At 40.5% G+C, this 72,089-nt stretch overlaps 1 long non-coding RNA gene across 1 annotated transcript; it reads right to left on the reverse strand.

The window, feature by feature from the left end:
• Positions 1–15,639: 15,639 nt before the first annotated feature.
• On the reverse strand, positions 15,640–57,112 carry LOC112626970. Its single transcript, XR_003120001.1, has 3 exons — positions 56,956–57,112; positions 22,087–22,203; positions 15,640–15,942 (listed from the first exon to the last, which is right to left on the reverse strand). It is a non-coding gene; the product is annotated as an uncharacterized LOC112626970 (long non-coding RNA).
• Positions 57,113–72,089: the final 14,977 nt, after the last annotated feature.

Below are 72,089 nucleotides of genomic sequence, written 5' to 3' on the forward strand. Positions count from 1 at the left end.
AGTCACATCTTAAAATATTCACTAATTAAAATTCACTAATTTCGCTAATTAAAACTGCACCTATAGGACTTGAAAAATAGTAATAAATAGAAATGAAAAACACATTCAATTTATAGCAATGCTTAGCACACATATAGATTCATGGATTACCCTCCTCCCCCCCAAAATGTGATGGTTGAACCCATCTAAATAAATCATATTACCTTTTTTAAAAAAAGCAACTTTTGGTTAATTTATATAAATTATTTTCCATGAATGTAGTTCTAGTAATAATGAATGAATGCACTGTTTATTGAATTTGCAAATTGTTTTTGTTATCTCAGATTGAGATTTTGGAGGGATCAATTCCTTGAGATGGGAGGAGAAGGGAAGGAAAACAAACAACTACCTTTTTCTCTTTTCTCTCCTGTTGTGGCTGATGTGCACTTTCCCTGTCTTCCACATCATGACTCAGGAATCGGGGGGGCATCTCAGAGGGCACCCTGCCTGTGTTCTCTGTTATTGCCTGTGAGCCACCAACAGATACCATCATTTTAATCACTCAAGAAGCCTTCCTTTCAGGAATATATATTGCTTCTTAGCCTCTGCCTACTCCCTGGAAATCCTGGGCAAAGAGCCAGGGAAAAACTGTGAGTGCTCAGCCTGAAATCAATGGGCTGGAATTGTTTCTTCACTTTGGGTGACTCCACTGTTACTCAAGGAATGAACTGATTGGCACCAAGCAAGAAGAACAGCACATCCCCTTGGACTCATTCCCTTATTTATACGCCATAACCTTAAGGACAATAAGCTAGAGACCCTGCCAGTATCCTTGAGCCAGGATCTCATCTGATGTCACAGTAGCCATGTTTCCCTGGCATCCGAGAGCACAAGGACGCAAATAAGCCCTGGGCCAAACTAAGCTCTGACAATTAATGTTATTGCAAAGAGGAGGCAGTGAGGGTAGGAAGTTCTGGTCCCCCTCATCTTACTTCAAGTTTCACAGCCAAGGGTGATGATGGCTTTAGTCAATAAGCACAATAAAGGAGCCTATGAGACAGAACTTGTCACAAAGACAGCTGATGTTTCACATGGACCTTAACAGAGTAACTGGTTTCTCTTCAGGAATGGGGCACAATCCAGAGGTTACTAACCACAGGTGAGTAACAGAGGATCCACAACAATCTCATCTGACTCGTAGTAGAGATTGCTGGCATCTACCCAACATTCATTCTCCCTTCTTCCTTACTAAGAGAAACTCAATTCATTGTAGTCAGCAACATATTCCCCACAGGAAAATCACATTTCAAGCCTTCCTTTAGGTAGGTGACTACACTTTTGACCAGTGAGATACGAGTGAAAGTTGTCAGGTGGGCTCCTCCTGACAGCTCCTTTAGAAGAGGCTGTGAAAGGAGCTGGGCACATTCCTCAGCCCCGGGCTCAAAACTCCCTGAGCCTAGTACAAACACATCTCATCCTCCCATCCCATCACATACTGCCATATATCTCTCCAACTCCCTGAGCCCAGTGCAAACACCACCTGGAAAGTCTCCGATAAGGAGACAGCCATTCAAGGTTACTGAAAGCGCGAGAGCCAAAAGAATTTCTTTGTTCCCCTGCAACTTTCGGGCTATAAAAAGCAAACGCTCGCATTGTTCGGGGCCCTCTTGTATGCTGTGTAAAGGAGGGACGGAGTTCGAACTTGCAGTAAAGATCCTTGCCGCTTGGCTTTGACTCTGGACTCTGGTGGTCTTCTTTGGGGAACAAACAGTCTGGGCATAACAGCTGACCCAGCTGTGCAGCCATTTGTCCTGGTGCTTCCTCCTCTCTGCTGACTTCAATATAGGTGTGATGGCTAGAGCAGCAGCTGCTATCTTGGGACAAGAGGAGACCTTGGGGAAACAGATCCTAGGATAGTAAAGCAGAAAGATAGAAGAGTCTGGGCTTCTGATGATGTGGCAGAACGGCCATACCAGGCCTGGACTGCTAATCTCTGACTTAACTTTCAGGAAACAAAATTAAACTCTATCTGGCTCAAGCCACTGTTACTTTATGGACCAACAGCATTGGCAGCACTTGGGAGCTTGTTAGAAAGGCAGTTTCTCAGGCCCCTTTCCAGGGCAAATGAATGAAGATCTGCTTTGTAGCAAGATCCACAGGTGATTTGCATGCACAGTAAAGTTTGGGAAGCCCTGGTCCAGATGTAGTGAGTTTTTCTGTTTATGAAATTATTAACTGATATATCCCGAGAAATAATGAATTCTATTTGCCAGTACTAAAATATGGTAAGAATGATATAACCATAGGATAGAACAACTAAAATGGCCTGAGTTATTTAGATACAAAGATAGAAAGCATTCATGTCAATTAGTTAATTGATATTCCAGCCACTATACTCGGCACCAGAGAAGTAAAGATATCCCTGCTCTAGAGTTCATAGTCTAACAAGGGAGACATATAGATACTGTGTATTGTGTTGCATTGCATTATAAGAACCATTTGGATGCAATAAGAGATATGCCCAGGTGTTCTGGGAAAACAGATGAGGGGTCTAAGCCTTCCCTCCTGGGCTAGGGAGTAGGTTAGAGGAAACTTCTTGGAAGAGATGTCACCTGAGTAGTTAGGAATTATCTTGCTTCTTCCACCAGCTTCAGGGATCAGAGGCCATCCTTTGTGGGCTTAAGTCAGCCTACTGGCCTCCCCAGCTCCTTAAATTCTCAGAGTTGGCATAAAAGACACAGGTTACAACATGAATGTCTTCACCCTACGCTGTCTTTAGTTTCTGAGTTCACAGTGTGGGTTCCTTGGCTCCATTTTACATATAAAGGAAATTTGGACATTGAATAGAGAGTGAATTTCAAAGGATTCAGAGAAGGCAAACCCATATGAGGGTTTAGAGTTCATTGATCGCTAATATCTTCTTAATTTTGTGAACACCGGCTTCTGAATTCCTTCACTGAGTAGCCATTTCTCTTCATCCGTCATCTACAAACAATCTGAAGTTGGAAATCCTTTTTATTGGTGTTTAGAATAAGTCAATGTTTTCCTTCTCTTTATATTTCTACTTGATATTCTTCAGTTTTCTATATTATTAAAAATGAAATCACATTTTTGGATACTTGTGGTTTGGCTGGCTGGTTGGGAAACTGTTTTCTGGCATTCATTATTGCTTTTTTTCTTTCCATTTAAAGAACATTTACTGGATTTGGTACTTGGAGAAAGAAACTGACAAATTAAGAAATGAGAGAGAGAATAAATGCACTGTGCATACTGAAACCCCAAAAAGACTTTTTTTCTCCGACTTCTTATGGAATTGAGGTGTTGGAAATGGAAACATTGTTTCAAACAAAATCCAGATTTTTATCTCTCTCTCCAAGAGATATGGCTTTAATTGTTTTTCTTTTTTTCTGCTGTTTTTCTGAAACAGTCTGCTAGGGGCTGATTTCCTCTTCTTTGAAACAGACCAAAATATCCCTGTGGGTGAAAAACATGCCGGAAGTGAAACAGAAAGACTCAGCTTGCCCCGTGTTCGTGGTCTGTCAACTTCTCTAGCCAGTGCCTGGGTCCACAGCTCACTGCTGCTGGTTGCCCTGAGTTAGCCACAATGCGGGGAAGACAGGAGAGGCTTGAAGGCTTTTTATATTCTATTCTCTTCTGAAGAATTCACAAGTTAGCAAGCACTCAACCACTACTAACTAGAAGGTGTTGCCAAGCATAACAAACTACACACATCAACAGGGCCTCCCTCATATTGCAATCTCAGCAGAAAACGATGCAGGAAAAGCACTCCCCAAATCTTGGTTGCCTGCCACCCAAGTTCTTATGCCAAGATATGTGTTTAGCCAGTTCTAAGATGCTGCCACCTTTTCATGTGTCCAACATTAGGCTTTCTACCATAGTTCCCAGTTCCCTCCACCCAGAATGTATTACTTGGCTCCTACAAATGCAAGAGGAAGTGCCCTTCCCTGAACAGAAATACAAACACAGGGTGAAACCACGACTTGTTTTCAACAGGCCTCCCATTGTGAGCCCTCCCAACTGTGCTGGCTTTCTCCAAGAGAGCTGGGACTGGCGGCTTGAAGCGGTATAACTGGCCTGTGCCTCTTCCTGAGGCTGCCTATAACAAGGGTCTCAAGAGCAATTCGTCATCAGCTGGAGATTTACCAACTTGGCTCACTGAGCCAGATCGTGCTTTGTCAGATGTGAAATTCTGGTGTTCTAATACACGACTTGTTTGCAAACTATGCCTTAAATAAATATATTCAGGATATTTAACAATATAGTGCTCTGAACTAGAGCATTATTTACATCTTTGTTTATTCAATAATCATTTACTAAGTGCCAAATATATGCCAGGTACTATGCCTGGTGCAACAGTTAAAACGCAGGAAAGAGATAGTATTGCCCTTACTGGGCTATAAATTCAAATCTCTGTCTCATCTCATCAAGCAATCCTTCCGCCTTGGCCTCCCAAAGTGCTGGGATTATAGGCATGAGCCATCACACCTGGCCCAGGAGAGCTTTCTTTAAGGAGTGATGCTTGATCTCAGTTTTGAAAAGTATAGAGGTGTTCACCTAGAGGGGAGGAAAGAACAGAGCATTCTGGAAAGACAGGACTGTGGAGCTAAGGTAAAGACATATTACATAGCCTGGCATGGTCTGGGAACTATAAGTAGCTGAAGTTGGTGGTGAATGGGGCATGAGAGGAAGCGGAGCTAGGCAGAGGCCTGATTGTAGAGAACGCTGTATTCCAAGCTAAGAACCAAAGTCATCATCCTGAAGGCTGTGGGGGCAATATTGAGGAGGTTCCCCGAAAGTGAGTGATATTTTCTTGTCTTCATGACAGCAGCAAATTGAACAGTAGGGGTTGAAAACAGGGGTAGGCTCAGTAGCAGATCATAGCAATAGTCCAGAAGAATGAAGGCTTGAAACTTCAATGGGCAACAGGGATGAAGAGGTGAGAATAGATTTGAGAGAAGTGAAGGAAGCAGGATCTGCAAAACTTGGAGACTGACTGGATTCTCGAAGATTAAGGAGATGGAGAAGTCAAGGGTGAATGGTTCCCGGTTTATTATTTAGGCACCTGAAGGAATGCTGGTGCCTCTCATTTGAAAGGGATGTAGGAAGAAGAGCTTAATAGGGTACTCTCGGAAAGAGAATGCCAGGTTCTCTCTTACTAATGGCTTCCAACTGTTGATGGCACTGCTCTATCAGCCGTGAGGGGTGTGGCAAGCAAAGTGCAGGGGAGCTTATCAGTCCCAGCTTCATGTCGTAGGTGGCTAAAGAGCTTTCACTCAGATCAAACCCAGAACGGAAGCTGCCTGCTTTAACACCACAGAGAAAAATGTCCTTCCAAAGCTATGGCTCCATTGGCTCTGACCCCATCAGGGTCACACTTCATCACACTGAAGAAGCCAGTGTGTGCCATTGATTCTAGGGGAAAGATGGTGCTGGGACTTGGCCTGACATCCCAATCAAAGTAAAGCCACCGAAGCATATTCTTTGACACAGGCTAATACGATTGATGTGCCATACAAAACGAAAAGTCCACACTCTGTAGCACGAATAAAAGATACTACTCTTTAGCTGCAAAGTATGCATATACTCACATAGCAAAAAAGTGGCCTGGACTAAATCTCTTCTTACTGTTTGCTATTTTATATGTATGTATATGCATATATAAATGGTTTATATGATATGTAAATTAGTGTACACATATATGTATATACAGAATATCATACAGTTATCCCAATATCCATGGGGGATTGATTTCAGGACCCCTATGGATACCAGAATTTGAGGATGCTCAAGTCTCTCTTGTATAAAATGGTGTAGTATTTGCATATAATTTACACACATTCTCTTATATACTTTTATTGTCTCTAGATTACTTATAATACCTAATAAAATGTAAATGATTTGTAGATAGTTGTTATACTGTATTGTTTTTATTTGCATTATTTGTATTGTCATATTTTTATTTTTTAATTGTTTTGTATATTTTTCTGAATATTTTCTGAATATTTTTGATCCATAGCTGGTTGAATCCACAGATGTGAAACTTGCAGATATGAAAGGGCTGGCTGTATATGTCTAAGTATACATATATATAAAGTGGTTTTTGTAAGAGATGAATTATATATATTGTAAATGTATGTTATATACTTATCGTTTTAGTTTGCAATTTAATGGGAGCATTATTTTTTAACTTTTTATTATGGGGAATTTCAAGTATGTATGAAAGTAGAGGAGATAATGTAATGTATCCACCCATGTATCCATCACCCAGTTGTAATCATCAGTAAGTCATGGTTAATCTTGTTTCCTCTGACAGTGCCCCCACCAATATCTCCTCTTGCTTCCTGGATTATTTTAAAGCAAATATATTGGAAGCATGTGTATGTATGTGTACCTGTGTATTAGAAATACTTTTTATTTTGGAACAGTTTTAGATTTAAAGAATTATTTTAAAAATAGTACAGAAAATTTGTCTCTACTGCACTCTATTTCCCCTATTAATAACATTTTACAATAGGATGGTACATTTGTAACAAGTAGTGAACCAGTATTGACACATTATTGTTAACAAAAGTCCATGCTTTCTTCAGATGTCATCAGTTTTTCCCTAATGTCTTGTTTGCGTTGCGTGAGTCTGTTGGAGGGATATTTTATTCTGTCTTTACAAGTCCTTGTGGACTTGGGATACATGCTCCACTTCACCTATTATCTGTGAGTTTTTCAGGTCTAGGAAGCCTGTATGACATTTCAAACCCTTTCCTCCCGTCGCCTTTCTCTTTTTATCTCCCATGCTCCAACTTAATTGGGAAAGGATACCAGAGCACGCATGTCCCCATTAGGAGCACTGATACCTCTATCACCCTTTGGAGCACTGTGGGCACTTGCTGGATTCCCTTTAAACTGCCATTTTGGAACTCATGCCAAGGCACCACTGAATGTAATTTGGGACAGCCTATGAAGCAGAGAATTCAGAAAAAGCCCATGTACCTTTGAAAATACATTTGAGAGGACCACCACATTAACCAAATGAAATAGAACCAACGGTTCCCAGGCTGTTTGGGTTAGTTTCCACTTTGGCTGTTCACAGTGTGGGGATTGGGGGGCAGTGATTTAGAGGCTCCACGGAGACCCTGGGAGGCTCCACGGAGACCCCGGGAGGGTCCAGTCAGTTTGCCTTTCAACACCAAGCAGCCCCCTGGGAGGAAGCCCTGTGCTGTCTCTGCTGATGGCACAGGAAGTCAGTTCTCTCTGGAGGTGCTTTGCTTAAACCAGTGCTGTTTATGGTGCCAGGTTTCTGATGCAATGCCTGCCTCCAGCCAGCCTGTCAAACAGATCGAAGTGTGATGGGTGGCTGGCTTGGGGCCAGAGTGGCGTCACTGCCCATTAATAGAAGTTGATGGAGCTCAGAAAAACGCTTTCAGTCTGGCAACAATCCAACTCCTTCTACACTTTGTCTGCCTTGAGGCAACTATATGGAAAAATCAATTTAGGGATGCTTATTTTTACCAGTTTGTGTTAATTTAAGCATCAATTTGCCTAGTTACTGTTGGATTTTTAAAAAATGTTTTGTGACACATCTTGTTTTTTTCCTGATTTATATAGTCTTTCATAGGTTCTGTTTCCTTCCAAAAAAAGATTTGAGGTGACTTATTACAAAGGACACTTATTATTAGCATGGAAATTTTCTCTGCTTTGTCTTGATAATGTTCTACTTATGTAACTATAGTTGATTAATTAGAGCTTATTTATCTGAGTATTGATATTTTACTTTATTCCATAAAACAGGGGTGCCCAACCTCCAGGCCATGGACCATTACAGATCCACAGCCTGTTAGGAACCCGGCTGCACAGCAGGAGGTGAGTGATGGGCGAGTGAGCATTACTGCCTAAGCTCTGCCTCCTGTCAGGTCAGTGGCATTAGATTCTCATGGGAGGGTGAACCCTATTGTGAACTGCACATGTGAGGGATCTAGGTTGCATGTTCCTTATAAGAATCTAATGCCTGATGATCTGTTACTATCTCTCATCACTCCCAGATGGAACCATCTAGTTATAGGAAAATAAGCTCAGGGCTCCCATTGATTCTCCATTGTGGTGAATATGTAATAATGATAGAAATAAAGTGTACAGTAAGTATAACATGGTTGAATCATTAGAAAACCTCCCCCCACATTTGCAGCAAAATTGCCTTCCACAAAACTGGTGTCTGGTGCCAAAAAGGTTGTGGACTGCTGCCATAAATGGTATGTACAAGATATGCAGATACTTACGCCATACAACAAGGTAACACAAATTACAAATGTGTGAGAAAGGAAAAAGGAAACACAAGTTAGTAACATAAAATATAGCTGTAAAATAGGACTTCACAGAAATTCATACCATGAAGTCCTATATACTTACTCCAAATGGGTTGCACATCAGTAAATAAGGCTCAGAAAAGCCAGTAATAAAGGAAAAACATGACCATTTGGGCAAACTATAGTTTCAATAATCGAAAAAGAAGCCACACAACTCTTGCTGATACTCAGATCAGGAAGAACTTAAAGAAGACACTATGTAATAAACATCTTTAACAATATTCTTATTGGAGACTGTTACGGGCTGACTTGTGTTCCCCCCATCCCACCCCTTGTCCTAAATTTATATGTTAAAGTCTTAACCCCCAGTGTCTCAAAATGTAATTATATTTAAAGATAAGGTCTTTAAAGAGGCAACTAAGTTAAAGTGAGATCTTTAGGGTAGACCTTAATTCAACATGACTGGTGTCCATAGGATATAGACAGGCACAGAGACAAAACCATGCGAACACAAGAAGATGCCAAGGAGAGAAGACTCAGAAGAAATCACCTCTGCTGATACCTTCTTCTTGGACTTCTCGCCTCCAGAACTATGAGGAAATAAATTCTATTGTGTAAGCCACCTAGTTTGTGGTACTTTGCGATGGTAGCCCTATCAAACTAATACAGAGATACAGTAATATGTTTCCTAAGGGCTATCTCTAGTGCCATCCCTTTTTTCAGGCTGAAGATAGCACCCTAAGGTACCCAGATTCCTCCTTCCCCACTTCCCAAGCCTGCCCCCACATCCCACTGAAATTCACATGGCCATTTTGGGAACTATGTGACCTTGCCATGCTGGCCACAGCTAATTGGCCTGGAGGCAAAAACCTGACCCCAGGTGGCCCAATCAGTCTTTTCCTGGGATTTTTCCACCTGGAACTGAGAGTGATTGACATTAGTCCTCTCTGGCAGCAAAAGTTATAGGATGCAAGCCTCATAAGCAGTCAGTGGCCATATATTATCTCAAGTAGGGAAGGTGAATCTGTGAGAAGGATGAAGCCAGACAAAGACAGTGTTAGCTTCATTCCAATCTCTAGTTCATTCTTTTTTTCAACATTATTTATTGAAGGCTTAGTAAGTTCCAGGTACTGGCTCAGTCACTCCTGAAGTCTGTTGCATCCCTGTTTTCCTTGCAACATAGTTATTCCTACCCTTTCATTGATTCCACTACCAATAAAGCCCCCTTTTGCCTAAGTCAAATGGGGTTGGATTTCTGTTGCTTATAACCAAAGTATACAACACAATCCCCTACATCCTCCTTTCCCCTCTGGTTACTCTGGATCGCTGGCAGCTTCTTGAACAATTTCTGTTGTCACAGGCCAACAAGAGTCAGGTCAAGGGGTAACTATGCTTCTTTTTTTCAGTGTTTTCCATATAAAAATAAACAATGTTCAAATATTAATTATGCTGGTTTCTTTGTTCTGCTTGTAAAAGCTCATTTTTTACCCCCAGATACCTGAGCTGATCCAGACACTCCTCACTCTCCTAGACTTGAGGGGATGGTCACAGAGGCTTTTACTTACAACCATGTGATTATTTCAAAATGTAGGAAGTAGCTAACCACTTTTATAACCTCTCCTAGTGCAGAAATGACTGGTGGTGATGAAATTCAATCATGAACTCACATTGTATATATTAATGACACTTCTTCCATGTAGCGAACTCCTCTCATTTCTTCAATTTTACCATTAAGCATCAAGCTGGTACATTATTTGTCCATTTCATATGAAATTTATCTTTTAAGAAAGAGGCACACAGATTTTTGTGTAGCTTACTTATATTCTCATTTTGTGGATTTTATATTTTTCCCAGGACAGAGATAAAAAAACTATTAACTAACCTTCAGCCTTAACTAGGAAATGGGCACTCAATCAAATACTTTTTTTGAAACATTTCCTCATAGTAGGTATCCATTACATATATGTAGAATAGATATGTTCCTAGTCTGATAAATAAGACCGAAGTGGAAGACCTAATATTGTTTTTATTCAGAAATATCGGCATTATTTCTATTACTGGGTGGAAACACATGGTTGTTAGCAACTTGAGTTTGCATACCAGAACCGCTATTTAGTAGGTGGTAGGCCTCTGTCAAGTAGGTCACTGGACTGCAGAGCCTCAGTTTTTCTCACCTATGAAATGGGAATTAAAATACCTATTTTGCAGAGTAGTGAGATGATTAAGTCAATAATGTATGTAAATGACTGTCATGACTGCCTGCCATAGTGTGAGTGTGACTGTTAGTTTTAGGTGTCAACTTGACAGGATTAAGGAATACCTAGAGAACCAGTGAAGGATTACTTCTGGGACGGTCCATGAGAATGCTTTCAGAGGTGACTGGCTTGTGTGTTTGTGGACTGAGTGGGGGATATTTGCCCTCAATGTGGTTGGGCACCATCCTATTGGCTGGGGACTTGATACAACAAAAAAGGCAGGGAAAAGGTAATTTTTCTTCTCTCTTTCCTGTAATTGGGCGACTCTTCTTCTCCTGACCTTGGACATCAAAACTCCAGCCTTTCTTGCTTTTAAACTCCAGAGCTTACACCAGAGGCCCCCACCTCTGGGTCTCAGGCCCTCAACCTTGGACTGAGAATTATACCATCAGCTTTCTTAGTTCTGTAAAAGCTTTCAGAATTGGTCTGAGCCATGTTACCAGCATCCGAGGGTCTCCAGCTTACAGACATCATGTCATGAGACTTCTCAGCCTCTATAATCATATAAGCCAATTCTAATAAATCCCCTCTTGTGTCTGTCTATCTATCTGTCTGTCTATCTATCTATCTATCTATCCGTCTATCTCTTATTGGTTCTGTCTCTCTGGAGAATGCTACTATAATGGACGTTCAAGAAATTGTATTATTGTTCAATTCACTGTATAATTGCTTGCCTGTAATTTTCAATTGCCTTATATGTTACTGTCTATCCTTTCTTTTATAATTTTCTTGTTATCATTTGATACATATGATTGTGCTTTGGGTGACAGAAGACAGCTACCCAGACCTTTTTTTTTTTTTTTTTTTTTTCAACTTTCAAGCCAAAGATCGGCAGGAACACATCTGTTGATTTTATTACTATTGCAGGGAAGGAAACCACACACCATGGGGAACCCTCTTAGTAAGAGGGAGTTAGAAAGGACTTACAGGATTTAGGCTTGCATTAGGTGACTTAGGGAGCAGTAAAAGAAATTTTGTATGGGTTGGGTGATCTCAGGAAGAAGGGGTAATTCTATGATTGGGTATCTTAATAAATCTTCTGTAAAAAGAGGGAGACTAAGATTATAATTGGTAAAGAAGCAGCAGTCACTCAGAGTAGCAAGAACAGGGGGATGATTGGTCCTTGTTGTGGTTTGGGCAATGTTCATATTTTTGTCTGTGTTCAGACATGATACACAGTGGTCTTGTTTATGTCTTGATCCATCATGGTCAACAGAGAGACCTTGAAGATGCTGATGTTCTGAGAAATTGTTTTTATTCAACAGAAGAACACTATGACCGATCTCTAAGTGCCAGGCTAGTTCCTAACAACAACAAGACCTAGGTTTAAGTGTCAGGCCAGTTTCCTTAGGTCAGGCTGCTTTTCTCATTCTTATGTATTAGCATGCTCTGTAATAGAATTTAGGTGCAGACAACAGATACCACTCTAGCTATCTCAAGAGAGCATGACTTAATATAGGGAATTAGGTGCTTACAAAATTGTTGGAAGGACTGGAATAACAGCTCTGGCTTGGAATCTGGGAACAACTCCAAGAACTACTCCATCGAACTAGTCCTCTATGGAAGCTGCCAGGTATTCCTTCTCCACCTTTGTGATTGTGGTGACCACCACTGAAGTTCTTGGCTCCAGAACACATTAGCTAATTTGCTCTTCAGGGATCAGGAAACTGCTGTTGCAACTATTACTTTTATTTATTTATTTATTTATTATTATTATTTTTAGATGGAGTCTTTCTCTGTTGCCCAAGGTGGAGTGCAATGGAGTGATCTCAGCTCACTGCAACAACCTCTGCCTCCTGGGTTCAAGTGATTCTCCTGCCTCAGCCTCCTGAGTAGCTGGAATTACAGGCATGCATCACCACGCCTGGCTAATTTTTGTATTTTTAGTAGAGACGGGGTTTCACCATTTTGGCCAGACTGGTCTCGAACTCCTGACCTTGTGATTCACCCACCTCGGCCTCCCAAAGTGCTGGGATTACAGGCAAGAGCCACTGCACCCGGTCTACTTTTTTTTTTTTTAATGTTTTATTTATTATATTTGTATGTGTTATTTTATTTAGAGATGGCGTCTTTCTCTGTCACCAAGGCTGGTGTGCAGTGATGAAATCATACCTCACTGCAGCCTCAAACTACTGGGCTCAAGAGATTCTCCCACCTCAGCCTCCCAAGTAGCTAGCTAGGACTGTAGGCTAATTTTAACGATTACCTTTAAAGCCATACAACACCTGCTATGTCCATAGTAACTCCTCTGAGTCCTGCCTCTTGGCTGTCACCAGTAGTGACCAAAGCAGCACGACCTCTGCTACCTCTGCCACAATATAACCCAACATTGCAATGACCACCTTTGCCAACAGCAGCGGCACAAGTTCCAGTAGCCTATTTGCTATATCACTTCCAGTTTCCAGCTCTCACTTCTACAGTCTGATTGCCTTAACCCAAATCATATCCAAAACCCTAGCTGCAAGGGAGTTTGGGAAACATATGGTTTTAGGTTCTCCAGTCGCTGCAGTAGGAAGGCATACTATAAGGAGAGTGGAATGGATGTTAATTTTCAAGCCAGCCTATTCACCACCGGCCCTAACCAGAGAAGTAAAGAGGCCTGGATCCAAGCCTGATCCAGTCACTAATTTGCTATACAAAGTTAAAAAAATTCTCACCTTTCAGAGACTTAGCCTCCATGACCAAGTTACACTGGTTGATAACCAAGTTTCTTTCTGATTCTAGAATTCTATGGCTCTATTACGAATTTTGTTGAAATTTTCTTAGGTGTGTTCATTTTGAAAAGCATTTTCCATACTTTTTAACATAATAATGTTTTTCTCATTGATACCCAGAGTAAGAATAGGAAACTTCCAAGATACCCCCAATGAGTTTTACCTCCCAGTATTGTCACCTTCTCATGTTGAATATGGCTGACCTGTGTAACCAATAGGATATCGTGCAAATGACAGTATGTGGCACCCAAGGCTAGGTAATTTAAAAATTGCAGCTTCTATCCTTGCTCTCTCTTGGATCACTTACTCTTGGTGAATCCAGCTGTCATATCATGAGGACACTCAAGAAGCACAATGAAGAGGTCCACATGGTGGGATCTGAGGCCTCTTGCCAACAGCCAGCATCGACTTGCCAGTCATATGAATAAGTAAGCAAGCCGCCTTGGAAGTGAAGGGCTCAGCCCATGTCAATCCTTCTGGAGACTCCACCCCTGGCTGATATCTTGACTGCAGCCTCACGTGAAGCTCTGAGCCATAACTACCCATCTGAATCACTCTTGAATTCCTGTCCCACAGAAACCATATGAGATCATAAATATTGAATGCTGCTTTAAGACATTAAGTTCTGGGGTAAACTGTAATTATGCAGCAACAGAAAATTAATGCATTCCCTGATTAGTATACAAAATAGCACGAGAATTACTGAATTTTGTTTGCTAGTCTCCAGCATCAAATTTTATTTGCTTGTCCTTTTCTGACATGAAGCTGGTAGCCTTTGAGATTGCATCTCTAGACATATCAGAAGCCATTAAGAAGTGTGTAAATCTGAATTAAGATTAAGTACTTTGTTTCTGAGATTTTTTTAAAAATGTGGTAATGGGCAGACAGAAAAATTCCTTATTGTTAACATTCTAAATATAATCTATTTTCTCAGGAAAAATGCCAGGCATTTGAAACTTATCATAGGACTAATATGTCCTTTAATAATAAAGCTAGCTGGAAATGGTGGATCACACCTGTAATCCCAGCATTTGGTAGGCCAAGTCAGGAGGATTGCTTGAGGCCAGGACTTCGAGATCACTCTGGTCAATACAGTATGACTCCATCTCTCATAATAATTAATAATAAAATAAATAATGAAAATAAAAGCAACGAAAACATAATCATTGAAATGATTCCTTCACAGATATCCCAATCAACTCTGCAAAATGACTCTTTATCTTAATGAAGGAACTATGCTGTATTTAGAGGTTAAAAAGAGTCCCATCTGTTAAGGAAAATCAAAGTTGCTTGCTAATGAATTATTTTGGGTTTTAATTTAGAAGGTAAAGAAATCAATCTAATTTCTTGTACTTTATGATGGTTTAAAGATTAATTTAAGAAAGAAAGTTCAACAAGTTATTATATATTTCTTGACTTTTATTTTTATTTATTTATTTTTTAAATGAGACGGAGTCTCTCTCTGCCACCCAGGCTGCAGTGCAGTGGTGCAATCTCAACTCACTGCAGCCTCTGCCTCCTAGGTTCAAGCTATTCTCGTGCCTCAGCCTCCTAGAGTAGCTGGGATTACAGGCACCCGCCACAACCTCTGGCTATTTTTTTTGTATTTTTAGTAGAAATCGAGTTTTACCATGTTGACTAGGCTGGTCTTGAACTCCTGACCTCAAGTGATCTGCCCACCTCAGCCTCCCAAAGTACTGGGATTACATGCGTGAGCCACTGCCTCTGGCCATATTTCTTGACTAACATTAATTTTTATTAATGCTCTTTTCTGGATCCTGCACCCATGTCTGGTAAGGATACAGTTAGAGCAGCAAACTTCCACTTATTACGAAAAATGAGACTGAGTGAGTTTTGGAGATGTTAAATAGAAGTCTGAGTTGTAAGTACCACAGACTGTTTATTAATTGGCTTGACAGGAAAAAAAAAAAAGAATTTACTGGACAGCCACTTTAGTGTCCTGGAATTCAAGTCACAGCCAAGTTAGGATAGAGCTGAGACCTCGGGCACCGGTGGAGTTAGAGCGGGAAACCCTCAGCTCTCTCCCCTTGCCTCACCTCTGCTGCTCTGGATTCCAGCTTTGTCTTCTGCAGACTGGCTTTCTTTTTGTTGTAGAAAACATGGTTGTTGGCAGTTCCTGAGTTTCATACTTTTCAGCTTTAGTCACTGAAGACTTGTTCTCTGGTTTCAAATGCCAATTTTCAATGAACTCTACCGGGGCAGGAGGCCATGTTGATCAACATGGCTGCTCCTGCAGTAACTGGGGAGGGAGAGAGATTTCCCAGAAAAATAAGTGGGTTGGGAAGACAAAACCATATGTACCATATATTAGGTTTCTAGGGCTGCTGTAACAAACTACCATAAACTGGCTGGCTTAGACATCAGACATTTATTATTTCACAGTTCTGGGGGCTAGAAGTCCAAGATCATGGTGTTGGCAGGGTTGGTTCCTACTGAGGACTCAGAGAGAATCTGTTTCAGGTCTCTCTCCTAGTTTTTGGTGGTTTGTTGGCAATCTCTGGCTTTCCATAAGCATCAGCCTGATCTCTGCCTTCATCTTCACACAGCATCTGTTGCCCAGCCTGGAGTGCAGTGGCACGATCTTGGCTTACTGCAGCCTCGACCTGCTGGGCTCAAGTCATCTTCCCACCTTAGCCTCCCAACTAGCTGCAAGTTTCCCTCTTTTATACAAAGCATCAGTCATATTAGATTAGGGCCCACCATACGCCAATATGTCCTCATCTTAACTGAGCTAATTATATCTTCAATGACACTGTTCCCAAGTAAGGTCTCATTCTGAGGTCCTGGGGGCTAGGATTTCAACATATAATCAAGTTTATCTAACCCAAGGCCCGCTGCAAGCCGCATGTGGCCCAGGACAGTTTTGAATGCAGCCCAACACAAATTAGTAAACTTTCTTTAAAAAGTATGAGATTTTTTGTGTGATTTATTTTTTAACTCATTAGCTATCGTGTTAGTGTATTTTTTTTTTTTTCCTGAGTTAGAATCTTGCTGTGTCACCAGGCTGGAGTGCAGTGGCGTGATCTTGGCTCACTGCAACCTCTGCCTCCTAGGTTCAGGCGATTCTCCTGCCTCAGCCTCCCGAGTAGCTGGGACTATAGGTGCACACCACCACGCCCAGCTAATTTTTGTATTTTTAGTAGAGACGGGGTTTCACCATGTTGGCCAGGATGCTCTCGTTCTCTTGACTTTGTGGTCTACCCGCCCCGGCCTCCCAAAGTGCTAGGATTACAGGCATGAGCCACTGCGCCCGGCTAGTGTTAGTGTATTTTATGTATGGCCCACTACAATTCTTCTTCTTCCAATGTGGCCCAGGGAACCCAAAAGATTGGACACCCCTGAAAGGGTCTATCCAACCCATAAGATTTCATATAAGACAGTACCTCATACACAGGGTATCAGAGATCAAAGAATGGAGGCAAGAGGTGAGGGCAAAGAATCATAAACTAGAATTATGAATTCCTTCAGATTTCATCTTCCAGGAGAGAAAAATAAGTAACAATACCTGCATCCAGAGAAAGAAATGCAGAATTTTTTTTGTGATAGTAGAAGTAAGATAACCATCAAACATGTAGAATATAAACTAATGTGAAATACCACTGTGGCTGTAGTGGCAAATCAGACACGTCAACCTGCTGGGCCTGCTCCATTTTTCTTCCTCATGCTCACCTCCATTTAGTGGCCTCTGTTTGCCAGGGGTGAGGGTGGGGTGGGTAGGGGGTGTTAATGGAAATCAGCAGAACAAAAAACGCAGCTTCTTGTGCTCCCCAGCAAACCCGAACAAGAGAGGGGAGCAGAGAGACTTTGGAGAGAGGAGGAAGTCAGGTGCGATGGTGAAAAGCCCTGCTTCCACTCGTACCTCCGAGTGCTGAAGGAAGCTTGTAGTTTGGCGTTCAAGAGTCCCAGCATTTTGGGAGGCCAAGGTGGGTGGATCACGAGGTCAGGAGATCGAGACCATCCTGGCTAACATGGTGAAACCCCGTCTTTACTAAAAATACAAAAAATTAGCCAGGCGTGGTGGCAGGTGCCTGTAGTCCCCGCTACTTGGGAGGCTGAGGCAGGAGAATAGCTTGAACCTGGGGGGCAGAGGTTGCAGTGAGCCGAGATTGCGCCACTGCACTCCAGCCTGGGCAACAGAGAGAGACTCTGTCTCAAAAAAATAAATAAATAAAGTGATGGTGGACCTCTACCTCATTTCTCATTTTCTGCTGGGGCCCCTTGAGAGACAAAGCCCTGTAGATGTCCCCTGTTGCCATGAGTATTTGGAGGGCATCGAGACGGCAACAAGTAGCTCCTGGGGCCCAAGATGACAGAGGAAACAAGCAAGATCTCTGGAACCTTCATCTCCTCGCACTGCCCATCCCAAGAGACCAGATGGAAGTCTCCACTGCAGCAGCACCAGCGGACAGATGCAAACCAGCCACACTGCCATAGCGGCTGCCTGTGAACCCAGGTCCATCCCAAGGCAGGGGAGGGGCAGAATCTATCGTTGAGTGAGTGTTTAATCAGTAGAGACTGATAAAGTACTCAATTAAACTAGATTTGGTACCTGAAATTAACATAAATTAACAGAATTAAGGTTTTCACTGTCGAAGTGGAAAATCAGAATCAGAGATCTGATTGCTTATAAAGTTCAATGACCAAGTTGAGTGTGTAAAAGATGAAAAACTATTCTTTCTGTTATGCTTTCATTTATTTAGCCATGGGATACACTGAACACAAGCATCTCATTTGCACAGCAAATCAGAGGGTTGTACTATTTTTATTACCATTTTACAGATAAGAAGACTGAAGCCTAGGGAAGCTGAAAAACTTGGACTCCAAACCAAGTTTGAGTGAATTGTACGGCATGTGAATTTTATCTCAAAAATGCGGCTACAAAACAAAACAAAATGAAGCAGGTCTGTTTGGTCATAAAACCCATATACCATACACCACAGAATATATCTGGTTTAAGTTGGGCTATTGCTGATAGGAAGAAATAGGTTACTTCAGGTCGCATTTTTCCTTTTTAAGAGAGTGTGATATATCCCAAAGCAGAGATTTATTAATTTTCTATTAAAAACAGTTCAAAGGCCAGGGCCTGACAAAACAAACTGATAAAAGTTCTGCGTTTGGGGAAAAAAACAACAAAAAGGAAAAAAACAAAAACATTTTGCACTTGTGCATTCACTGGGATGAGACTTCCATAAAGAGTTACATTGTCTCCTCAAAGCACTAAGGCCATACTGAAGTCCGCTTTGCTTAAGAAAGGGGAAAATTTACTTAGTTTTATTCAATGTGGCTTTAGTGCTTTGGACATTAACTTAGATTCATCACTTTCCTTTCCTTTTTTCTTTTTTCTTTTTTTTTTTTTTTTTGAGACAGAGTCTTTATCTGCCACCCAGGCTGGAGTGCAATGGCGCGATCTTGGCTCACTGCAAGCTCCATCTCCCAGGTTCAAGTGATTCTCCTGCCTCAGCCTCCCGAGTAGCTGGGATTACAGGCATGTACCACCATGCCCAGCTAATTTTTTGTATTTTTAGTAGAGACTGGGTTTCACTATGTTGGCCAGGCTGGTCTCAAACTCCTGACCTCAAGTGATCCACCCTCCTCGGCCTCCCAAAGTGCTGGGATTACAGGAGTGAGCCACCACACCCGGCCAGATTCATCACTTTTCAAAACTATGTTTTGTGTGATATTAATAAAAATCTTCATTTAATCCCTTATTTAAGGCACTGGTACCACTTTGAAGAGGGAATCACCAAATACGCTAGGATGAATTCATACTGTTTTTATGTCCTTCTAAATGCAAAGTGGATCATCACATTATAAGATTTATGAAGAAATATTCATTCTGTTTTTAAAAGTTTCTTCTAAGTTTGCAAGCACGATGACCTCTTGTTTCATAATTTATGGTAATGAATTCACGCTGTAGCTCATTTTGTAATACATTCTCTTAGAAAAATTAATTGACCTGGGGTGTTCAAATGGGTATGTACTGAGATGACAAGTTTGAAAGCCTTTCAAGAGTTCTGTTCGCAAGTCATCAGAGGAATGAAGGCGACATTTCAGAGTCCTTTAATTATCTCAGATGATGTGATAAGGAAAATAATATCCTAACTGACAAATCAAAATCATACGTTGGGATGAAGTCAGTTACATACACAATAGATTCCTTTCTCTTGAAAGCCATGGTCTGGACACATTTCAGTAACTTTCTTCTTTAGCCACAAACAGTGAACCACAGAGAAAGCATGAAGTCTGCATTTCTGCATGGGGCACTTTCAAAATGCTGACTTGCTGCCATGGAAGTTCGCCCAGGGTACTGAGCAAAGAGAAAAAAAATGCAAGTTGCACAACAATGCGTGCAGTGTGACACCATTCACAGGGGAAGACAGTTATGATAAGATGTATTATGACCTGATACAATACTATACTATCTTATGTTATGTAGAAGGACAATTCTGAAAAGACCCAAAGGAAACAGTTAATAATTGTTGCTTTTGGGAAGAATAAATTGGGGATGATGGTGTCTTTTACATATTATATTTCAGAAGGTTTTATGTTAGCGATATTAATAATAATAAAATAAACAAGTAAGGAAAATAGAGAAGAAAAGAGAGTTGCCACATTGTAAAGAATAGCAGGTAAGGAGGCTGGGTTTGTCCAGCAGGAATGGACCCCAGCACCCCCAACTTGCTCATCCACCAGCGATTAGTTGACTCCTTATATGCGAACATCCTCATGTACTGTCTCATCTCCTTTGATGCCATACACTGAGCTGTCAGGAGCTCAGAGCACATTGCTGGGGTGTGACTGAGCCTTCTGGAAGTCTCCACAATATCTCTTCTACCTTCTGACATCATAATTACAGCACATGTGGAACTCCTACTATGGTGGTGGTGGTTGTTAGGATGTATATACCACAGCATTTTAGTAGATACTGAGGTTCACTAAAACTGGGAAAATTCACACATAAAAAATATTTTTCTTTTGAAAGAAAGAATAATTACTGAGCTAATTATGTTTTCATTGATACTGTTTCCAAGTAAGGTCCCATTCTCAGGTGCTGGGAGCTCGGATTTCAACATATAATCAAGCTTGTCTGACCTGCGGCCCACAGGCCACATGTGGCCCCAGACAACTTTGAATGCAGCCAGACACAAATTTTCTTAAAATATTACGAGATTTTTGTTTTGTTTTCTCATCAGCTATTGTTAGTGTGTTAGTGTTGTTGTATTCTATGTGTGGCCTGAGGCAATTCTTATTCTTCCATTGTATCCCAGAGAAGTAAAAAAATTAGACATCCCTGACAGGGTGTCCATTTGATTTCATGCAGGGTAGCAACTTATACACAGGTTGGACAAGCTTGATTAGCTCATTTGGTGTGAGAGAATCAACAACAGAAAAATAAACCCTGGAGAAGTTCAGTTTTGACCCTCTCCTTGTTCCATCGTCCTGCTGATGTGGAATATTGAAAACATCTATTCTATGAGGTTTGTAGAATACAGTTTGATTTATTTTACTTTATGATTCAAACTGTATGCTTTCACTTTTTAAAAGAACCACATATCCATATGGGAAGATAAACATCTATTTTCTAGACATTTTAAACCTTCTCTGGGCCGTCATTTTATTCTTCAGAGTCTATTTTCCTTCAGCTGGAGATCTGACGTGCTGTTAGAGAATCAATGGTGGTATGTTTGAAAAATCAATGCTAATGGGTTCCAACATGAAATCAAAAGGTGGGCATTTCCAGTGAACACTTTCAAGTGTGTTAAAAATAGCACTCGATTTGTTATTTCTTAATAGAATATAAGATTTTGAAGAATTTGGCAAAGTGTCAGAGATAGGCTACAAGCAAGTCTGTGTATAGGCAAATACCCGCCAGCCGTGTTATCTGAGCCAGGGGGCTTTGCTGTGCTTCTCTCTGATTTCTGAGATGTGACATGCCCACAGAAAAAAACCTCCTCTCCAGGATATGACAGAGAAAACTAGATTCCAGAGATGTGGCCTTGTTTTCATATTTCTGTCCCTTAAAAGTGCTATGTTCATTCCCACTCCGGGTTCTTTGCATTACTTTTCCTTCTGCTTGGAATGGTTTTTCCTAAGATCTTCACATAACTGCCTTTGTTCCATCATTTAGATCTGTGATAGGCAGAATAACAACCCTCTTCCGCGCCCATGCCCTCCTACCCCCAAACCCTGATGATGTCCTGATCCTTGGAACTTTACAGATGTGATTAAGTTGAGGATGTAGAGATGGGAGGATTATCTAGGTAGGTCCAATGTATTCACAAGGGTCCTTTTAAGTATAAGAAGATAAGAAAGTGAGTATCAGAAGCAGAGAAGGATCCAAAGATGCCAATTTGCTGGTTTTGCAGTTGGAGGAAAAGGACCACAGGAAGGAATGCTGACATCCTCTCAATGCGGGAAAAGGTAGGGAAATGGGTTCTTCCTAGACCCTCAGAGAGAATGCAGCCCTGCTGACAACCTGCTTTTAGCTTAATGAGACCTGTGTTGGACATCTGACTTTCAGAATGATGAGCTCATAAATTTGTGGGATTAAGTCATTAAATTTCTGGTAATTTACCATGGCAGCAATAGGAAACTAACACAAGGTCATAACTCAATTGTCACCTCTTAGAACTTGTTCATACCCCAATTAAAGAGTCTTCAGTCACTCTTTACTGTGCCATTTTATACTCTTCATAGTATTTATCAAAACCTAAAAAAATCTGAGATAATAAGTACAATTTTAAATAATTTTCTTCCATTCGAATATGAACTCCTAGAGACAGCAGGGACTGTCTTGTTCACCATGGTGACCCCAGCACTTAGAATAATGTCTGGCACATAGTAGGTCCTCATGAAAACAGTACTGCTCCTTCCTTTACAGTCTTTCTTCTTCCCCCTCCTCTTCTTTCCAGAATATATCTGTGGGAAGAAAAAAAATTTTTTATTTAAAATGTTTGTTTTTATTGGAAAATAAACCATTTGGAGCAATTTTTAAATGGATGGGCGAAAGAGTCGTCTTGCACCTCTCCCCTCACCAGCTTGCTTTTTTCCCAAGGTTGAGAATGAGTCTGGCCAAGTAAGTTATTCCAGAATTCCATTAGATCATTCAAGCCAAGAAAGGGGCGAAATTCTAAGATTTGTATCTCTGGTAAATTCACTGAGGGATGCAAATTGGGCCTGAGCCTGATATACTTCTGGATATGACGTTACTGTTCATTGGTGGCTTAGTGGAAATCTTCCACAGGCAAGTACTACAGAAGAGATTGGGGGATGGGTGGGTGGAGGCATTTGGGAAATGCCTGTGCTTGGCACACAAGAGTCCTACCTTCCTTGGCCACTGTGGACTTGTCCAGCCTCATCCTTACCCAGGTTATATTCCAAGATCTCTGGAATTCTTGCTGATCCCTTGAAACACTGTGCTTTCATTCCTTGTGTCTTTCTCTTGCTACTTCTGAGCTTGAAAGTCTGTCTTTGCTTTGTCTCTGTGGTAAAGTCCCAGTCTTCCTTCAGAGAACGGTTCTCTTCTTGTATTCCTGTCTGTGTCTCCCTGGGTAACCTGCATTTACTAAGAGTTCTAACAGATATGTCTTCATGGTCATCTGTCTGAAGACAGGGACAATGTCTTGTGCCCTCTTGAATCCCAAATGCAAAGTATAGATATGGCGCAGTCATTTTCCGAAGGTAAGAATCTCTGTCCTGCATTAGACTGCACCAAGATCATGTACTATTCATTCCTGAATCTGAGAATCATGATGGCTCAGAGTGGCACTGCATATGTGCTTAATGGCTAGACTTGAATTAAATGGCATGGGTGACAGAGACTACTTGCTATCCCCTGGTTAGTGGTATTTTTAACTTATAAGATTTTTACCTTGACACCTAGCTAACTAGAACATTTCTCAGCTTTATAGCTAGGTATGGCCAAGTGATCATGTTACAGTCAATGAAATTTGAGCAGAAGTGTCATGTAGCAGATTCTAGAAACCTTTGTTAAGAGATGGATGCAATGTGCCCTTTGACTATTCTTTGGGTTCTGTCTCTCATCCTCTGGTTTGGAACATAGGTGCCTTTAGTCATGTGTCATCAGAACCCCAGTGCAGTACCCTGGGACTAGTAACAGTGAGATAGTGTTACCACTCCAGGCCTGGGGCAAAAGAAAGGAGGTGTTAATTGGGTACCTGGAAGAAGAGTGTTCTTGGAGAGGGCCTCCCATCAGGAGCCATAACTTTCTATGGAAAGAACTAGCAGCCTGCAGGGATGTAGCTAAGAAAACAAATATCTGACCCCTCACCCTTCTGCATCCTCAAATAGATGCTCCCTATAAGCTGAACCAACCATAAATCAGAAAATAAGGGAGCCCATTGATGTGAACCTTGGAGGCCCATCTCCAGGGGAATAACAGGTGGAGTAGAGATATCGAGCACACCTAGGTAGACCTGCTTTCTCATTTTTAAAATAAGGGAATTAGATTGAATGATCTCTACTATCCTTTCCGGTTGTGATATTTCAGTGGATTTTCTGCATTCGAGCATTTTACAAACCTTCCTGTTACCTGTAGTCAGGCATACCTGAGCATCAGGTCTTATAGACCAATGTTTGCAACTCAAAGTTACATTAATTGATGAAAGGAAGACAACTAGAACAATGGGTCATGTTAAAGAGTCCATAAACAGACCCACACATATATGAACAATTGATTTTATGACAAAAATTGCACTGTAGAGTAGTGGCAAAAGGATGATCTTTGTAATAAATCATGCTAGGTCAATTGTATTTTTATGCAGAAAAAATCTTAACATGTAACTCACACATAATTATATTTGGACTATGAGCCTAAATGCAAAATAAACAAAGCTCCTAAAGAAAATATAGGGAAGTATCTTCATGGCATTGCTATAAGGTAAAAGAATGAACAAACGACTTGAACAAGCATTTCATAAAAGAAGCATATCCAAATGGCCAATAAACATAAGATAAGGCGTCTAACTTCACTGGTTGTCACCAGGATGACTAACATTACAAAGATTGACAGTAACACATGTTGATGAAGATGTGGAGCAACTGGAACTCTCATACTCTGCTAGTGAGCATGAAAATTGGTATAGCCACTTTGGAAAACTTTTCTAGTATCTACTAAAGTTGAACATATACAAAACCTATGGCCCAGAACAAATAGGTATATCCACAAAAGATATGCATGTATATATTCACTAAAAAACATATACAAGAATATTCATTGCCACCTTATATGTAAGGGAGCAAAACTGGAAAAATGAAAGTGGAAACCAAGAGTACAGTGGATACAAGACTTGAGGTGTGTTTATATAATTAAATACTAATGTAGAGCAATAAAAATGAATGAATAATTGCTACATGCAACAATGAGGGTGAAACTAATGAAAAGTACACAGAAAAGCAAATACTGAATGATTACTTTTACATAGATTAAAAACAGGCAAGCAATAATGATGTCAGAAAGCAGGGTTAAGATTACCTTTTGGGAGGATGTAGGGATTGGGGTCAGGGCAAGAGGACAGCTACTGGGGTGCTGGTAACTTTTCGTTTGTTTGATCATGGTCATGGTTCTATCAGTGTGTTTACAGCAAGACCTCTTTGAGCTATACACTGATTTGTGCCAATATTTTTTTGTGGGGGGGATGGAGTTTTGTACTTGTCGCTCAGGCTGGAGTGCAATGGTGTGATCTCGGCTCACTGCAACCTCCGCTTCCCAGATTCAAGCAATTCTCTGGCTTCAGCCTCCTGAGTAGCTGGGATTACAGGCACCTGGCACCATGCCCAGCTAATTTTTGTATTTTTAGTAGAGATAGGGTTTCACCATGTTGGTCAGGTTGCTCTTGAACTGCTGACCTCAGGTGATCCTCCCACCTCAGCCTCACAAAGTGCTGGGATTACAGGTGTTACAGGTGCCCAGCTGGTTTGTGCTTATTCTTATAAATAAAGACTTAGAAATTTGTTGACTTCAGTAAATAATTTTTTTCTTTTTATAAAAGCTGGGGCAAGAACGTGAACACTAGCCCTTCCATATTCAATAGTAATGTAAGGATCAGGACAAGAGCATGTCTGTGTTGCCATAGAGGAAGTAACAACAGTGAACACTTCCAAACAAGATGCTTTGAACAGGTGTTCAAAACCAAAAAGGTTTCCTAAGTCATTTGTGAAACTAAATTTTACTGCAGCCTGGAGCCCCGGGTATTGTGTCAGGAATCATATGCAATGAGATCATTTTCTTTTGCCCACATTTCTGCCTGATAAAGAAAATAAATCTATTTGACAGAACAAAGAATTGCCTCATATGAAAATATGTTGAGAAAAAGGCAGCATTATTCTCAACTCCGAATGCCTAGGAGAAAAATGATATGAGGTTTAAAAGAGTTTTCTGTCCTGAGAAAGATTAAAGTTTTACAGATTCTCTCAGCAAATAGTGCATTTATGAAATAAACTCTGGGCCATCCACAAGCTAATTCCAACAAGTATTGTAGGTAGCTTACCTAAAAGACATCAAAATAATGACAAAAACAGCAATGATAACCACAATACCCCAAACAGGAGCCATGTTGATGACAAGAGGGGTGAGAGGTAACAGTTTTAACATAAAATCTGTCTATGCTAAAGAAAGTTAAACAAACTGAGCACCACACTTAACTATTACCATCCTGGTGGCCAAGGCAAAAAGAAACTTCATATATTGTTTAGCTCATTAAAAAAAAAAAAAAAGGAAGGAAGCATACTAGTGCAACATGAGAGAAAAACATTCCTAGCATATTAAGAGAAAGTAATCAGGAGGGTTTGTTTTACATATGGTTTTAAACATTGTAATAGAATTTGTCATTATAGGAGGTTTTATAGTATATGTGAAACATTCTCAATGATCCCTGGCAAAAGGCAAAGGCATAACAACATTAAGTCGTGGTTTCTTAAAGGCACAATGTAATAGACGAACTCCTGGCTTTGAAGCAGTTGTGTAGTGTCCTAGAGGATGTGATGGATTTGTGTAGCCTGAGTTTCCTTGGTCACACTACTCTGGGGCAAAGTTAGAGTAACCAGCAGGGTCTGTCTGGCCCTGACCCTCATCAACACTGCAGAATCCCTCCAGCTGCTCCTGGGAACCCCCAGGGGATGGCACATGTGTGCTCACCATATGGCCCTTTCAGCTACCATGTGACCCTGCACTCAGCTTCCCCCTGCTACAGTTCACTGCAGTGATGTTTGTGTTGGGGCACGACAGACCCACCCCCAGTGAGGACACTGACACCTCCAAGCCACTGTGGCTATGCTTCAAAGCCACAAAATGTATCCCCTGCTGCTGCAGCTGTTGGCACTGACCCCTCTCTGTCTCTCTCATGCCCACCAAATGTGATGCCTCCCTCTCCTTCTGCCCACACTGGGGCAAGGTAGCCCCAGTGCAAACTGTTTTTTCTGGACTCCATACAACTCCAATCCCAACCCCAACCAGATGGCACCATAACACTTTCTTGTGCTCTCCTCTGGACCATCCAAAAACTGCCTTCTGGGCTGCCTGACAGTCATAATCTTAGTCTTACATGTTCCTACTATGTCTCTTCTTTAGGACCCAGCTGAGGGGGGCTAGACCAGAAATGTTCTGATTTTGAGGAAAGTGTGGAGTTTATGAATTTTCCTTTCTGATATGAGTCTATTACCTTGAACCAAGCCTGTATGCCAGACTTTATATCCCTAAAATGCTCCTTTCCCAAAAGGAGGACCATCTTCCAGGAATGTTCAGGCATGTGTGAATCCATGAGGAACATGGCGTGAACCCAAGCAGAGACTCCACCCATATCAGCATGTCCTTAATACCTCCCCAGTGTTTGTGTTTACTGCCTAGATCTTGTCCAAAGCCAGGCTTTTCCAGAAAGTGCACATTCCTCTTCTGACCTTGCATCATGCCAGAGAGGCAGCTCCATTTAAATAGCCATAGTCATAGTTGCTTAATGCCGGTTTCACACCATATACTGTGAGGCATTATTTCTGCTTTTCACAGTCACTGCCAGGAAAGTGCTGTTATTCAAATTTTAAATACAAAGAGGTCAAGTAGGTAGGTTAAGTGACTTCTCCAAGGCTACAATGAGTGGTCAAGCTAAGACTCAAACCCAGATTGGTTGGAATCAAGCCTAGGCTTGTCTTGTGTAATACAGTTCAGTATTACACAGGCCCTGGAACCGGAATCTGCGCAGGAACAGCTCTCTTAGGACATATTCAAATATTTTCATCCTCTTTGCTGAGAATTTAAGAGATGAATGTGAACTCCCAAACACACAGCCTCTTGAGTCCTGGCATAAAGTCTGTTCTCAGACTTCTTTTCTTTAGACAGATTTCACACTGTCATCATTTTCTAACCTAGGGTAGCTTCCACCTCAAGTACAACAGGAATAAATTCTAGTAGTTGATCAGTTCAAATTTCCTCCATTTCTACGATTCATTCTTGGCTCAGAAAACCCTGAGCCGACTCAGGCTGAGGGGGACCCCTCTTCTTGTGCTTCCAGGTGTCATGTGATTGAAACCACTTTTGCAAAGATTATGACAGCAAGAGAGGTCTAGCATGGCTGACTCCATCTTGCTTCTAGTCTCATAGGCTGGCTGTCCTTGCTCATTCCTGGGCATACGCCAAGCTAACCATGGGAGAAATTTAGTTTATAGATTAACTTTAGAACAAGGATGATAATAGTCCCTCCCTAAAACTAACCTCCTTCTTGCTCAGGGACAGAAGCTGTCTTTGTAAAACTAATGGAAGGCCATGAGATTAAGATTATGGAAGGGGCCCAAATTCTGCTAAAATGTAGGCATACTTTTTATAATCCGTATGCTCAAGAGCATGTGGCCAGAGGCCATAATATTTGTGACTTTCCCAATTATTGCTATAGATAACATCACTATTGTAGAACCTAATATTGGTCTTTTGAGACATTTTTCAGACTTTTGCATTCTAGCAACTGACTGACCCCACCTGGACACGTAACTCATGACTTAATCACACCCGTGGTCCCAACCCAGAGGCAGATTCAGTACACAAGGACCATTTTTCACACCCTTATGATTTCATCCCCAACCAATCAGCAGCATCCATTCCCTACCCATTTGTCCACCAAATTATTCATAAAAACTCTAGCCTCTGAGTTCTTGGAGAGGCTGATTTGATAATAATAAACTCCTGTCCTTCTGCTTGGTCAGTCTTGTATTAACTAAATGCTTTCTTTATTGCAACATTGCTGTCTCAGTAAATTGGGTTTATCTGTGCAGCCAGCAAGAAGAACCCATCAGGCAATCACATTAATACACCTGTGAAAACCCTTTCCCTGAAATCAACATTTCTTGCTATCTTGCTTTTTCCTGTCCCACAGCTCTGTTTCCATTTAGGGATTCCTGTGCAGCTGACTCTCACACCTGCCTCCAGGGTGGAGCCTGTGACCATCTTTTGATCATGTAATTGATTAGCTCAGCTTAGCCACCAGCCCCACCCTGAACCACACTGAGTCTCAGGACATTTTCCAGGAGTGCTGGGACAAAGACACATTCTTTCTCATGGGATTTGAAAAAGGAAGCATATTACTCTGAGAGTTGCTTATGGCCATTTTGGGACTCTGAGTGGGGCCAGCCTTAGAATGCAGCCAATATCCCAGAAGGCAAGTGGAGAAATGGAAAAGAAACCCAATGGCTGAGCTGCTGGGAGTGAGCTTGTCTGAGGCAAACCTTCCTTGAGAGTTTTCAGTCATGTGAACCAATCAGTTTCCTTCCTGGTTTGGGCCTGATTGAGCCAGATTTTCTGTTGCTTGCAATACAAGCATCTTACATATACATTTTGCATAATGGTCAAATTTTTTGTTGTCTCTCTCCCTAGATTGTGAGCTCCTTGATCCCTAAGAGAAACCTGGTTGAAGGAATGAAAGGACAAAAAGACAAAAAGAAAAAGAAATCTGTTGCTCATACGTGTTGAGGACTTGTTTAAGGCCATTGCTATTTAACTAGCTATTCATTGCTCTTCCTGATTCATGGACATTCCAATTAAAGAGCTGGATCCTTTGAGAAATCTTCAATACCAAAATCCATGGTCAGGAACAGTGCTCATTTAGTAGAAAGGAGTTCAGCTCCACCAGAACTTACGACATCTGCAGAGCAAGGAACAACTCACAGAGAATCCTGCAAATGAACTTGCATTTCTTATCATGTGATAAACAAAAGAAATTTTAATTTATCCATCTGTAAATCAGGGTCTTGGAAATAAAGCACTGGGGAAATTGATGTCTATAGGCGCCCTCTGCAGAAATGTTGCCCCTTGACTCCAAGCTCAGAGAGGCTTGTATTTGAAGATGTCAGCAGCTTCCTGCTCCACAAATGAATCATGAGAAGGAGGGAATGAAGGTGGTTGAAGTAGGTGTGGGCCTTTCGTCCTTTACAGTATGCCTATCATGAGTATCTGATGTTGTTATGTGCATTTATTTGTACTTGCACACATGCACCCATCTAAGACAACATTTTCAGTTGGGAATTTCAAAAGAAAAAAGTGAATCTGTTACTGAAGCCCCAGGAGAAAAAATCTGCATAAATGTGGATGGATTTCTTGCAATCTCCCCTGGTGCTGCTTGTCCCAGTCCTTGCCCTACCCACCCACTATGCACACTGGAACAGCTCCGCAATAATGTATTGCAAAATGTATATGCAGGAAATGCTAGACAGGAGGAAGTGCCCTGGCCTTGACCTCTTGCTTTCACAGCATCACAGGTCAGTGGTGGTGAGCGCCCTGGAGGAAGCATTGCATGCATAACTGAGTTAGCAAATAGGAAAGAGGGCTTTCAGAGAGCAGCGGGGAGAGGAGAAGGGGTGGCAGAAAGTATTGCTGCAAGAACTAGGCTCTAGACCTGGCACTGCCATCATATTTGAACAAGTCCTTACGTTTCTCTACACCTTGATTTCTTCAGTGGCAAACTGGGGAGGTTCTGGGTAACAAGATAAGGCACAATGGCTGCTACCACCTGGATATATCTATTTGGAAACAAGAAAGAACACAAAATCCATTTTTCCAGCTCCTCCAGGGTTTGTCCCACCACCACCACCACCAGCTACCAGGGAGACTGTGTCCTGAATTCCTTCATTTTTCCTATAGGTGTTCAACAGCGTCCTCCACACTCAGAGTGTCTCATTTCCAGAAGGCTCATGACTCCTGCCATGCTGTCCCATCTATGAACAGAGAAAAGGAACATTTACTAGGTACTCCAAAACTGTGGGGATCACAACACAAAGACCACCTGAAAGAGTGTCACAAAGAAAAATACATCTTTAAGAGGCCACTAACCAGCTGTCATCCTATCAACAGCCACACACTCATTCATTCATTTACTTGTTCAACAAATAGTTATTGAAGTTAATCTCTTACTCAACAAATATTATACTGCCAGGATCTGGAGGTACAAGAATAAATAAAGTATAGAAATTCCTTTTCTGCTGTTTAGTTTAGTAGAAGATACAAGTAATAAAGCAACCCTAAAAGCACTATAATTAGATTGCCTTGGATAGAAAGTTATAGAGTGCTATTACAGTGCACATGCTGGTGGGGGCAGTGGGTTGTTCCTAGTCTGTCCAAAGGAAGGTAGAAGGGTGAGCAGCAGAAGTGATTAGGGAAAGAAGAGGTGGGATTGGGTCTACAGAGAGTGTCCCAGGCAAGGAACAGCCTGGGTGAGGCCTAAAGGTGAGAGTGAGAGAGGACAGGTGGGTTGCAACAGAGATTGTATGAGGACAAGGGTGTGGAAATGGGGAAGCCTGAATAAAGTGGTGGTAATAGGGTACTTCGGTAGATTCTTGGGCAAGAGCACGACCTTATAAATATACTTTAGGAAAAAAAAAAAAAAACAGACTGTTTCCTATATTCAGCATGCATTGGAAGTGACAGAGACCAGAGGTAGGGAGAAGGGCAAGGGAATTTTAGTAGTAGTGAGGACAAAGACCAGAGTGCTGTCCCTGTAAACAGAGAATAAAGAACAGATAGAGCAAAGACATGGAATCAACCCAAATGCCCATCAATGACAGACTAGATAAAGAAAATGTGGGACATATTCACCATGGAATACTATGCAGCCACAAAAAGGAATGAGATCATGTCCATTGCAGGGACATGGATGGAGCTGGAAGCCATTCTCATCAGCAAACTAACACAGGAACAGAAAACCAAACACCACATATTCTCACTCATAAGTGGAAGCTGAACAATGAGAACACATGGACACAGGGAGGGGAACAACACATACTGGGGCCTGTTGGAGGGTGGGGTGGGGGCAGAGCATCAGGATAAAGAGCTAATGCATGCAGGGCTTCATACCCAGGTGATGGGTTGATTGTACAGCAAACCACCATGGCACACGTTTACCTATGTGACAAACCTGCACGTCCTGCACATGTATCCCAGAACTTAAAATAAAAATTAAAATTAATTAAACAAAAAAGAACAGACAACCAAGAGGCTGTCTTTCAGCTTAGCCATTGCTGTACTAGGAGAGCCTGGGAGAGAACTCTGTTTAGAAATAAACAAGCCCAGGGATTGCCATCTACTTGCCCTACATTCACTTGGACTTATTTATCATAGTGCTTTTTCAAACTGTGTTCAAAAATCCCTGGGGTTTTCCAGAGGTGCTTTAGAGACCCCATTCAACCATGTTGACCTATTTTGGACAAACAAAGGCTTGAAAACCACCAGCATACCTTTTCACAGTGTACATGCTCTGTCCGAGGTCCAGTGCTCTTGGTGGTTATTAAAAGTGGATTTGTGTGTGTGTGTCCAGACTGCCACGCACTCTCAGAATTTCACTCGGTGCCCCCCATTCAAGCCTCTCTTGAAGACAGGAATCTCTCTATTTCTGGTCGTTCTGCCCCTGCCCTCCCTACCTAAATCCAGACCCTACTCAAAAAGGAAAATGCTTTCTCAGCATTCCTCCCCATGTTCATTATCTGGCAGGTCTTCTCTGGAGGTTGGAAAGAATTAATCCATTATTGTTATCAACAGCAATCATAATAAGGCATGAAAATGAAATGATGAGATTTTTTTTTTTCAGTCATATCTCTTGAAGAGAAACAGAAACCAAAAACAGCATTTTATCCTTGACTAAAATGATTATTTCTCAAAGGAAATAACTTCAGTCTCACACTCTGTGGGAGGAAAGGCACAGGACATGGAGGATGTTCAGCACTGTGCCTGGTTCACAGACATTGTTCATAAATGTTTGGTTCATAGTTTCTTTCATTCATTCTATAAGCATAAACTCTGATCTCTAGGAGGAGAATTTTATTTGCCTCCTGAACTATCTCTTGGCAATGCCAGCTCACCACACAAATGATGCAGGCGACTGCCAGCTGGTTTGCAAATTTCCTGAGTTGCCCAAGTATAGCACAGTGAGCATGAAAATCAAAGGCTCTCAAACCTGGAAGGAACCTTTAAAAATGACCCGAGGTCAATTGCCCAGGAAAATCCTGCCAAGTGCTGCAAGTTGAGGTTGGAAGTGTCCAGTCTCTGATGCAGCCAAGTCTGTCTTTGAACAACTCTGTTAGAAAGCTCTTCCTGATATTGAGTTGAAATCTATCACTTCATAGCTTTTCTTTATTGCTCCAATAAACCTGCATGGGAGACAGGGAGGCAGAACAGAATTATTCTAATCCTCCTTCTTGGCAATCTGTTGAATATTGGAAGACAGGGGCCAAGTTACCTGAGTCTTCTCTTCTCCAGGGCCTCTGTCTCCCTAGCCTTTCAAACATTTCCATGGGATAAGGTTTTCAAATTATCCTGGTCCTTTTCCCATTAAGAAGCTTTATTTTCCTACTCTTAAAATAGGCTGTCTAGAATAGAAATAATCCCACGTGACTTAACCAGTGCAGAAGGGAAGAGACTCTGCTAAATCTGATTTCAGAGACTGCCGCTCACTAGCAATGTGGCTTTGGCAAGTTACTTCCCTTCTAGGAAACATGGTTTAATATGTAGCTTCACATAAAGTGCCTACTACAGTGCCTGGTATAAAGGGGTGTCAATACCTGGTATCTGCCTATCAATTGCTATTATTCTTCTGTCAATGCAGTTTCAGGTGGCACTAGACCTTAAGGTGATAACATCACACTATTGACTCCTAGGTTTTACCCGCAAGTAAATTCAGAGTATTAAGTGGTTTTAATCTATGGCTCCCCCATCCTATACTCACACTGTGTGTGTGTGTGTGTGTGCACGCCTAAGCATCAGAATTTCCATTTATCTTATAAAATTGTATTTGTTCATTTCAGATCATTGTTTAATGTGAGCAAATTTCATAAACAAGCCTATTTCTTTTTATCTAAAGCTAAAACCAACAAAAATGCCTCCAAGGTCGTGGTACAGAACCAAGACCTCCTACCACTAGAAAACTTTCTTCAGGCTGATCCCTATCTATGAGCCATTATCTTTGAATAAATTAATTCAACATGTAAATAATTCACTTAATTTCATTTTATCTTGGAATAATTTTTCCTCTAAAATAAAAGAATATCATAGCTTTGTCAAATGATTTGGGCAAGTCCAGAAAGACCAGAACTGCTGGGTTTTCTTTCTCTATCGATCTGGTAAACGATCACAGTAGGAAACATGCTCTTTGTGAACTCCTATAGCTTTCTCATGATCACAGTTTTCCCGCCTGGATGTTTATAACTTACCTTAATGCCACACTTGGGAACCTCAGTGAGAAATAGAACTTTTCTATTTCCTAAAATAATTTTACTCATGAACTAAGGTAATGCTAGCAGTTGAAGTAGATATATCCCCACGTTTTTGGTGACTTAACCCAGTAGAAGTTGTTTGTTTCTCATTCATGTCAAATCTGCAAGGGGTGTTCCTGATCTGCGGGCCATCTTCTCCCTAAGCAGTAATTCAAGACTCTTCTACTTTGCAGTTCTAGAATCTTCCTAATAAACCCAATACAAAGGATAATGCAGGATTAAATGGAAAATATTTCAGTAAAGAGAAGGAAGAGACTTTCAGACTGACAGAGAAATAAAGGAAAGACAAAAGCAGGGACGCAAAGAAGTATAGAGTACATGACATTTAAACCAGGTGTGTGGGGAAGGCTTCTGGATGGGATCTGTGCCTTCAGGTGAGAGATGCAGATGATTTGTGTGTAAGGCAAGGAGGTAGCTGAGGAATATATACCCTGAACTCACTCTCCCTCTCCAGGGCTCCACGTTGTCAAAACTGAACTAGTAGCCAGAGGGGAGGGAGTTCGCTGATGTGATACAGATTGGCCATCAGGACAGAAAATGGGAAGAAGGGTACAGAATGAGTCTCCAAAGGCAAACAAAAGATAGCAGCATTTTAGAGGTGAAAACAGCACACTCTGACCTGTGCTTTACAGAGACTAATATGGTAGCAGTGGAAATGAGGATGGGAGTGGGCAGATATTGGAGGCAGGAAGACCTTCAGGGAGGGAGGGCCAGGACAGAGGGTTAGTCACAGGACTAGAGGTAAGAGTTGAAAACTGGAATCAGTGAATGGTTAGATATGAGAGGCATGAGGAGAGTTGAAGGGGACTCTCAGATCATGGTTTTGAAAGGCAAATGACAAGTTCATTTGGGGACATGTTGAGTATAATTTGCTTTGGGACATCCATATGGAGATATTCTGAGTTAGCTCAGCCCCCGGGGAACTGATTTTGTCATCTGGCTCTGCTCCCTTCTGGAAAGCTCTCAAAAATACATGGATAGTTAGACCTGGTTCAAAGCAAAATCTTAGATGCCTATCGTAATCATCTTCCTCTTAAAAAATATCTGGGCATAAAAAAACATTTTATATGAATTCCATATCTTTAAAATTTTTTTATTTGATGCTATATTGCATTTGTTTACAGAAGATGCATGTTATGGATGAGTATAGGGTAACATGGGATACCTGAAATTTAAATTGAACTTAAAAGTGCATGCTGGATTATCTCCCAAAGGGAAAAAGCTAAATTAGAGTTTGTGTGTAAACTTTAGCCCTTGTCTCAAATGCATATTTTAAATCTCAAATCATCTCTCTTTAATTCCTTGTTTAAAAACATAAAAGTCCATAAAACAGCTCATGAAGCTCAGTTTCTTGCTTGTCAAATATTTGTCCAAAATTAAGACTACTTTGGTATAACAAACTCAATAATCAAACTTATTCTTGACTGAATATTGGAAATATAATTCTAAGTTGAATACAAGTAAACAAGTCTGAAATTTACTATGGGTGGCAGTAATCCCTGTGTAGCCCCACATTTCCATTCACTTAGAAAATATCTTTGTACTCAAATATCTATAATAATTATCTTTATCACTATAACCATCTAATTATCTAATTACCTTTCTAAAGGGATTTGGTTAATTTCAGGCTGAAACATTTTAAATAAAATTATGGCGGCTTTAAAATATTTCCATATTTACACACTGAAGTACAAATAGTTATTCTTGTATTAATAGACAGTATAGTATCAGTGAATAAAGATCAGAAAAGCATTTCGAAAACAAGGCAAGATTTTGCAGACAAGATTTAGGATAGATTAGGCAGCAATAGTTAACCATGCATATAATATCTCACCAGCCTAGCTAGTGTCATAAACATTTACTTTGATAACATTTGCAGTAGGTGAATCACATTTTTAAAGTGATTGACTTTTCAGGGTCCCCAGTAAATGGGAAAATGTTTGATTCTTCCAAAAAGAAGTTTCTCTGAAAATAAAGAAGTATGAAATAGTTTTTGGCTTTAGTTATTGCTGCCTTGCTGATCAGTTACTCTAAATAAAATAGAATGGATTATCCTGCAGTAACAAACTAAATTCTCAGTAGCTTAAACCAACAAAGTTCATTTCTCACTCAGGCCACATGTCCATTGCACTCTAGCAGGAGCCTCTGCTCCACGTAGGCACTCAGGGAGGTAGGCTGATGGGCCTCCACTAAACGGAACATTGCTGATCACATTGACAAGGGGGAAAGGACCATGGCAAACTATCACTGGCAAACCCTTAAAGACTTCCACCTGAAAAAGATACATATGACTACCATTTAAATGTCATTGGTTAAAGCAAATCATATGGCTATGTGTCTAACATCAGGAAGGCTGGGAAGAGTAATCCTACTAATGACTAGAAGGTTATAGTACTGAAAATTTTCTTGTCAGGCAAATTTTCGGACAGCTCAATCTGTGTCAAGATGACCAAATGTACATTGATTCTAGCATTGTTTTCGTCCTCTAAATCCAGGAACTCCCAAATACCAAGTTCAGTTCTCTCTAATTGCTTGATCTGGCAACTCACTTTTGAACCCCAAAACAAACTTTCAACAAAGATGGGTGTGGCAGGCACTGGTACTTTTCACCAGTACAGTTGTTGTTATTCAGCACAGGCTGGAGTGCAGTGGCACAATCTCGGCTCACTGCAACCTCTGCCTCCTGAGCTCAAGCAATTCTCCTGCCTTAGCCTCCTGGGTAGTGGGGATTACAGGTGTCCGCCACCATACTTGGCTAATTTTGTCTATTTTTAGTAGAGAAGGGGTTTCGCCATGTTTGTCCTGGATTTTGAGGACAAAAACAGTGCTATGATCAAAGTACATTTGGTCATCTTGACCCAGATTGAGCTGTCCGAAAATTCACCTGACGAGAACATTTTCAGGAATATAATCCTGATGGACGATGAGTGTGTGAATATTGGACAAGTCTGAATGAGGGAACATTTCTCTTCGGAAGGGTGATCTGCCTTCTGATCTCTCCTCACCAATAAAGCTGCTCATTCTTGAAGAGCTCCAGCATTTTTGCTTTGGGAACGCCTCATATATTTGTAGCTTAGGGAAATAATTCCTGCCAAATGGTTTTAATTAAAAAGAAAAAAAAATCCTCCTTTCTTGGTATCATCTGTATTCAGTTGAGAGGAATAGTTTGGGAGAACATTAATCTAAACCATCCTAATTTTCTTATTTTCCAATTCATTACTTTTTATTTTGGATCAACTGACTTTTACCCTTCCATTTTTACATTTTTTCCCCTTAAGTGTCTTACAATGTTGATTCTTTGGATTTTTGAAGAATGTAATAATTTGGCATTAAACACAGTGTCCCACATTGGATCCAAGCACACACTGATTTCCCTGTCACTCTTATTTTTTATCTGTTAAATGTTTTCTGAAGCCAGGTGGGATGTTTATTTTAAAAAGGCAATCTCCAGTATGGAGTCGTTTCTTCTGAATATTGAACAATCAAGAAATTTCTTTAAGCCATCCTATAATTAGAAAGCATCAGAGGTTGGAATGAATTTAAACTCTAGTTTAAATTTTCATTGAGGACAGACAAGATGAAAACCCAAATTGGCAAAGAGAAAAAGCTGGCTTTAGAGAAAAAGTTGGCCCCAAATCTTTATGGAGTGGCTCCATCCATCAATGGGCTCTGGAATTGCTGTGATTGCTGGATGTATAGAGATTTTTCTGGAGGACCGAAGTGAGAAAAGAAGGAACTAGCTAAGTCCTACTCACAGAGCTCCTCATTCTCCATTCCTCATTTCTCCATAAAGAAAAATTATTTCAAAAGTTAGCATACCTTTTACCCAGTCAGCATGAGTATAAATAAAGACCCATAGGCAAACTACCCAGAGCTTGAATTTTGTAAAGCAAATTAAAGTCTCATTTAATAAAAAATTAATAAACTATTTTTGGAGCAGCTTTAGGTTCACAGCAAAATTGAGTGCAAAGTACAGAGAGTTTGTATATCCCTGTCCCCACAGGTGCACAACTTCCCCAAGTATCAACATCACTCACCACAGTGGTACATTTGTTACACTGAAGAACCTACATTGACACAACATTACCACCCAAAGTCCATAGTTTACATCAGGGTTCACTCTTGATGTTTTGCATTCTGTGGATTTGGACAGGTATAAAATGACATGTATCCACCATTGTAGTATCCTATAGAATAGTTTCACTGCTCTAAAAAGCCTCTGTACTCTGCCTGTTCATCCTTCCTTCCACCTAAAACACCTTGCAACCTCTGATCTTTCATCATCTCCATAGTTGGAATCATGCAGCATGCAGCATTTTTAAATTGATTTCTTTCATTTAGAAATATGCATTTAAATTTCCTCCATGTGTTTTTATGGCTTGATAGCTCATTTCTTTTTAGCGCTAATTATATTATGTTATCTGGATGTATATTAGTTTATTTATCTATTCATCTGCTGAAGGACATCTTGGTTGTTTCCGAGTTTTGGCAATTATTTACAATAGATATCCATGGTAGATTTTTATGTGGACATAAATTTTCAACTCCTTTGGGTAAATATCAAGGAGCACGATTTATCAATCAAATGTAAAAATATGTTTAATTTTATAAGAAACTGCCCAGCTGTCTTCCAAATTGGCTATTCTGTTTTGCATTCCCACCTACAGTGAAGGAGAGTTCCTGTTGCTTCTCATTGTTTTCAGCATTTGGTATTGTCAGTGTTTTAGATTCGGGTCAATCTAATAGGTGTGTAGTAGTATCTCGTTGTTGTAATTTGCAATTCCCTAATGACATATGATGTTAAACATCTTTTCATATGCTAACTTGCCATGTGTATATCTTCTTTGGTGAGGTATCCATTCAGATCTTTAGCCCATTTTTTAATTGGGTTGCTTGTTTTCTTATGCTTCAGTTTTAAGTGTTCCTTGTATATTTGGAATCACAATCCTTTATCAGATATGTCTTTTGAAAATATTTTATCCCACTTTGTGGCTTGACTTCTCATTCTCTTGATGTCTTCTTTCACAGTGCAAAAATTTTTCATTTTAATAAAGTGCAGCTTATCAATTATTTATTTCATGGAATCATGCCTTTGATATTATATCTAAAAAGGTATTGCCATACCCAAAGTCATCTAGGTTATTCCCTACTTTTTGTCTTTTAGGAGTTGTATATATAATTTTGTGTTTTATGTTTAAGTTTATGATTTATTTTGAGTTACTTTTTTGTAAAGGGTATAAGATTATGCCTAAATTCTTTTTTATTTTTGTTTTTCTGAATGTGAATATTCAGTTGTTTTGCCACCATTCTTGAAAAGACTATCTTTTCTTCATTGCTTTGTCTTTGTTCTTTTGTCACAGATCAGTTAACTATATTTATATTTATATTACTGAGCCTCTATTCTGTTCCATTGATTATTTGTCTGTTCTTTTGCCAATACCACACTGTTTTAATTACTGTAGCTTTATTGTAAGTCTTGAAGTCACGTAGGGTCAGCCCTCCAACTTTGTTCTTCCCTTTCAGTTCTGAGTTGGCTATTCTGAGTATTTTGCCTCTCTATATAAACTTTAGAATCAATTTTTTAGTATCCACAGAATAACTTGGTGGGATTTTGATTGGATTTGCTTTGAATCTGTAGATCAAGTAAGGAAGAAATGACATCTTGACAATATCGAATCTTTCTGTCCATGAATATGGAACATCTCTCTACTAGTTCTTTTAAAATTTCTTTCATCAGAGTTTTGTAGTTTTCCACATATAGATCTTATACATATTTTGTTAGATTTATACCTAAGTATTTAATTTCGGGGGTGTTCATATAAAAAGTAATGTGTTTTAAATTTCAAATTCCATTTGTTCATTGCTGGTATATAGAAAAACAATGGGCCCTGTATATTTCTCTTTCATCCAGCATGATAATCACTTGTGATAATCACTTATAGTTTCAGGATTTTTTTTTTTTTTTTGGTCAACTCTTTTGGATTTTCTAAATAGATAATCATGTCATCTGTGAAAAAAGAGTTTTATTTCTTCTATCCTAATCTGCATACTTTTTATTTCCATTTCTTGTTGTACTGTATTAGTTAAGACTTTCAGTACAAATGTTGAAAAGTGATGGCAAAAGGAGACATTCTGATCTTGCTCCTGATTTAGTGAGAATGCTTCTAGTTTCTCCATCAAGTATGATGTTACCTGTAGGCTTTAAAAAAAAAAAAAAACAGGGTCTCACTCTGTCACCCAGGTTGGAATGCAGTGACATGATCACAGCTCGCTACAGCCTTAACCTCCTAGGCTCAATAAATCCTCCCCTCTCAGCCTCCTGAGTAGCTGGGACTACAGGTGCACACTACCATGCTCAGCTAATTTTTTTTTGATTTTTTTTTGTAGAGACAGCGTCTCACTATGTTGCTCAGGTGGTCTCGAACTCCTAAGCTCAACCAACCTCTTGCCTTGGCCTCCCAAAATTTTGAGATTACAGGAGTGAGCTACCATGCCTGGCCACTGTAGGCTTCCTGTAAATATTATTAATCAATGGAGAAAGCTTTCCTCTACCTAGTTTGCTGAGGTTTTTATTATGAATGGGTGTTGGGTTGTGCCAAATGCTTTTTCTGCATTTATTGATATCATCATGCAATTTTTTTGCTGTAGCTCATTGTTACGATGGATTACATTGATTTTCTAATGTTGAGCCAGTCTTTCATATCTTGGATAAATCCCACTTGGTTATGGTGTGTAATTATTTTTGAACATTGTGGGAACTGATATGATAATATTTTGTTGAGAAGTTTGCATCTATATTAATGAGAGTTATTTGTCTGTAGTTTTCTTTTCTTATAATCTCTTTGGTTTTGGGGCAATAGGTAATTAGAGTAATGGGTAATGCTGGCCTCATAGAATGAATTACAAAGTGTTCCCTATATTTTCATCTTCTGAAAGCAATTGTAGAAAATTGGTATAATTGTTTCCTTAAATACTTGGTAGAATTCACCAGTGAACCCATCTTGGCCTAGTGCTTTCTCTTTCAAAAGCTTATTAATTGTTGATTCCTTTTTTTTTTTTTTAATAGATGTAGGCCTATTTAGATTTCTATTTCTTCTTGTATGAGTTTTGGCAGATTGTATCTCTCAAGAAATTGATCCATCTTATCTAGGTTATCAAATTTGTGGACATAACATTGTTCATAATATTATTTTATTAGTCACTTAATATCCACAGGATCTGCAGTAATGCTCCCTCTGTCAATTACATTAGTAATTTGGGTCTTCTCTCTTTTTTTCTTAGCCTAGATAGAGGCTTATTGATTTTTATTGATCTTTTCAAAGAACCACATTTTAGTTTTGTTAATTTTCTTCATTGATTTCCTATTTTCAATTTCATCGATTTCTGCTCTAATTTTTATTAGTTCTTTCCTTCTGCTGAGTTTATATTTAATTTACTCTTTTTTTTCTAGTTTCCTAAAATGGAAGCTTAGATTATTGATTTTAAATCTTGTTTTCTAATATATGCATTCAATGTTGTAAATTTCCCTCTAAGTATTGCTTTTGCTGCATCTGACTAATTTTGAAAAGTTGTATTTTTATTTTCATTTGGTTCCAATTATTTTTAACTTTCTCTTTTCTACTTCGATCCACATGTTATTTAGAAATGTGTTGGCCAGGCACAGTGGCTCATGGCTGTGATCCCATCACTTTGGGAGGCTGATGTGGGTAGCTCACCTGAGGTCAGAAGTTTTCCAGCTATCTTTCTGTTACTAATTTCTAGTTTAATTTCAATGTGGTCTTAGAGTACATTGTGTGATTTCTATTATTTTAAATTTGTTAAAGTGTGTTTTGTGGCCCAGAATGTGGTCTATTTTGGTGAATGTTTCATGTGAGCTTGAGAAGAATGTGTAATCTGCTGTTATTGGATGAAGTAGTTTATAGATGTCAATAATATCCAGTCGATTGGTAGTGCTGTTGAGTTCAACTATGCCCTTACTGATTTTTTGTCTGCTGGATCTGTCCATTTCTAGTAAAGGAGTGTTAAAATCTCCAATTATAGTAGTGGATAATCTATTTCTCCTTGCAGTTCTGTCAGTTTTTGTCTCATATTTTGATGCTCTGTTGTTAGATGCTTACACATTACAGATTGTTATGTCTTCTTGGAGTACTGATCCCTTTATTATTATATAATGTGCCTCTTTAACCGTGATAACTCTGCTTGTATTGGAGTCTGTTCTATCTGATATTAATATAGCTGCTCTCTTTTATTTATGATCATTGTTAGCATGGTATATCTTTTTCCATCCTTTCACTTTAAATCTATACATGTCATGGTTTTTATATTTAAAGTGGATTTCTTATAGACAACATATAGTTGAATCTTAATTTTTTTATTCTTATGTTTTGGCCCGCTGTGACAGCCTCTGTCTTTTAATTGATGTATTTAGACCATTGACATTTAAAATGATTATTGATATAATTAGATTAATATCTATCATATTTATTACTATTTTCTATTTGTTGCCCTTGTTCTTTGTTCCTTTTCTTGTCTTCCACTCTTTTTCTGCCTTTTGTGGCCTTAACTGAGCATTTTATATTATTCCATTTTCTCTCCTTTCTTAGTATATCAGTTATATTTCTTTAACATTTTTTAGTGGTTGCTCTAGAGTTTGAAGTTTACAGCTAATTTGAGTCCACTTTTAAATAACACTATACCAATTCACAGGTAGTACTAGTATCTTACAAGAAAATATTCCTAATTCATTTCTCCCATCCCTGGTATCATTGCTGTAATTCATTTCACTTGTGGATATATGCATACCTATTGAATACATTATTGCTATTATTTTGAGCAAACTGTTATCTGTTAGATCAATTAAGAATAAGAAAAATAAAAGTTTTCGTTTTGCCTTTACTTATTCATTCTTTGATGCTCTTTCTTTCTTTGGAAACCTGAGTTTCTGACCTTTATTATATTCATTTCATTTCAAGAGCTGAGCTTCTCTTAACTTTTCTTGCAAAACATATCTGCTAGCAACAAATTCCCTCTGTTTTTTGTTTTGTTTTGTTTTGTTTTCCTGAGAGAGGTTTTATTTCTCCTTCACTTCTGAAGGATAATTTCACAGGATACAGAAATCTAAGCTGGTCATTTTTCCCAGCACTTTAAATATTTTATTCTACTCTCCTCTTGCTTGCATGGTTTCTGAGGAGAAGTCATATGTAATTCTTATCTTTGCTACTCCATAGGTAAGACGTATTTTCCCCCTGGTTACTTTCAATATTTTTTTCTTTATCTTTGATTTTCTGAAGTTGAATATGATATGCCTAGATGTAGCTGGGTTTTTTGTTTGTTTGTATGTTTTATTTTTCCTGCCTCATGTTTTCTGAGCTTTCTGGATCTGTGGTTTGGTGTTTGACTAATTTGGGTGAATCCCTCAGTCACCATTGCTTCAAATATTTTTTCTATTCCCCTTTCTCATTATTCTCCATATAGTATTTCTTTAATTTGTTTTAGTTATTTATATAAACATAAATAACTCCTTTTGTAGTTGTCCCCACAGTTCTTGGATATTTTGTTAAGTTCCCCCGCCTGCTCCCCGCATTTCTTTTTTAATCTCTGCTTTTTGGTTAGTTTTAGAAATTTCTATTGTCATATCCTCACGCTCAAAGATTTTTTTCCTCAGCTGTGTTCAGTCCACTAATGAATCCATCAAAGGCATTCTTCATTCCTTGTGCAATGTTTTTTTCTCTAGAACTTCTTTTTGTTTTTTCTTAGAATTTCCATCCCTTTGCATACATCGTCCCCTTGTCCTTGCATGTTGTCTAGTTTTTCCCTGAAAGCTCTTAGCATATTAATCATAGGTTTAAGAAATTTTGAATCTGATAATTTCAACATTCTTGCCATATCTGACACTCGTTCCATTGCTTATTTAGTCTTTTCAAGCTGTGTATTTTGGCTTTTAGTATGCCTTATAATTTTTTCTTAAAAAAGGGACACAATGTGCTGGGCAAAGGAAACTATGGTAAGTAGGTCTTTAGTAATGTAGCAGTAAGGTGTGAGGGGAGGGGATGTATTCTACAGCCCTGTGATTAGGTCTCAGTCTTTTGGTGAGTCTGTGACCCTGGGCTGTGAATTTTGCCAGTGTTTCTTAGTTTCTCTCTCTCTCTCTCTCTCTCTTTTTTTTTTCACTCTCCGAGTGGGGAAGAGTGGGTTAGAGTTGAGTAATTATTTTCCCCCATATGAAAGACTAGAAAGAACTGAAGCTGGGTATTTTTCTTCCCCCACCTGGAAGGCTAGAGTGAGCTGGAATTGGGTAATTACCTCACCGCATGTGAAAGGCTAGAAAGAACTGTAGTTGTATATTTCCCTTTCCCCAGGTGGAAGGCTAGAGCTGGCTACAGCTGAGTTATTTTCCTTCTTCCAGTAGGTTTAGGCTGTTATAAAACCACAGCAAGTGAGGCTCTAGTACAATAGCTTCTCCTGGGCACAGGCCTTGTTAAGAAGAACAAAATGCTCTGGTATATGTTAAGATGGTTCCCTTACCCCTTCCCTGACCAGAAACCCAAGAGGATTTTTCTCTGATACTTATGGTGAGAACTTGGTAGAGTTCCTGGAGGTAAAACCCATGAAAGTGTGCCACCTCCCTCATGACTAGGCCCTCCTGGAGTTTTAATCTTCACACTTGTTCACATCTAGTCTACAGCAATTTATCAATTACAGTTCAGGTTTCTCTACGCAGAACTGATTCCTATAGAAGTTTCTACTTCTAGATTTCTGCCACAGTAAGTTGTGATTCTCTGTAGATGGTTGTCTGTCTCTCTAATTTTGGGGACAGTGGTTTTCCTTGTGACCTCACTTCTTTGGCAGACCTAAGAAGAGATGCCAATTTTTCAGCTAATTCAGCTTTTTGCTTATTGTTAGGATGGAGTGATGAATTCTAAGCTCCTTATGTGCTGGGCTGAATACTTGAAGCCCACTCACTGGTTTTTAAACTTTAAAATATTGAATGAACACCCCACATTATAAAATGAGTCAGAATTCAACTATAGTGGTGTTAAAAAGAAACATACACACACACACACACACACACACACGCGCGCGCGCGCAATTGTTTTATGATCTCTAAATCAAGCTTTCTCTAGGCTGAGGTGTATGTTTTCTCCTTCCATGTTGTGATGTTCTCTGTTATGGGTCTTTACATGGGAAAGGCAAGAATTAGAGTCTTGGGATAGATTTAAGAGCTGGTGAGGCTCCTCCTTCCCCTCAAACTTCCCACCTTCCAGAGCCTAGAATCACTCAGCTGGGAATGGACTTTGGCTCCTTCTCCTTTAGGAGTTCCTAACAAGGCTTCTAGAACCAGTGACTACAATCTGAACCACTGGGCCCAGGGCAGGAGGAGCTTGCTCTTCCATCTGTCTTCTGGTCCTTTAGGGCTCCCTGCAGAGAGGCTCTGGGGCAATTGCTCACAACTGACTGGTGATATGAATGTGGGTAGATTCAGTAGGGGCATGAGTATGGACTCCCTGTTCCTAAACATTTTCCCAAGTTTTTCTGAAATCCATCAGTATTTACTGCCTTCTCCTTATCTGTTGTTATTGTGGGTTATGGTGATTTTTAAAGAATCCATTTTAAATAAGATGAGGCCTTTCTTTTCCCATTATTTTTTAAAATTCTTTTTCAAAGCTGATCCTTACAGAGCCAATATTCTCAAATTCTGTTCTCACTGCTCTCTCATTTCCCTTCATCCCTGTTCCTCTGTTTGAATATACACAACACACACACACGCACACCCCAAGAGGGGACTCCACTAAGGATAACTCACCCATTTCCCTAGGAGGGAACTAGGCACCTGCAGGTCAACATGGCCTGAGAAGCCAGAGTTGTTTAGAGTGTGGGCTCCACCTTAATGTGAATCTGTTTCTTTAATTAATATTTCCGTGAACTAGGCTGGTAATGTATCCTCTCTTTCTTCATTTTCTTCATCTGTAAAATGGGGGTGATGATCATAGTATCTACATGTAAAGTACATTACAAAATGATGCCACTCCTTTATTCTTTGCTAATAATGGCCACATTTACTGCGGCCTTCTAGGCCAGATGCTGTTCCAAGCGCAAGTTTTGGTAGGCAGAATAGGAGAGATTGGTGGTGGGGGTGGGACTGCTATGAGCGTGACATGGGAGAAAGAGAAAGAGCACCAAAAACCGAGCTAAGAGTTGCAGAATAGCAAAAGCTGAAGTTCAGTTCAAAACAAATTTCATCTCTTCTATCTCCAACTTTCCTAGACTTAGTCTTGATCAATTACTCCAGAAAACCTACAGGAATGTGGCTGAGGGAGACAGTGAGGACTAATATTTCATTTCTCCCCACTCCTCCTTCTGAGGAACCCAGGACTTCATTGTGGACCCCTGTATTAGTCCATTTTCACACTGCTACAAAGAGCTACCTGACACTGGCTAAGTTACAAATGAAAGAGGTTTAACTGACTCATAGTTCTGTGTGGCTGGGGAGACCTCAGGAAACTTAAAAAGGTGATGGGAAGCAAGGCACGTCTTACATGGTGGCAGGAGACAGAAAGAGCAAGGGGGGAAGTGCCACACTTTAAAACCATCAGATCTTGTGAGAACTCACTCACTACCATGAGAACAGCATGGGGGAAACTGCACCGATGATCCAATCACCTCCCACCAGGCACCTCCCTAACAGGAGATGAGATTTGGGTAGAGACACAGAGCCAAACCATATCAACCCTTTTCTACCTCCCTACTCCAAGCACCATCTCCCTGGGAGGGGCTCTGTAAACTGGCCCTTACTTGAATGAAAGAAGCCGGCTCAGATTCAAAGTTGTGAGTGTTTTTTGCCATGTCTCAGCTGAGTCAACCAGGTGAGCACCAGGCATTCTGGCTTAGGGTGTGGAGGATGGTGTTTTAACTGCAGCTTGAGGTATTACAAGTCCAGAAAATCCCAGAGGACAAGACTACAATAGCAGCTGACGGCAGGCCACATGAATAGCAACCCTACATGATATGTGTTCAGGGCTTCCCAACGAACCAGTGAGAAACACAGGGAAACATATTGCCTGCTTTACAGAGTTCAGTGATCTTCTCAAGGTTAAACACTTGGAAGAAACTGGTGGGACTTTCTGATGCACATTTCCGTGTTTTCTGTTTGCTTTTAATGAGTTGTTGACTACTTCCTGCTATTTAAACGGCTATACTTCATTTTGCAGCCCGGATCAGATTACAATTGTATATAAAAAAGAAGAATATGATCTCAAAATAGAGAGGGATTTTTCCCATAAGTCACGAAAGCAGCACCTGCAAAGCAAAAGATTACTTATAGTGTTTTTGTTGTTTTAAGTTTTAAAATTTAATGTAATCTGAGTGAAAAACCAGCCACTGACTGGGGAAGATAACTGATCTTCGTGTAATCATCAAAGGAAAAGTATCCAACACATAAAAAGACTTTCTATAAATCAGTAGGAAAAAAAGTCAAAATATTCAATAGAAAAATGGGCAATGGATATAAACCAGCAACACACATACACACACACACACACACAAAGAAACCAGAATGTGAAATCAACTAAGAGTAGGAAAATGCAAATTAAAACAATGAGCTCCCATTTCCCCACAATATTTCCAATACTAGGGAATGTTAGACTTTTCCACTTTTGTCAATCTAATGAGTGTGAAATGATAACTCTTACACACAATGTGGGAGATGGTCCAAATTGGTGCAATCAATTTGGAGAAGAATTTGACAACACGGAAAGATAAAGATGTACCTACTCTTAGACCCAGAAATTTCACTCTATTTATCTACCCCTCAAAGACTCCCATACACATATAAAGATGCATTAATGAGAAAGTTCATTTGTGGTATATTCATAATTGTAAAAAATGAAAATAAATGTACATCATCAGAAGAATAAATAAATAAACGCAGGATATTCACAATGGACACATCTACAGTAGTTAAAATTGATAAAGAGATGCATGTATCTACAGATATAACTCTCAAAACATATGGTTGAGTGAGAAAAGCAAGCTCCTCTGTGCCCCTTTCAGCTCTAACTCTCTGTGGATCTGATCCTTGAAGGTGGGGAGGAAAACTAATGATTCTGTGCATCCCTCAATCAGTGAGGGTCCTCCCTGACAGATAGGACTAAGCACAGGCCCCCAAGCATCCCATGCCCAGTGCTGATGAGTTTGCTCCTCAGTGTGGTACTAGAAGCTGCTCCCCCAGCAGCCCAGAGCAGATTCCAGGGCCCTTCCCCTTGCTCTTCTTTCCACATATCAATGTGGGGCAAAGGTATCAGTTCCGCTGGGGCAGGAGGAAGCCCCCAGCAGGCAAGGAGCTGGCATAGTGCTTAGGGCCTGAGCTCAGAAAACAGACAGGGTCTGGGCCCTGCATTAGGTGGAGAGTCTGAGGCTGGGTGGTTGTGCTGGGAGCCAGAGCACTTTGGGAGAAGCTGCCAAAATCACTCAGACAAGCACTTGGGGGAATTTCAGTTGTCCCCAAAGTACCTTTTAATTTGAAAACAATCGGGAAGCAGGTCGGAGGATTTTTCATCATTTGGCAGTGAGTGGTCTTGGAGAGCCTGGGCTGTGTTGCTGCAGGCTCCAATTAGGTGTGAGAAGTGGGGGCTAGTGCCTGTCAGCTGGGCAGGAGCCAAGCAGCTCATCAACCCTGGTCTAATCAACATCAGGGGTTCCAGCGTCAAGTACACAAAGACCAATGGTACCATTCATCACACGGAGCTCTCCAAACACTGAAGGGTGCTCGGGGGTTCTGTAGCAAATCTATGCACTGAGGGCCCAAGATGATACCACTCAGAGGTTTCATAAAGTAGAGATGCTGGTGACATAGTTATAGTAAATGTAAGTGGTTGAATGGTGCTGGGCAACTTCTGTCTTTCCAGGCAAAGGAGGAGGGGTCAGGACAGCTTTAGACAGAAACTCAAGACAGATACAGAACTAGGTGACTGCTTCCTGAAGGGGGCTCTGAGGTGTGGGCTCTGGGTCAGGCCAGGATCCCAGCTGGGTGATCACGGCCAACTGTTTGACCTCTCAGACCCAGAGTCCCTGGTTGTAAAATGGGGTCATGATAGTGCCAAATTCATAGAGTGGTGGTGAAAAGAAAGAAATCAACTCAAACACTGGACACAGTGCCTGAAGCATAGAAAGTGTTCAAAAAGACAGAGATTATATAAATAATAAACTAACAAACTGCTTTCCTGAGGCCTAGGAGGTTTGAATTAAAGACTGTTAATTGCATGACACTTAGCATTGAACCTGAGAAAGGCTTTTGTAAAAATGTCAGATGTTATTAGCAGCTGGTTTTATAGATGAGGAAATTGAGGCTTCAGAAAGCACCGGTTTGTTAAAAGGTTGGGATAAGAATCCAGGACTTTTGACTCTAAATCCTGTCTTGTCATGATAGCACACAGCAAGCCATTTAAAAAATTATGTCAATTATATCTTCTAAAGCTAAAGTATGCAAGGTATAAATGTTAGAAGAATAGAAAAAAAAAAATCTCTAAATGTCCATGTTCCCTAATGTGGAATATCCCTTAATGGTGAGATGGTCCAGGTTGTATCAGCATGGCCTGCACTGCACTGTGGACCTGCCTGTCAGAAAGAAATCTTCTTCCCCAAGAAATCCTGTACCTGTAGCAACAGGTGCCATTTGAAGAGGGTGCCACTGCCTTCACAATCCCTTTCTAGGCATTATTTCATTTATTTTTGCCCTGATACGGCAACCCAAGAGTCACTCATTTTTATTATTATTTTTTTCTTAAAAAGTCACTTCCATGGAAATACAGAAGTGTGTTTTTTGTTTGTTTGTTTGGGTTTGTTTGTTTTAACATAGAGTCCTGAAGGGAAACACTCAGAAAGTTGCAGTGCCTAGAAAGGTACTTCAGACACAGGTTCTTAACAAAATTCACACTAAGAAGGGTTGACCCATCAAGGCTGAGGTTCACTGTAGTGTGTTTATACCCGATAAGGCATGAACTGCCTTCTACGACCGCTGCATGTTTCCTCATTGCTGTATCAGTGTACTCGTCTTCTTGTATTCATTTATTTACATATCCACTTTTACTTGAGAGCAGGGTCAGTGTCCTTCTAATCTGTGCCAGGCAGGGCCTAGCACTGATGATACTGCAAGCCTAAATGCATTGGAAGAGAAAGAGTGTTCCCACGTATTCTGGATCCTACTGTTTGGGACGTCGTGCAGATTTTACCAAATGATATTTTACTTCCCATTGTCTTTATTACTCAAAAGTTGTGTACTGAGTCCCTGGCCCTTGGAGATCTGGATCAAATTAACTCAACCCTGCTCTCCCAAATCCACCACTGGCAGGAGCCCATGAGTCCAACGAGTCTCCACTTTCTCGTGAGGTCCTCCTCCTATGCTTGTCCCACACTATGTGTTGTACCATGAGGACCATACAACAGAACACCTGCCCCCTTTCTGAGTTCCACGGAAAAGAAAATATGAACAGAAGAGTCTGGAGCAGAAATGGAGTCTCGTGACACAGCAAGGCAAGGAACTTCATGTGGAAGAGCAGCCTCACCATGCCTCTCCCACAGCCTATCCAGCCCCATGACTGCGTGCTTCACCTGCCGGTACCCGCACCTGGTCCTCTCTGTCCACTTGGCTCCATGCTCTGTCTCCCTCCTCCTTGCATTTCTTCTCTTCTTGTGTATCTTCTCCCTTTATCCTCAAAGCAAAATGTGAATTTCTCTCATATCCAGTGCAAGCCAGTTTTACATTATACTTTGAAGTTTTGTGGCCAAGAAACACCCAAGCCCTTGGGGTCCCAAAACATTTCTAAGCAACAGCTATTAAGATAATAAAACTTTGTTTCATCTCATTATGTAAGGATCCCATAAAGTTTATAAATAATGCCAGATAGAAAGTCTTCTCAACTCTGCTTTCTCTCAAGAGGAAAGTGAATGTTTTCGTATTCTGGGACAAAATCAAAACAGAAGCCAATTTTCAACTCATCAGCCTGGTTCTCATGCATCATGTGAGTATCAGTGCCAACCTGCCCAAGCTGTAAACTCCAGAATCAGAACGTCCCTCAGACACATTCTCCCAGGGCTGCAGAATTTCCTTTTTACCTTCACTCTCTCCTCTCGTTTTTCCTTCTCTCATGAAAAACCAGTCACTGATGAAATAAGCAAAGGGGCAAAGTGGCCCGCCCCTCCAACTCTGTGAGTCCCATCAGCCTCAAGCCCCTCCTTTTCTCGCCCTCCGGGCAGAAGTGCAGAGCTGCTGCTGCCAGCAGGCCAGAGCGCAAAAGGGCAGGGTTCTCAGCTTTAGAGCTGGGGAAGGACGGCGTGGGGAAGCTGGGGAAGGTCAGTGTGGGGAGAGGAAGAAGTGTCTACTAACTACAAGACCCACTGACAACTGCTTGGCTCACAGCCTTCGAGGCCTGAATTTGAGGAAACAATTTTGCTTTGGATCTGTCAAGAAAGTACATTAAGCACTTAGATCATTTACAATCCTAATAGACTTTCCCCCTCGCATTAATTGCAGGGAATTCATATGCATATGTATTCCTTTGACTGGCAGCCTGGGCAAGTCTCTTTCTCCACGGCTCTGGGTTCCAAGTAACCAATTTGCAGGGAAACTTTACAGAATCCTATTTAGTTTTAATGCTGGGATGCCTGGATGACACCACTGGTTGTCTTCTTTAAAAGGCTTTAACTTACTTGTTCCCTCTTTTCCTTTAACCCCATGGCTCCCCAAACCAACAAAAACATCTAAAGGTAAATAAGTCCATGAGGTAGCTCATAACTGAAAACACCTGTGTTACACTGGAACCAGTAAAACAGGCCATGGTCGGTTAAACTTCCCCACTGCTCTTCCACCTCCACTCCCAAAACCAAAAAATAGCCAGATCTGTTTTTAAGAGTGTCTATTTTTCTGGTTAAAGATAGATATTTCTAAATTTAGTGTTTGTTAAAATTAAAAAATCTAAAAGCTTATTTGCAAACCAGCAAAGAACCTAATACCAAGAAACTGCATTTAGATTGATCTGGAGGGGACAAGAACAAATGGGCTCCGCATTAAAGTGGTTCCCACAGCTGTCGTTTCTACTTGATTACATTAACCTCAAAATGATACGAATGTGTGAGTGTCCTCGAATACAGGCTAATTTAATCAGAGTCTATTTTCAGTGGTTTGGGGGATGGGGCATTGTTGTGGGGAAGGAATAAAACTTTGTCTCTACCAACGCTCATAGTAAGTGACCCTTAGTCACTTAGTGATTTTAGCTAAAGCAACTTGGTCATACAGTGGCCTTCTCTAGGGGCACCACATCTGAAGCTCTCCATGGAATAGCCAGCGGCCTGTCCCCCATGTCCCTATTTTAGTGCTATTCCTACAATTTCCACCTCGTTATAGATGCTGCTGGCATTAGAGTGGCCCACTATCATTAAGAGAAATGGCCTGGGTTCTTAAAGCTAAAATGCAAATACTTTGAATCAATTGAGTGTTTTCGGCTGTGAAGAGGGATGGTCACTAGCTTCCCCCTCCTAAGAATCTGGACTTTGTTGGTTTCTCTGAAGTCATTGTCAAATATGGGAAGAAGTGGGATGAGTTTGGTAGGGCATATACCAAATGTCAGGAGTCCTGATGCTCCTTGCAGAGTGATTTCTAGGAAACGTCCTGAAAGCTTGTCCAGATTGTCGGAAAGAACAAAGGCTTCCTGTCCCTTAGATAAGGTTCTTAAAATTAGAGGATGTCTGAAGAAGAAACATCTGTACCCCAATAAGGTACAGAGGCTCAACTCAATGAAGACCCGAGTGTCACAGGCTGGGTCTCCTGAATAACAGACTTGAACACAGGAAGTTTACACAGGAGTGCTTTGGGGATTGAACACGTGTAAGAGAAGAGAAGAAAGTAGGACTGGGCACAGTTGAACTGTGATGCTGAATATCTCAATGGAAGACACAGTCAACCCTGCAGGGAGTTCTGAAGGTGAAATCATCTTTAGAGGTGCCCCACATGGAGAAGAGGAGAGAAAGGGGATATTATGTTTTCATATTCATTAGTCACTGGATATGAGCCACCCAGGAAGGAACCCAGGAAGTGTTTAAAGGCATTTTGTTTGTTTTTACAAAAGTTGGGTGGTGCTATTGGACTCTTTGTAGTTTCTCATTCCTTGGAAACATGTTTATTTCTTTAAACATAATACACTGGCCAGGCGTGGTGGCTCAAGCCTGTAATCCCAGCACTTTGGGAGGCCGAGACGGGCGGATCACTGGGTCAGGAGATCGAGACTATCCTGGCTAACACGGTGAAACCCCGTCTCTACTAAAAAATACAAAAAACTAGCCGGGCGAGGTGGCGGGTGCCTATAGCCCCAGCTACTCGGGAGGCTGAGGCAGGAGAATGGCGTGAACCTGGGAGGCGGAACTTGCAGTGAGCTGAGATCCGGCCACTGCACTCCAGCCTGGGGGACAGAGCGAGACTCCGTCTCCAAAAAAAAAAAAAAAAATACACATTTTGTAGTCTGTATCTTATAATTCTAATATTTTAGGTCTTTATGGTCTGGTTCTATTTTTTTCTGCTGGTTCTCATTTATGTTTTCATGTTTGTGCAACTGGTCATATTTGACTGTAGACTGGTTGTTGTATTTGAAAAATAATTTGAGAGTGATTGAACTCTGAGATGACAAAATTTTTCTCTGGAGACCATTCTTATTTGCTCCCAGAGCGTTACCAGTAAGGGATCTGCTTAGTCTAAGTTCAAGGATTGAGGCTCCTTGGACCATCCAGTTGATGCAAACCTGGGTGGCAAATCCAAGCAAAAGTTGGTTTCCTTTAGGCTTTCCATTTCCCTGAGGGCATAGACCTTGGACCCAGTTTAATATCTATGAAGAGAATAGGCTCCTCACCCTGGGTGGACCCAAGCTTTCACTTTTTCCTGCTTGCTTTGTGAGGCCACCAAGACAGCACTTCAGTTTTGCATGTTTCTTCAGGTTTGGAAAATGCTATTGGGGTCAAAGTAGCTTTGTGTACTCAACTTACCTTCCTGGGATTTTGTCTTCTATACTTTTGTAGATTAAATCTTCACTATCTTATTAACTGTTGGATTTTTTAAGAAAAAAAATAAGTAAGAAAATTATTTCTCCCAGCTTTTTAAAAACTGTCCTTATTGGGAAGGAAGAAACCTCTAGTGTTTCTTGTTTATAGTCAAACCCTGTAGTATTTTCTATGAGAATTCAAGATAGGTGGGGAGGCATTTTATTAAATACCTTAAATTTGCAAGCTTCTTTTGCTTGTTGAAGTTGAGGTCGATTAAGTCATATATTAGCTGTGCATTTTTCTAAGAATTTAGAAATAAAATTTAAGACCCATACTAAGCATGGATCTGATTTTCTACTTAGAATGTAACAACATAAACATAAAATTTTATATCAAACTATCAAAATTTCTCTCAATCCAATAGGATATGATACCTAAACTTTTAAAATAAAGCTGTAGAAATATCTATATCATCAATGGTATTTTTAAGTTCTTCATAGTTTACCAGTTTTGATACCTTCTTTGAGGATAAGAAAGCCCACTATTTTTTCAATATAGTAGAGACATCATTTTCAGTGACAGGAAGAAAATTCAGGCCCTCCTTATAATTAGAGAGTCAGCACATAGTAATTACATGAGAAAAGCCTCTCAGACATAACAATGTAATTGTAACCATCCAGTGTAGGATAATTTTCCTTACCTAAAAAGTGCCAAACACAATTAACGTTGACTAACTTTCAAAAGAATTATGAACTTTCAACTCTCAGATTCAAGATTAGTCCAGCCTAGAGAGACGAGTTCTCTATTTCGGGAACTAGTCACCCACAAATGGACCCTCATGACATAAATGAAACCCGAAACTCTTTTAAGTGCCAGATTTATTTCCGTGAGGTCGATTTAAACCAAAAAGATTTCATTCTCTCAGAAAAATTATTCCTTCTTCCTTGCAATGCTGTGGTTTATAATAGAGTTATTATTAGCTTTGACCACAATTATGCCACTCTGACAGCTCCCACCTGCCTGGACCAAGAGTGACCTCTTATCCCTGGAATGCTGATTACTCTTATTCTTCATGCTACTGGGCTGGCACTCAGCATTGCACAATGACGCTTAGCTTTTTATGGGCATGGCTATTTCCTGAAGGAGACTGAACTCTTGGAGGACAAGGACCCTGCCTTGCTATATCTTATTATAGATCCCCGAAGTGCCCAGTACTGGCCCCTTTTACAGAAGATGCTCAATATTTGTTTGTGATGGTAATGATGATTCATGTTTGACTTGGGTGACAAATTAATTTTATTCATTCTGTTTCCTCAACCCCTAGCACATTGCCTGGCCCAAAGTAAGTACTCAAAAAAAAGCTTACTGAATGCATGAACAAATGAATTAATGAATCATTAGAATTTTAAAAACTAGTTAGAAACACACACATACAGAATGGAGAACATTGTGACCAGATTATTTCTTAGCCTTTGTTTTTAAAAATACAAAAATAATCCCGCTTTCTTTTCTTTTAGTTGACCACAAGAAGATAGGTTGTGACTTAATTGTTTTAGCCAAGTGCTATTAAATACCACACTCCTTTTTCTTGACTGAGGAATACAGAATATAAATGTAGAGTGCCCTCCTGTCTCCCCAATGTCATTGCCTTGTTCTGTGAACAAACGCAGAGGTCCAATGTTTGTGGCAGGCAGTCTTCTACTCACTTCAGAAGAAGAATATGACAATGTGACCCATCCCCGGAGACGGTGAGCACACAGGACATTGGAAAGCTCCCTTTGATCATAACAAGAAGAAGATGTCAAAATGATGTAAAGAAACAAGTTTAAACTTCAGCTAAAAGTTAAGTGACCAGCACAGATTTCACATTGAATCATTCCTTTGCTAGAGTATTACTTTCCTGATTAGACATATTATGCTCTAAGAGTCCTTCCAGCTCAAAGATTCAATGCAGTATAGTAGGAAACAATAGATTTTAAAATTTGAAGACCTGAGTGTCAAATTCTAGTTTCACCTTTTACAAGTTGTGTGACTTTGAGTAAGTCACATAATCTGTCTGACCCTTCAATTACTCCTGTGTGGACTGGGATGTACCATTCCTGCATGATTTCTCACAGGATAACCCTCAGTCTCATTGAGGACATGCATATGAAAATGCTTACCACTAGTCAGATGTTAGACATTAATTGATAGTTAAGGAAACAGGGGCCCTGAGAAGATAAATATCTTCCCAAGAGACTCTAGAGATCCTCTGGCTGAGCACTTCCTGAAGCATTTCCTTGCCAACAGTGTTAGTTCCACAGAACACTCATTTCACAAGTGGCAATAGCCATGACATAACATAATTATTTCAAACAAGTATGGGAAATTCTGTGCTGAACAAAAATAAGCACATTCTTTAACTGCAGGACTTATCAGAACCATTAACATGGTCATGTCCTTTGTGACTGTCTAAGCATTTCCACTTTTTAATAGACAGGCCGTCACAAGATTAGGATTCCATGGAGCACAACATAGGAAATGCTGACCTAGTTTATTGCCTAGGCTTGATTTCACAGTCTGCTAATTCAGTGCTACTGCAAGTACCCAAACACCAGGTTGCAGGTTGATAAATATTTGTTCCTCATCTGTGATAAGAAAAAAAGCTTATGAAATTGTAAATCCACAAGTCATCAAAAAAAGTCTTGCTACCACCACCACCACCATCAACAACAACAACAGCAAACGTCTGTCAGTGGAACATAGTGAACTTATTCCGGTGCAAGCTCCACCGCTGTGCATACCAGCAGTGGTCCCCAGGCTACGCTTTGAGTAACATTTCTCTAATTAATTGGATAAAGATGCAGCTTTAGTGAAAAAGCAGAATCTAAAGAAAGGAAATCTTTTTCACACCTTGTGCTTGGCAGCACATGTGAAGTCTGGAAGTTGTCTGATTCAGAAAGCCCCAGGCTCCCAGTGGTCAGAGGGTTGGCCATCAGGCAGATTGGATTGCTGGTTGGCAGCATCCACCCCAGCCTTCCTAACTTCAGTTGCTAGTGCACTAACTGGATGTAACCCTTAGTCATCACACTGAAGAGATGATCATCCCAACAGGATACAAAGCCAAGCCCTGCCAGGCTCCTTTCCAGACAAAAGCTGATCTAACTGAGGTGTATAAAAGGTAGGCAAATTAACTTCCCGTTAGCTCTTCAAAAATACTGTGGAAACGCTCACTAAACAATAATCCTCAAGTCAGGGTTTCCATGAGAAACAAGTGAAGCAGTCAAATGAGGGAAACGGAAGAGTTTCAAAAAGGGCTAATTTGCAAAGTTGTACTGGGTTAAAAGAAACCAGTGAGGAATAGTGATTGCTAAGCATGGAGTGCTGTTACAACCCTTAGAGGGAAGGTCACTGGACCTGAAAGGTATGAAAGAGAGCCACCTGCTTGACAGGTGCTTGGCCTTAGATGGTGGAACACGGACTCAGACTCATAGCCCTGCAGGGAGAGCAGGCAATGCCCCAACCTCACTTTTCCCTCTCCATGCAGTCTCTGCCTGTGTATCTCATTGGCCCTCTAACCAGAAGCCAGGGGACAAAGGAGCTTGTCGCTATGGTTCGTAAATGTCTATCAGCAGAGCAGAGTGGATAGAGGATCTGGAAAGGTAAATGAAAATCACTCATCACAGCTCACCTTGCGTGCTCCTCTGTGGCTCTCAACTTTGTGAGAAGCACATGAAGGGTGCGGGTCAGTGTGGAGAAGTAGAGAGCAGATCTGGAAGGAAAACTGAAATCCATCTAGCACACTGTCATTCTCTTCTGAGCTCAAAAACAAATTGAGTTACACTTGCGAAGGCTTTTGGTTTCTGTTGGCCTCTCTTGTCAAGACTTTTGTCAATCCAATCATTTATCTCCCTTTCAATGCTTTCATGGTATCAGAGTACCGACACACCTTTGTGCTGATCACAGTTTTTCAGAATCCAATTCTCAAGACAAAATTAGGGTGGGTATGTTTGCGCACTAAAAACTCTGCTAATAAACACTAATATTTCAAGTATCGGTCTTACTTATTTAATTTTTCTCTCATTTTTAGAGATAAGGTTGTTTCGATGTTATTTTCATGTACTCAGACTCCCCATTAAACACATTTTCCTGGTATAAATCTGTTACTCTCTACCTAACTACTCCTTACAGGCTTTTTGCCTTTAGGGTTCTCAAGATGTTATTACTGTTACAGACACATGGATATTAAGTGTTTACATTAAGCATCTGTCTGTAGGAGTGAGCTGTGGATTCAGGCTGCGCAAGCTGTGAAACGCCTGGATGCTGAGTGGAGGAGATGGCTAAGTAATTGCACTCTGTGCATACCCATTACAGCACTTAGAGCGGGCATAATGCTTGGTTGGGTGTCTGACCAGAAGCCCAGGAGAGAAGAAACTCTTTGGAAATAAATACTCTGTATTATTTTCCTCTGTATTACTTCCAGTCTCTCCAATGGTTACCAAATAGATTTGTATTGACTAACACAGTGACAGAAAGCCTACATCCGGATGAGTAGTTCTCTTTTAACAGGATCACTTTTGGAGGCAATGTAGTGGTTTCAACAACTGCTGAAAGATCTTTGTCCGCATCTGCTTCCACTGGGCAGTCTCAGTCTTGTTAGTAGGATATATTTGTTTTGTGAGCAGATTGATTGATTGATTGATTGATTGATTTGATTGATTTTTTGAGACAGGGTCTCTCTATGTACCCCAGGCTGGAGTACAGTGGCTATTCATAGGCACCATCACAGCACACTGCAGCCTCAAACTCTTGGGCTTGAGCAATCCTCCCAACTCAGCTCCTGACTACAGGCACATGACACTACAGGCACATGCCACCTGCCTTATTTTTACATTTATTTTGTTATTTTACTTTATGGCTACCAAGGCTGGCAGTTATGCATCTGACAACAGTTTGAGTTAAAAAAAAATTATAGCATGGTTGGATCGGTGTTGCTGTGTGGCTGGGATACCATTTCAGGCTCAGTTGCAGAAGACAGACTCTATTCTAGCTAGTTTGAACAAGAAATTATTTATTACAGGGTGTAAAATGGAGGTTTGAGAACAAATTTCAGGTTGTGTTTCCAATAGTGACTCCCAAAACTATACCCCAAGATCAGGCCTCCAAGAAGTTGTCTACCTTTCTTAAGATTGGGAAAATGCTGGCTCACAAACCATATCATCATTGTCACCACTGCAGCCATTGAGGAGCCTCCCTGGTCAGGAGATGTCCCTACTGCTGCCAAGTGTCAGGAGTATGCCACATTTGGTATAATCAACATCAGTAAAACAGATGCTCCATGTCTTGCCTTTCGACGACAACAACAACAACAACAACAACAACAAACGTTTTTGCCTATTTACAGGCAAAAAAGCCAAATACTTGATTTTTAATTACAGTTCACAATCCCTTGTTTGATATCCTTGGGGGCCACATGTGTTTTGGAATTCAGAGCTGCAACATTTTCTAGAGGAAAATGAGTACTCACCCAAAGCAGGACAGGAAAAGGAAGACTATGAATGAACTCACAGCAAGGTCAAGTTTTGATGTCAAATGAATTTGTGCAAATTTATGAAAGCAAATCAGTGCTTAGAGTTTTGGGATTTTTTGAATTGTGGAGAAGGGATTTGGGACTTGAAGTTCATGGGGGACTCCGAGTGAATCGCCTATTAGAGAGGTGATATAACAAAATTAAATATCCCCATGTAGACTCCATCCCCTTGTGGAGTTCACACTCGTTCTATTCCCAATATTTCCTAAAGCGTCACCTCCTGTTTTCTTCTCTACCAGTTTACCAGTGTTACAACTTGGGGGAAAAAAGTGTGACTCTGAGATGTACCAGCTGTTATGCCAGAGACAACCCTCAGATCACTTGAGACTTGCTTCTTGTTGCCTCCTCTTTGATCTTGGCAGCAGAGGGCCTTGCCAGTCTCTGTCTTCACAGTCCCCAGTCTCTTGGTAAGTGCTACTCTTCATACCTTCAAACGAGCTCTAAGAAATAGATGGAAAGCTGACAATATTTGGCAGCTGTTCTCCTCCATGAACAATTGAGATAACTTAAAAATGTTCTGCAGCAATGTAGATCTTCTACTTTTTGCCCCACCTTTACTAAAAATAAAACGCTTCTTGACTCCAAAAGATTGGTAAACATTTGCTGAACAGAAGAGTAGCAGATTCATTTCCTTAAAACTCTGCTGTGGTCATGTCATATTTCTGCTCTACTTTCCAAAGCTCCTGCAAATTTTCTAACCTGCAAAGCTTTCACAAGCCCTCCATGCACACCGAACAAAGTCTTTCAAGACCTTTATTCTCTTCCTTCTGGCCTCTTCTCTAGTGTCCTGGAGATGTGCAATGTGGTTGCCCTGACTCTGCTAATCCTCTGTCTTTTCTTCCCTCTTTCCCTTGCTTCCTTTCTTCCACAGCTATTTAGTAAGCATCTTGTATGTGTCAGGCAATGGATGTACAGTGGTAAATAGAACAGATACAGTCACCGCTTTCATGGAGTTTTCGTTAATCCCCTACCCATCTCCCCTCACCACTTCAATATGTCTGTCCGACTTACAGTGCTTGCTTTTTTTTGCCTGGGGGTTTTCTCTGGGCCACAGAGCTTACTTTGTCACCCATATGGCAGGCTGCTTAAAGTGTTAGAAAATTAACAACCCCCTCAGCATCCTTTAGCCAGTAGCTGGAATACATAACTACCCCAACCCCCTCACCCCCTTGGGGAGGTATAGCCAGGAGGAGCAGGTTGTGTGCACTGAATCCCTGAATTCCGCAGCTGGACTGAGCTCTAGCTATAGTGGCAACTTGCTTAATAAAGAACGCTTTATCAGTTCTCTTTCCTTCTCTGTCTCCTTTCCCCATTCCTTTACCAAAGTTTCTTGGAATCAACTGCAAAATAAATTACTTGCACTTGAGTTTTATCTGGTCTGGCTTGCGGGGGAACCCAAAAGTATTTTTCCAATAGCTTTACACTGTGTTATGTTTACATAAGAGGCAGCACAGGATGGTAGGAACACACAAATTTTGCATAGGCAGACCAGGATTTGAATCCTGGTCCTGCCACAGACTAGTAGGTGATTCTGGGTAGATTTACAGAAGCGGAAGCTTGATCTTTAGCACCATATGAGGCTGATATTGATAACGACACATAGTTGGTATTCCAGCTGAATTTTGTCTTTCCAAATATCTGTATCTTGAGTCTATTCTTATTGGCTGAAATCTCCCACCGTTTTTGCCTATGGGAAACTTGCGTTTGCCTCTAAGTCTGCCTCAGCCATGATGTTTTCTGTAAGTAACGCGACAATTTTAAGTCTTACTTTTGATACTTACCTTCATATTTCTGAGTAACATGCTTATATTGCTAGTTCATTCTCCATAATGGCTAAAACTAAAGAATCAAGATTTAACTTTTTTTCATAACATCAACCCCCTCCTACAAGCCCACTTCTCATCCCCTTATTCTCTCGATACAGTATATTTATATGATAAAGTAGAATGTATCAATAATCAGTGTTTATATAATTATAAACACTGCTCACCATGGAATCATGTTATTTATATATATATATACACACACACACGCACTTACTTTTTCTGTCTTGTACATTTTCTGTTTTCCTAGAAGTTAGTGATTAGTTGTCTTATTTTATAATTTGCTTAGTTTTCAATGTACTTATCATTAATTAGAACCGATATATAACTAGATATCACCAAAAAGTGCCTCTGGAGCTCTTCACAAACCTCAGCTCCAAATACTCCCATAATGTTTAAATGTTCTCTTTATATTTTCAAATATATCAAATATTCTATCAATTTCAACTTCTCGAAGACATCTTTTCCAGATGGAATTGTTCTGATATTTTCTATTCCAGACTGGCTGCTCTCTATCCTAGTACACAATTGTCATCTTGAGAATCTCTCTTCATTATAATTCCATGTGTCCCTTTTACTTCTCTCTTTTTAAGACCTTGCATGTTTGAAAATATTTGTATGCTGCTCTCATATTAAATTGAAAGTTTGGCTGGGTAAGAGAGCTCTCACAATTTTAAAGGCAAATTCTCTATTGTCCTTTAACTTCCACTGAGGATGTTTAGAGATTCAAAGCAACTCTAATTGTTGGGCCTTATACAGGAACTGTTACGTCTCTCTGGAAACTGACAAGATGTTGTTTTTTCCCAGTGCTCTGAAATTTCATGATGACATGCCTTGGTGTGGATCTACTTTTATCCATTGGGCTTTGCATCAGTGGGACTCTCAACTTCAAAACTCATGTTTCAAATTTACTTAAGTTATTCTCTTTGTTAATTTCTTTCCCTCAATTTTATACTCATTCTGGAACTCCTATTATTTAGATAATAGATCTCCTGGATGGATCCTTTAATTTTCTTTTCTTTTTTTCCTGTTTTCCTCAATTTTATTTTCCAACTTTTCTAATGCATTTTACATTCCTGCCATCACAGTTTTAACTCCCCAGATTTCTTTCTTAGTCCATGATTATTCTGTTTCTGTGGCATCCTACTCTCCTTTCATGGATATAATAATTTTAAAAAATCTCTCTAGGATCAAGTTAACTTTAAAAAAAATTTATCTACCTTTACAGTTTCTGTTTTCTCCAAGCTGCTTTTGTCTTTTCCTGTATGTTTTGTTTGTTTGTTTGTTTGTTTGTTTGTTTTGTCAAGAATTATGAAGAGTCTAAGACTTTTAGCCCACTTTCAGTCTAACAAGTTAGCCTACTACAGTTGCTTGGATGCTTTAAGAAGGCATTAGACTTCTGGGTCAGAGACAGGACTATGTTATTCATAGCAATGGCCACAGCATTTGTATCAGTTTCCTGAGCATCACTTCCCACAGGGCAACACAAAGAAGCCTGGATAATGCCTGTATGCACAGTAGGTCATTATAGAAAAGGAACCCCAAGCTTAGGGGACTCCAGTCTTTTATAATGGACAGTGAGCCTATCTGACTTTTGTTCCAGAGTGAGACAGTATACTGAACAGCAAATGAATCTGCCCTTTGCTGTGGTAGGGCATATTGTTTCTTTCAAGGCTGTTTGCTGTACAAAGGCCCTTGAAAGGATAGCCTAGAAAAGCATTCTGTGCCTCTGCTTGAAAGATATGCATAAATATGAAAGACCAAAGGGAATTATCTCCCAACATTTGTTTGTTTTTATATTTCATATTAAACACTTTCCTCCAACGCTTAGTAATCCTTGGTTATCTACTTATACTTAAGAACTGTCTTAAAGCTACAAACTTGGCCACTTGGGTTTTGAAAACCAATGGAAGAAAGAAGGCTGTAGGGGGATAGTGCAGTAGGAAAACAGGTGTCAACGTTTAGGATTTAAGCTTTTACTTAGACCCCATTTTCAGTGCAGTTCTTTTGCTTTCAATTATGCCCGGTATCCCTCAGTCCAGATTATGTTCTGTAAGCTGCACCGTTTAATGCAGTAGCCACCAGCCATGTGTGGCTATTGAGCACTTGAAGTGTGACTAGTTCAAATTGAGATGAGCTGTCAGTGTAAAGTACTCAATACTTTCAAATACTTAGTATGAAACAGTGTAAAATATCTCTAATAATTTTTATATATATCATGTATTACAATAATTTATTTATTTATTTATTTATTTATTTATTTATTTATTTATTTTTGAGATGGAGTCTCACTCTGTCACCCAGGCTGGAGTGCAGTGGTGTGACCTCAGCTCACTGCAACCTCCACCTCGCGGGTTCAAGTGATTCTCCTGCCTCTCAGCCTCCTGAGTAGCTGGGACTACAGGTGCGTGCCACCACGCCCAGCTAATTTTTTGTATTTTTAGTAGAGACGGGTTTTCACCGTGTTAGGCAGAATGGTCTCGATCTCCTGACCTCGTGATCTGCCTGCCTTGGCCTCCCGAAGTGCTGGGATTATTTTTAGATACATTGGATTAAATAAAATATATTATTAAAGTGTGTTTAATACTTTTTTAAAATGTGGCTAATATAAAGTTCTGAGGTTCGTGAAGGTCTTCTTCAGTACTTTCTGGTGATATCTTTTCACCAGAAAACTCACATAATTTTTTAATCAAATGAAGTAAATTTTCAGGGATATTTATGTCCTTTTCCACAATTACCCAGAAAGTCCTTTGGCTACCATAGCATCTTTCTCTTTGAGCACCCCTAGGAAACGTTCTTTGCTTTTAAGAACTCATGCAAATGTATTTAGCTCACCTAGATAATCTAAGTTAATCTCTCACCTGAAGGTCTGCATGTAACCTTAAACACACAAAGTTCATTTTCCAGGTAAGGTGACATAGTCATAGCTCTGAAGATGAGGACCTGTGCAGTTTTAAGGGCCATTATTTTTCCTATCACACTATTATTGTGTCCATTTGATATGGTTTAGCTGTGTCCCGACCCAAATCTCATCTTGAATTGTAACTTCCACAATTCCCACATGTTGTGGGAGGAACCCAGTAGGAGGTGATTGAATTATGGGGACAGGTCTTTCCATGCTGTTCTCATGATAGTGAATGAGTCTCATGAGATCTGATGGTTTTAAAAATGGGAGCTTTCCTACACAAGATCTCTCTCTTTGCCTGCTGCCATCCATGTAAGACTTGACTTGCTCTTCCTTGCCTTCCATCATGATTGTGAGCCCTCCCCAACCACATGGAACTGTGAGGCCAATAAATCTCTTTCTTTTGTAAATTGCCGAGTCTTGGGTATGTCTTTGTCAGCAGCATGAGAACAGACTAATACAGTAAATTGGTAACAGTAGAGTGGGGCACTGCTGAAAAGATACCCAAAAATGTGGAATTGACTTCGGAACTGGGTAACAGGCAGAGGTTCAAACAGCTTGGAGGGCTCAGAAGAAGACAGGAAAATGTGGGAAAGTTTGGAACTTCCTAGAGACTTGTTAACTGACTTTGACCAAAATGCTGATAGCAATATGGACAACAACATCCAGGCTAAGGTGGTCTCAGATGGAAATGAGGCACTTGTTGGGAACTAGAGCAAAGGCAAGTCTTGTTATGTTTTAGCAAAAAGACTGGCAGCATTTTGCCCCAGCCCCAGAGATTTGTGGAACTTTGAACTTGAGAAAGATGATTTAGAATATCTGGCAGAAGAAATTTCTAAGCAGCAAAGCAATACAAGAGGTGACTTGAGTGCTGTTAAAAGCATTCAGTTTTATAAAGGAAGCAGAGCATAAAAGTTTGGAAAATATGTAGCCTGACAATGTGATGGAAAAGAAAATTCCATTTTCTGAGGAGAAATTCAAGCTGGCTGCAAAAGTTTTCATAAGTAACAAGGAGTCGAATGTTAAGCTGCAAGACAATGGGGAAAATGTATCCAGGGCATGTCAGAGGTCTTCACAGTAGCCCATCCCATCACAGGCCCAGAGGCCTATGAGGAAAAATGGTTTCAGGGGCTGGGCCCACGGTCCCCGTGCTGTGTGCTGCCTAGGGACTTGATACTTTGCATCCCAGCTGCTCCAGCTGTGGCTGAAAGGGGCCAACATAGAGCTCAGGCTGTGACTTCAGAGGGTGCAAGCCTCAGGCTTTGGCAGCTTCCACGTGGTGTTGAGCCTGCCAGTGCACAGAAGTCAACATTTGGGATTTGGGAACCTCTGCCTAGATTTCAGAGGATACATGGAAATGCCTGGATGTCGAGGCAGAAGTTTGCTACAGGCATGGGGCTCTCATGGAGAACCTCTGCTAGGGCAGTATGGAAGGGAAATGTGGGGTCAGTGCCCCCACACAGAGTCCCTACTGGGGCACTGCCTAGTGAAGCTGTGAGAAGAGGGCCACTGTCCTTCAGACCCCAGAATGGTAGATCCACTGACAGCTTGCACCATGCACCAGGAAAAGCCACAGACACTCAACGCCAGCCCATGAAAGCAGCTGGGAGGGAGCCTGTACCCTACCAAGCCAAAGGGGTGGAGCTGCCCAAGACCATGGGAATCCACCTCTTGCATGAGCATGACCTGGATGTGAGTCATGGAGTCAAAGGAGATCATTTTGGTGCTTTAAGATTTGACTGCCTTGCTGGATTTTGGACTTGCATGGGGCCGGTAGCCCCTTTGTTTTGGCCAATTTATCCCGTTTGGAATGGCTGTTTTTGCCCAATGCCTATACCCCCATTGTACCTCGGAGATAACTAACTTGCTTTTGATTTTACTGGCTCCAAGGTGGAAAGGACTTGTCTTGTCTCAGATGAGATACTGAACTGTGGACTATTGAGTTAATGCTGAAATGAGTTAAGATTTTGGGGCACCGTTAGGAAGGCATGATTGGTTTTGAAATGTGAGAACATGAGATTTGGGAGGCACCAGGGGAAGAATGATATGGTTTGCCTGTGTCCCCACCCAAATCTCATCTTGAATTGTAACTCCCACAATTCCCACATGCCATGGGAGGAGCCTGGTGGGAGGTGATTGAATTATGGGGCAGGTCTTTCCTGCACTGTTCTCGTGATAGTGAATGAATGTTACAAGCTCTGATGGTTTGCACAAGCTCTCCCTTTGCCTGCTGCCATCCACATAAGATGTAGTTGGCTCCGTCTTGCCTTCTGCCATGATTGTGAGGCCTCCCTGGCTATGTGGAACTGTGAGTCCAATTAAACCTCTTTCTTTTCTAAATTGCCCAGTCTCAGATATGTCTTTACCAGCAGTGTGAAAATGAACTGATACACCATTTTACAAATGATAAAACTGAGAAGTGCTATGCTCAAAGTCATACACCTAAGTGTTAGAGTTGCATTTTCAACCCAGGCTGTTTAGAACCAGATCTTGTGCTACATTAGGGCTGGGATAACTGGGAGCCAAGAACAAAATAGGGCAAAAGTCACCTCTTGGCAGAGGCCTCACACATGTCAACTGCATTCCTGCTGAGGGCTTATCTCGATTATTTTTAAAGGCTTAGATAAAGAAAAAGGAAGAAACATCCTTCTTTTGTTGTTGTGAAGTGGCTTAAATCATGTAGGGGCCCATTCATGATGACAAGTATATAGGCTCTAGGAAAACCGATCAACTGTGTATTTGTTTGAAATTGACAAAAATTCCTGACCCCCCAGGAAACTGGGGACAGAGAGCTATGTCCTTTATATCTTTCCTGACTCATCAATTTGATGAGGCCTTTGTTTTACAGCTGGGAAAAATGTAAGGAAGGGTATTGTGGATGTGATTTTTTCAAACCAGGATTCAACTAAAATTTATTTTATTAGTTCTCCTTCAATCTATAACCTTCATTATTGTTATTGTTGTTGTTACTCTCCTGGCCAGAGCATTCTTGTCACTAACAGTGCCTTGCTGTAATGATTCTCACTGGGGGTGGTCAGGGTTCTGAGGGGGTGGTGGCTGGAGAGCACCTGAACAAGAGCAATGAGGTCTGGGTCTACACGGGATGCAGTCTGGGCTTGGGGCACCCCAACAGAGGCACTACCGATCTAGGCTGTTCTTAGGTGCTGGAAGAGGATTTAGACAAATATGAGGAAGACACTCTAAGATGGGATCCCTGCTGAGGTATGGGGTCTGGGACAGGGGCCCTACTTGCCCAGGTCAAGGGAAGTATAGGAGGTAGGGCAGGGATATGGAGAATGATCTCACAGTGGTGGGAAAGGTGAGTCGAAATGTGTCTAGGTAGCATGTCCGGGAGTTGCTCTCTCAAATGCCACCAGAACTCTAGGCATGCTCCTCCCATTCCCATTTTCACATCCTTCATTTATTCAGCAAGTATTGATTGAGCACTGAATGTGTACCAAGCACTGTTCTAAGTATACTTCTAGCCAAAAATGCCTGCCCTCATATAACACACATTCTATTAGGGGAAACAGACAACAACATATGTAAATAAAAAATATGTGTTATATAGTGAAAAGTGATAAGGAGGAACCATTAATGGCATGCGGTGAGAGTGAAGGATAGGAAACACCAGCTGAGAGTGAGATGTTATAATTGTTGATAATGTGTTAGTTACCTCTTGCTGAATAACAGACTACCCCAAATATGAGTGGCTTAAAACAAGAAACATTTATGATCACAGTTTCCGTGACTCAGAAATTGTGTGCCCAGGATCCTCTGGCTCAGGAAGTCACAGGCTGGGCCAGGGTCTCAGGTCTCACAAGGTTGTAATCAAGGTGCTGGCCAGGCATGCAGTCATCTCAGGGTTTGAATAGGGGAGGATCCACCTCCAAGATCACTCACATGGTTGTTGACAAGGATTCGATTTCTGGCAGTTTGTTGGACCAAGATTCTCAGCTCTTTATCAACTGGTTGGGAGAACCCTCCCTCTTATCCTGGCCACATCAGCTTCTCTAGGGCAGTTCACAGCGTGGCAGTTGGCTTCACCAAAGGAAGCAGGTGAGAGAGGAAGGGAGGGCAAGCTGGAAGTAAGCCAGATTCTTTGTTACCTAATCTTGGAAGTGACATGCCATCCCTCTTGTTGTTTTCTTTTCCTTAGAAGTTGGTCACTAGATCCCGCCCACACTCAAGGACAAGACTATAGAAGGACACAAAGAAGGACTCATCCCCTGGTGAGTCCAGGGGATGAGGATCTTTCAGGGCCATCTGAGAAACTCCTACCATAGAATAGGCAGACTGGAGATGGCACTGAGAAAGTGGTAGTTGAGTAAAGAAATGTAGGAAAGCAGGAAAAGAGCAATATCTGGAAGAAGAGCATTCCACGCTCAGGGAACAGAACAGGCAGAGGTTTCCAGGCAGGAGTAAGGCATGTATAGTCTCTCTGTAAAAAATAATCTACTGATAGTCTCCAACAATTTACCTGACTTTAACATATTTTGATCCCATATGCACTAATCAATAAGATCTCTTTATCCCATAAATATACACCATCTTCCATACGTTATGATCTGTGCACGGCTAAGAGTGTCAGCAACCCTGAGCTCAACTAATCAAAGGGAAGCTTGTCAGGCCTGTGCACTGGCCCTGCAGTTTTGATGAGAAGAGGATGGTCTGTAATATTTATTACCCCACAGCATTTCTCTTTATACACAGAAATTGTCTAGGGAGTGACATCAGCACGATGGTGGACTAGGAGGATCCGACCCTCGTCTCCCCAAATAAACAGCAATTTGACAATTATCCATGGACTGAAAGAGCACTGGGAGAGCTCCAGAGTGAGGTTAAGAAGCTGCAGCCACCCAGTGGAGGACAAAAACTGAGGACAGTCAAATAGAAAAGTATAGAAAGCATTTTACCTGAGTAACTCTGCTCCCTTAGGGCCAGCTTAAACACTGAAAATTATAATACATTGATGAAGAAATTAAAGAAGACACAGATAAATAGAAAGAAATCTTGTTTTCATGGATTAAAAGAATATTGTTAAAATATCCATACTCCCCAAAGTGATCTACAGACTCAATGAAATTCCTATTAAAATTCCAAAGGCATTCTTTATAGAAATAGAAAAAAAAATTCTAAAATTTATATGAAACCACAAAAACCTCTGAATAATCAAAGCAATCTTGAGCAAGAAGAGCAAACTGGAAGCATCATCTGTCTAAATTTCAAAATATGTTACAAAGCTATAATAATCAAAACAGCATGACACTGGCATAAAACAGACATATAAGCCAACAGAACAGAATAGAGAACCCAGAAATAAATACACTCATTAACTGATCTTTCACAAAGGTGCCAAGAAAACACAATGGGGAAAAGATTGTCTCTTCAACAAATGGTATTGGGAAAACTGGATATCCACATGCAGAAGAATGATATTGGACCCTTATCTCACACTATACACAAAAATCAACTCAAAATAAAGACTTAAATGTAAGACCTAAAATCAGAAAGACTACTAGAATAAAACACAGGGCAAAAGCTTTTTGGCCTTTGTTTGGGCAATGATTTTTCTTGGATATAACCCCCAAAAGCACAGGCAACAAAAGCAAAAATAGAAAAATGGGATTCTATCAAACTAAAAAGCCTCTGTACAGCAAAGGAAACAATCAACAAAGTGAAAGGTAACCTACGAAGTGGGAGAAAATATTTGCAAACCATGTATTTGATGAGGGCTTAACATTCAAAATATATAAGGAATTCATAAAAACTTAATAGCAAAAATCAAACAACCCAATAAAAAAATGGGCAAAGGACAGAGACATTTATCAGAGAAGACATACAAATGGCCAACAGGTGTAAAAAAGGTGCTCAACATCACTAATAATCAGGAAAATGCAAATTAAAATTACAATGTAATATCACCTGTCACCTGTTAGAATGGCTATTATCAAAAAGACAAAAGATAGCATGTGTTGGTGAGGATGTGGAGAAAAGGAAACACTTGTACACTCTTGGTGGAAATGTAAATTGGTATAGCTATTATGGAAAACAGCATGGAGGTTCCCCAGAAAGTTAAAAATAAAACTACCATATGACTTAGCAGTCTCATTTCTGGGTATATATGCGAAGGAAATGAAATCAGTATCCTGAAGAGATATAAATACTCCAATGTGCTATGAAGCATTAGTCACAATACCCAAGATATAGAAACAACCTAAATGTCCACAATAGATTTTAAAATGTGGTATATATGTATACATATATAAAACAATATCATTCGGCCTAAAAAAAGGAGATCCTGCCGTTTGCAACAACATGGATGAATCTGAAGGATATGATGCTAAGTAAAATAAGCCAAACACAGAAAGACAAATATTTCAGGATCTCACTTATATGTAGAATCTAAAATAGTCAAACTCATAGAAGTAGAGGGTAGAATGATGGTTACCAGGGGCTGGGGGAGGAAGAAATGTGGAGACATTGATCAAAGTGTACAAAGTTTCAGTTTTCCAAGATGAGTAAGTTCCGGACATCTAACATACATCGATGTGACTATAGTTAAATTATGTGAGGTGAAGATACGTTAATTAGCTTGATTGTGGCTGTCATTTTACAATACATGTGTATATCAAAACACCAAGTTGTACCTTAAATGTGTACAATTTTTTATTATACCTCAATAAATTGTGGCTGTGATTTCACAATATATACATATATAAAAACAACAAATTGTACACCTTAAATGTGTTCAATTTTTTAAATTATACCTCAATAAAGCTAAAAAAAAGTCATGAATAAAAAAGACTAGAAATTGCCCAGAAACAAAGATGCTTTCAATCTATCAGGGATTGTTAACCTGGGGTCTGTGGCTAGATTTCAGGGTCCAGGAAACTGGATGAGAAAAAAGTTTATGTCTCTATTTTTACTAAGCTATAATGAAAATTTAGCCTATCCCTCTGTCATGAATGTAGGTATGATAGTCGGCTTCCCAGGTGGTTCCAGGGACCCCCCTGCCTGATGTTCACATCCCCGTGCAGTCCCTCCCATGTAGCCCCACATTGGTCCTATGTGACATAGGGCACAGGAGGAGTGATGGCTGTTACTTCCGAGGTTAGGTTATGAAAGCCTGCAGCTTCTGTCTGGAACTCTTGTTCGTTTTCTTCATCACTCACTTTGAGGGAATCCGGCTGCCATGTCTTGACATGTGACAAGGAACTAAGGCATCCGGCCAAGAGCCAGCAAGAATGTGAGCCCAGCCAACAGTCACATGAGTGAGCTTGGAAGTTGGAAGTCTATCTTCCTGCCTTCAGACGGCTGGAGTCCTGGCCAACAACTTGACTTCAACCTCATGGGAGATTCAGAGGAGAAACACCCAACTAAGTGACTCCTAGATTCCCAACCCTTAGAGACTGAGTGTGATGTTTGTTATTTTTAAGTTGCTAAGTTGTGTTATACAGCAGCAAATAACACCATAGGCAGCAAACACTGTAGTATTAGCAGTACTTGTGATTCTATCACTTTATCACTAAAATATTTTGTTTACTGAATTTTAATATGATTGGTGTCCGTTAGGTCCTTTACAATTCTAGGTATGTATTTAAATTTTTGCGTTTAGAAACATTATTCTGAGAGGGCCTCCACAGGCTTTACCAGACAGCGAAAGGGCACAAAAAAAGGTTAAGAACCCTGAATTTGCAAGTCATAGTTTCTTCCTGGTGATGTAAAG

The sequence above is a fragment of the Theropithecus gelada genome, chromosome 6, assembly GCF_003255815.1.
Source record: "Theropithecus gelada isolate Dixy chromosome 6, Tgel_1.0, whole genome shotgun sequence".
NCBI lineage: Eukaryota > Metazoa > Chordata > Mammalia > Primates > Cercopithecidae > Theropithecus > Theropithecus gelada.